The following is a 72,089-nucleotide window of genomic DNA, read 5'->3' as shown; positions in this document are numbered from 1 at the left end:
TTTTTATTGCTTTTTTCGCATTATCTCAGGATTTTAAGAACATTACTGTCATAATGAGTAAAAAACTACTTTTTGTGTTAGCAAGCCTTCAAAAAGCATATGTTTAGAGTAAAACTCACAAGGATGCATTGTTTTAGGCTTAATTGGCCTATTTGCATGTGTTATTATGAAGTTATGTTTAAATAACTGTCAAATTGAATGTAGCAGTTATACTGTCATTATGAGAAAAACCCAATTGTTGTATTTGTAAACCTTACCAAATTACCTGATTATGGTAAAACTCACATACATACAAAATTACAGGCATTTTTAGACTTAATGCATCTTTAGTTTTGGAGTTATGTTTATATAACTGTCATACTTGGTATTACAGTTTTCTGTCATTATGAATTAAAAAAAGGAACTTGCGTCTTTGCAAAACTTACAAAAGATAATTTTTCTAGTGAAACTAACAAAGATACATGGTTCCAGGCATGATTAGACATGTTGCATGTTTTGTGTCGGATTTATGTTGGAAAAACTTTTTTATTGCTTTTTTCGCATTATCTCAGGATTTTAAGAACATTACTGTCATAATGAGTAAAAAACTACTTTTTGTGTTTGCAAGCCTTAAGTTTCGAGTAAAACTCACAAGAATGCATTGTTTTAGGCTTTATTGGCCTATTTGCATGTGTTATTATGAAGTTATGTTTAAATAACTGTCAAATTGATTGTAGCAGTTATCTGTCCTTATGAGAAAAACCCAATTGTTGTATTTGTAAACCTTAACAACTTACCTGATTATGGTAAAACTCACATAGATACAAAATTACAGGCATTTTTAGACTTAATGCATGTTTAGTTTTGGAGTTATGTTTATATAACTTTCATATTTGGTATGACAGTATACTGTCATATTGTATTAAAAAAACTAACTTGCGTCTTTGCAAAACTTACAAAAGATTATTTTTCTAGTAAAACTAACAAAGATATATGTCTCCAGGCATTATTAGACATTTTGCATGTTTGGTGTAGGAATTATGTTGTAAAACATTTTTATTGCTTTTTTCGCATTATCTCAGGATTTTAAAAACATTACTGTCATATTGAGTAAAAAACTACTTTTTGTGTTTGCAAGCCTTAAAGTAGCATATGTTTAGAGTAAAACTCCCAAGAATGCATTGTTTTAGGCTTTATTGGCCTATATGCATGTGTTAATATGAAATTATGTTTAAATACCTGTCAAATTGAATGTAGCAGCTATACTGTCATTAAGAGAAAAACCCATTTTTTGTATTTGTAAAACTTACCAAATTACCTGATTCTGGTTAAACTCATAGAAAATACAATATAACAGGCATTTTTAGACATATTGCATGTTCAATTTTGGAGTTATATTTATATAACTTTTATATTTGGTGTGACAGTTATACTGTCATTATGAATTAAAAAAACTAACTTGCGTCATGGCAAAAATTACAAAAGATCATTTTTCTAGTGAATTTAATAAGGATACATGTCTCCAGGCATTTTAGACATGTTGAGTGTTTGGTGTAGGATTTATGTTGAAAGACTTTTTTATTGCTTTTTTTCGCATTATCTCAGGATTTTAAGAACATTACTGTCATAATGAGTAAAAAAACTACTTTTTGTGTTTGCAAGTCTTATATAGCATATGTTTCGAGTAAAACTCACAAGGATGCATTGTTTTAGGCTTTATTGGCCTATTTGCATGTGTTATTATGAAGTTATGTTTAAATAACTGTGAAATTGAATGTAGCAGTTATACTGTCATTATGAGAAAAACCCAATTGTTGTATTTTCAAACCTTACCAAATTATCTGATTATGGTAAAACTCACATAGATACAAAATTACAGGCATTTTTAGACTTAATGCATATTCAGTTTTGGAGTTATGTTTATATAACTTTCATATTTGGTATGACAGTATACTGTCATATTGTATTAAAAAAACTAACTTGCGTCTTTGCAAAACTTACAAAAGATTATTTTTCTAGTAAAACTAACAAAGATACATGTCTCCAGGCATTATTAGACATTTTGCATGTTTGGTGTAGGAATTATGTTGTAAAACATTTTTATTGCTTTTTTCGCATTATCTCAGGATTTTAAAAACATTACTGTCATATTGAGTAAAAAACTACTTTTTGTGTTTGCAAGCCTTAAAGTAGCATATGTTTAGAGTAAAACTCCCAAGGATGCATTGTTTTAGGCTTAATTGGCCTATTTGCATGTGTTATTATGAAGTTATGTTTAAATAACTGTCAAATTGAATGTAGCAGGTATACTGTCATTATGAGAAAAACCCAATTGTTGTATTTGTAAAACTTACCAAATTACCTGATTCTGGTTAAACTCACATAGATACATAATATTAGGCATTTTTGGACATAATGCATGTTCAGTTTTGGAGTTATGTTTATATAACTTTCATATGTGGTATTACAGTTATACTGTCATTATGAATTAAAAAAAATAACTTGCATCTTTGCAAAACTTACAAAAGATAATTTTTCTAGTGAAACCAACAAAGATACATGTTTCCAGGCATTATTAGACATGTTGCATGTTTTGTGTAGGATTTATGTTGAAAAACTTTTTTATTGCTTTTTTCGCATTATCTCATGATTTTAAGAACATTACCGTCATAATGAGTAAAAAACTACTTTTTGTGTTTGCAAGCCTTAAAATAGCATATGTTTAGAGTAAAACTCACAAGGATGCATTGTTTTAGTATTAATTGGCCTATTTGCATGTGTTATTACGAAGTTATGTTTAAATAACTGTCAAATGAATGTAGCAGATATACTGTCATTATGAGAAAAACCCAATTGTTGTATTTGTAAACCTTACCAAATTACCTGATTATGGTAAAACTCACATAGATACAAAATTATTGGCATTTTTAGACTTAATGTAATTTCAGTTTTGGAGTTTTGTTTATATAACTTTCATATTTGGTATGACAGTTATACTGTCATATTGAATTAAAAAACTAACTTGCGTCTTTGCAAAACTTACAAAAGATTATTTTTCTAGTAAAACTAACAAAGATACATGTCTCCGGGCATTATTAGACATGTTGCATGTTTGGTGTAGGATTTATATTGAAAAACTTTTTTATTGCTTTTTTCGTATTATCTCAGGATTTTAAGAACATTACTGTCATGAGTAAAAAACTACTTTTTGTGTTTGCAAGTCTTATATAGCATATGTTTCGAGTAAAACTCACAAGGATGCATTGTTTTAGGCTTTATTGGCCTATTTGCATGTGTTATTATGAAGTTATGTTTAAATAACTGTGAAATTGAATGTAGCAGTTATACTGTCATTATGAGAAAAACCCAATTGTTGTATTTGTAAACCTTACCAAATTACCTGATTCTGGTTAAACTCAATTGTAGTCATTTTTGGACATAATGCATGTTCAGTTTTGGAGTTTTGTTTATATAACTTTCATATTTGGTATGACAGTTATACTGTCATATTGTATTAAAAAAACTAACTTGCGTCTTTGCAAAACTTACAAAAGATTATTTTTCTAGTAAAACTAACAAAGATACATGTCTCCAGGCATTATTAGACATTTTGCATGTTTGGTGTAGGAATTATGTTGTAAAACATTTTTATTGCTTTTTTCGCATTATCTCAGGATTTTAAAAACATTACTGTCATAATGAGTAAAAAACTACTTTTTGTGTTTGCAAGTCTTATAATAGCATATGTTTAGAGTAAAACTCACAAGGATGCATTGTTTTAGGCTTTATTGGCCTATTTGCATGTGTTATTATGAAGTTATGTTTAAATAACTGTGAAATTGAATGTAGCAGTTATACTGTCATTATGAGAAAAACCCAATTGTTGTATTTTCAAACCTTACCAAAGGGCTCACATTATTAAATTCACTAGAAAAATTATCTTTTGTAAGTTTTGCCATGACGCAAGTTAGTTTTTTTAATTCATAATGACAGCATAACTGTCACACCAAATATGAAAGTTATATAAACATAACTCCAAAACTAAACATGCATTAAGTCTAAAAATGCCTGTAATTTTGTATCTATGTGAGTTTTACCATAATCAGGTAAGTTGGTAAGGTTTACAAATACAACAATTGGGTTTTTCTCATAAGGACAGTATAACTGCTACAATCAATTTGACAGTTATTTAAACATAACTTCATAATAACACATGCAAATAGGCCAATAAAGCCTAAAACAATGCATTCTTGTGAGTTTTATCGAAACTTAAGGCTTGCAAACACAAAAAGTAGTTTTTTACTCATTATGACAGTAATGTTCTTAAAATCCTGAGATAATGCGAAAAAAGCAATAAAAAAGTTTTTCCAACATAAATCCGACACAAAACATGCAACATGTCTAATCATGCCTGGAAACATGTATCTTTGTTAGTTTCACTAGAAAAATTATCTTTTGTAAGTTTTGCAAAGACGCAAGTTCCTTTTTTTAATTCATAATGACAGAAAACTGTAATACCAAGTATGACAGTTATATAAACATAACTCCAAAACTAAAGATGCATTAAGTCTAAAAATGCCTGTAATTTTGTATGTATGTGAGTTTTACCATAATCAGGTAATTTGGTAAGGTTTACAAATACAACAATTGGGTTTTTCTCATAATGACAGTATAACTGCTACATTCAATTTGACAGTTATTTAAACATAACTTCATAATAACACATGCAAATAGGCCAATTAAGCCTAAAACAATGCATCCTTGTGAGTTTTACTCTAAACATATGCTTTTTGAAGGCTTGCTAACACAAAAAGTAGTTTTTTACTCATTATGACAGTAATGTTCTTAAAATCCTGAGATAATGCGAAAAAAGCAATAAAAACGTTTTTCAACATAAATCCTACACCAAACATGCAACATGTCTAATAATGCCTGGAGACATGTATCTTTGTTAGTTTTAATTTAAAAATGATCTTTTGTAAGTTTTGCAAATACGCAAGTTAGTTTTTTTGATTCATAATGACAGTATAACTGTCATACCACATATAACATTTAAATAAACATATCTCCAAAACTGAACATGCATTATCTCTAAAAAAAAGCCTCAAATATTGTATCTATTTGAGTTTTACAAGAATCGGGTAATTTGGTAAGGTTTACAAATACAAAAATTAGGGTTTACTCATAAAGACAGATAAGTGATGCATTCAATTTGACAGATATTTATACATAACTTACTAACCACACATGCAAAAAGGCTAAAAAAAAAAAGAAGCCTAAAACAATGCATCCTTGTGAGTTTTACTCGAAACATATACTATTTTAAGGCTTGCAAACACAAAAAGTATTTTTTTACTCAATATGTTAGTAATATTCTTAAAATCCTGAGATAATGCGAAAAAAGCAATAAAAATGTTTTTCAACATAATTCCTACACCAAACATGAAAAATGTCTAATAATGCCTAAACTTATATCTTTGTTAGTTTTACTAGAAAAATCATATTTTGTAAGGTTTGCAAAGAAGCTGTCATACTAAATTTTAAAGTTATTTACACATAACTCCAAAATAAACATGCAGTACGTCTAAGAATGCCTGTAATGTTTTATATACGTGAGTATTAACAGAATCTGTTATTTTGGTAAGGTTTACAAATACAAAAATTAAGGTTTTACTCATAATGACAATATAGCTGCCACATTCAAAATGTGACTCCTAAATCACATGCAAATTGGTTAATAATGCCTGGTGAAAGGTATATTTGTAAATTTTACTGGGAAAAAAAACATTTTTTAAGGTTTGTAAAGAAACAAGTTAGTGTTTTTTTTAACTCAACAAGAAAGTATAACTGTCCTACTATATATATCAAAGTTATATAAACATAACTCCAAAATTAAACATGCATTATGTCTAAAAATGCCTGTAATATTTTATATACGTGAGTATTATCAGAATCCATTATTTTGGTAAGGTTACAAATACAAAAATTAAGGTTTTACTCATAATGACTGCCACATTCAAAATGACAGTTACTTAAACATGACTCCTAGATCACATGCAAATTGGTTAATAATGCCTGGAGAAATGTATTTTTGTGAGTTTTACTGGAAAAAAATAATTTGTAAGGTTTATAAAGACACAAGTTAGTTTTGGTATTTATTATGATGGTATAACTGTCATACTAAATATGAAAGTTATATAAACATAACTCCAAAACCAAACATGCAATCCAACTAAAAATAACTGTAATATTGAATTTGTGTGAGTTTTACTAGAATCAAGTATTTTGGTAAGGTTTACAAATACAAAAATTAGGTTTTACTCATAATGTCAGTATCACTGCCACACTCAATATGACAATTATTTAAACATAACTCCTAAACCAATTATGCTCAAAGGCTAATGCCTGGACAAATGTATCTTTGTGTGTTTTACTGGGAACAAATAATTTGTAAGGTTTGTAAAGACACAAGTTATTTATTTTTTACTCAATATAATGGTATAACAGTCAGACTTAATATGAAAGTTGTATAAACATAACTTCAAAACCAAACATGCGTTATGTCTAAAAATGCCTGTAATATTGTATTCATGTGAGTTTTACAAAAATCAGTTGTTTTTGTAAGGTTTGCAAATACAAAATATTGTTTTTACTCACGATGACAGTATACTGTCACACTCAATATGACAGTTATTTAAACATGACTCCTAAATCACATGCAAATTGGTTAATAATTCCTGGAGAAATGTATTTTTGTGAGTTTTACTGGAAAAAAATAATTTGTAAGGTTTATAAAGACACAAGTTAGTTTTTTTTATTTAATATGATGGTATAACTGTCATACTAAATATGAAAGTTATACAAACACAACTCCAAAACCAAACATGCAATCCGTCTAAAAATGCCTGTAATATTGAATTTTTGTGAGTTTTACTTGAATCAAGTATTTTGGTAAGGTTTACAAATACAAAAAATTAGGTTTTACTCATAATGACAGTATCACTGCCACACTCAATATGACAGTTATTTAAACATAAATCCTAAACCAAACATGCTAAATGGCTAATAATGCCTGGGGAAATCTATCTTTGTGAGTTTTACTGGAAACAAATATTTTGTAAGGTTTGTAAAGACACAAATTATTTTTTTTACTCAATATGATTGTATAACTGTCATACTAAATATGAAAGTTATATAAACATAACTTCCAAAACCAAAAATGCCTTATGTCTAAAAATGCTTGAATTTTGAATCTATGTGAGTTTTACTAGAAGCACGTATTTTGGTAAGGTTTACAAATACAAAAATTAGGTTTTACTCATAATGACAGTATAACTGCCACATTCCAAATGACAGTTTTTTAAACATAAATCCTAAACCAAACATGCTAAATGGCTAATAATGCCTGGAGAAAGGTATATTTGTAAGTTTTACTGGAGAAAAAAAACATTTTGTAAGGTTTGTGAAGACACAAGTTAGTTTTTTGTAACTCAAAAAGAAAGTAGAACTGTCCTACTAAATGTCAAAGTTATATAAACATAACTCCAAAATTAAACATGCATTATGTCTAAAAATGCCTGTAATATTTTATATACGTGAGTGTTATCAGAATCCGTTATTTTGGTAAGGTTTGCAAATACAAAATATTGTTTTTACTCACGATGACAGTATACTGTCACACTCAATATGACAGTTATTTAAACATGACTCCTAAATCACATGCAAATTGGTTAATAATGCCTGGAGAAATGTATTTTTGTGAGTTTTACTGGAAAAAAATAATTTGTAAGGTTTATAAAAACACAAGTTAGTTTTTTTATTTAATATGATGGTATAACTGTCATACTAAATATGTAAGTTATATAAAAATAACTCCAAAACCAAACATGCAATCCGTCTAAAAATGCCTGTAACATTGAATATTTGTGAGTTTCACTAGAATCAATTATTTTGGTAAGGTTTACAAATACAAAAATTTGGTTTTACTCATAATGACAGTATCACTGCCACACTCAATATGACAGTTATTTAAACATAAATCCTAAACCAAACATGCTAAATGGCTAATAATGCCTGGGGAAATGTATCTTTGTGAGTTTTACTGGAAACAAATATTTTGTAAGGTTTGTAAAGACACAAATTTTTTTTTTTTACTCAATATGATTGTATAACTGTCATACTAAATATGAAAGTTATATAAACATAACTCCAAAACCGAACATGCCTTATGTCTAAAATGCTTGAATTTTGAATCTATGTGAGTTTTACTAGAAACAGGTATTTTGGTAAGGTTTACAAATACAAACATTAGGTTTTACTCATAATGCCAGTATAACTGCCACATTCCAAATGACAGTTTTTTAAACATAACTCTTAAACCAAACATGCTAAATGGCTAATTATGCCTGGAGAAAGGTATCTTTGTGAGTTTTACTGGGAAAAAAATATTTTGTAAGGTTTGTAAAGACACCAGTTAGTTTTGTTTTACTCAAATTGTTTGTACAGATATGGTGTTTTTTCTGCTGGGCAAGTATGCCTGACGCGCCTCCGACAGCGTCTTTGAGTAGCTGCAGGGTCATCAGCCGGGGACCACCGCTCATTGGAGTTTCGCTCTCTTTAACCCCGGAACGCCTCCTGGTGGCGGAGCGGTGGCAGGGACGTCGCCCTGCCACCCCCTGCAGCTGACCCATCTTATTTCCTCGACCCCCAGTACTTATCCCTCCTCCTCAGCCACAACCAGAAGCTTCCCTTTTCTGCTTCCTCAGCAAGGGCCTTAGCTTCCCTTTGGAGCTTAGCCCCAGTCGTTCCCACATCTCGGAGCAGCCTTATGTGCCGACGAAGCCCCGACAGCCTACTTCCACAGGGTAGATGGTAGTGGACCAGCCTGCCTCTCTGCACTCAGCAGCCAGATCTGCATACTTGGCTGCTTTGCGCTCGTAGGCTGCTTGGATTCCCTCCTCCCAGGGGATGGTGAGCTCGATCAGTATGGCAGACTTGGTAACAGCAGACCATAGCACGATGTCTGGGCGGAGTGAAGTGGTGGTGATTTCACGGGGGAACTGGAGCTGTTTGCCGATGTCAGTCCTCATACTCCAGTCCCTTGCCAGAGGGAGGAAACTGCGGGGGCCTCGTCGGCTGGTGTGTCCTTTGCCTTCCCCTGGCCTCAAAAACATGACAATTTGACAGTATAACTGTCATACTAAATGTAAAAAATATATCAACCTAACTACAAAACCAAACATGCATTATGTCTAAAAATGCCTGTTATATTGTATCTATGTGAGTTTAACCAGAATCAGGTATTTTGGTAAGGTTTACATATACAAAAATTTGGTTTTACTCATAATGACAGTATAACTGCCACATTCAATCTGACAGTTATGTAAACATAACTCCTAAACCACACATGCAAAATGGTTAATAACGCCTGAAAAAATAGTTTTTTCTTACTCAATATGACAGTTAAACTGTCATAATAAATGTGAAAGTTATATGAATATTACTCCAAAACCAAACATACATTATGTCTAAAAATGCCTGTAGTATTGTATCCATGTGAGTTTTACTAGAATCAGTTGTTTTTGTAAGTTTTGCAAATACAAAATACTGGTTTTCTCACTATGACAATATACTGTCACATTCAATCTGACAGTTATTTAAACATAACTCCTAAACCACACATGCAAAATGACTAATAATGCCTGGAAAAATGTATCTCTGTGAATTTTACTGGAAAAAAAAGATTTTGTAAGGTTTGTAAAATTACAAGTTTGTTATTTTTTACTCAATTTGACAGTATAACTGTAATACTAAATATGAAAGTTATATAAACATAACTCCAAAACCAAACATGCAATCCGTCTAAAAATGCCTGTAATATTGAAACTATGTGAGTTTTACCAAAATCAGGTATTTTGGTAGGGTTTACAAATACAAAAATTAGGTTTTACTCATAATGACAATATAACTGCCACGTTCAAAATGACAGTTATTTAAACATAACTCCTAAACCAAACATGCTAAATGGCTAATAATGACTGCAGAAATGTATCTTTGTGAGTTCTACTTGAAAAAACTTTTTTTTGTAAGGTTTGTAAAGACACAAGCTAGTTTTTTTACTCAATATGACAGTATAACTGTCATACTAAATAGGAAAGTTATATAAACATAATTTCAAAACCAAACATGCATTATATCTAAAAATGCCTGTAATATTGTATCTATGTGAGTTTTACTACAATCAGGTATTTTGGTAAGGTTTACAAATACAAACATTAAGTTTTACTCATAATGACGGTATAAGTGCCACACGCAATATGACAGTTATTTAAACATAACTCCTAAACCACAAATGCTAAATGGCTATTAATGCCTGGTGAAATGTGCCTTTGTGAGTTTTACTGTAAAAAAAAAATATTTTGTAATGTTTGTAAAGACAGAAGTTAGTTTTTTTTTACTCCATATGACAGTATTTTTGTCATACTAAATGTAAAAGTTATATAAACATAACTCCAAACCAAACATGCATTATGTCTAAAAATGCTTGAATTTTGAATCCATGTGAGTTTTACTAGAAACAGGTATTTTGGTAAGGTTTACAAATACAAAAAACAGGTTTTACTCAAAATGACAGTACAACTGCCACGTTCAAAATGACAGTTATTTAAACAAAACTCCTAAACAAAATATGCTAAATGGCTAATAATGCCTGGAGAAAGGTATCTTTGTGAGTTTTACTGGGAAAAAAAATATTTTGTAAGGTTTGTAAAGACACAAGTTAGTTGTTGTTTTTACTACATTTGACAGTATAACTGTCATACTAAATGTAAAAGTTATATAAACATAACTCCAAAACCAAACATGCATTATGTCTACAAATGCCTGTAATATTGCATTCATGTGAGTTTTACTAAAATCAGTTGTTTTTGTAAGGTTTGCAAATACAAAATATTGTTTTTACTCATAATGACAGTATCGCTGCCACACTCAATATGACAGTTATTTAAACATAACTCCTAAACCAAACATGCTAAATGACTAATACTGCCTGGGGAAATGTATCTTTGTGAGTTTTACTGGAAACACATATTTTGTAAGGTTTGTAAAGACACAAATAATTTTTTTACTCAATATGATTGTATAACTGTCATACTAAATATCCAAGTTATATAAACATAATTCCAAAACCAAACATGCCTTATGTCTAAAAATGCTTGAATTTCTAATCTATGTGAGTTTTACTAGAAGCAGGTATTTTGGTAAGGTTTACAAATACAAAAATTAGGTTTTACTCATAATGACAGTATAACTGCCACATTCCAAATGACAGTTTTTTAAACATAACTCCTAAACCAAACATGCTAAATGGCTAATAATGCCTGGAGAAAGGTATATTTGTAAGTTTTACTGGGAAAAAAACATTTTGTAAGGTTTGTAAAGACACAAGTTAGTTGTTTTTTTTAACTCAAAAAGAAAGTATAACTGTCCTACTATATATATCAAAGTTATATAAACATAACTCCAAAATTAAACATTCATTATGTCTAAAAATGCCTGTAATATTTTATATACGTGAGTATTATCAGAATCCGTTATTTTGGTAAGGTTTACAAATACAAAAATTAAGGTTTTACTCATAATGACTGCCACATTCAAAATGACAGTTACTTAAACATGACTCCTAAATCACATGCAAATTGGTTAATAATGCCTGGAGAAATGTATTTTTGTGAGTTTTACTGGAAAAAAATAATTTTTAGGGTTTATAAAGACACAAGTTAGTTTTTATATTTAATATGATGGTATAACTGTCATACTAAATATGAAAGTTATATAAACATAACTCCAAAACCAAGCATGCAATCCAACTAAAAATAACTGTAATATTGAATTTGTGTGAGTTTTACTAGAATCAAGTATTTTGGTAAGGTTTACAAATACAAAAATTAGGTTTTACTCATAATGTCAGTATCACTGCCACACTCAATATGACAGTTATTTAAACATAACTCCTAAACCAATTATGCTCAAAGGCTAATGCCTGGACAAATGTATCTTTGTGTGTTTTACTGGAAACAAATAATTTGTAAGGTTTGAAAAGACACAAGTTAGGTTTTTTTTACTCAATATGATGGTATAACTGTCAGACTTAATATGAAAGTTGTATAAACATAACTCCAAAACTAAACATGCATTACGTCTAAAAATGCCTGTAATATTGTATTCATGTGAGTTTTACAAAAATCAGTTGTTTTTGTAAGGTTTGCAAATACAAAATATTGTTTTTACTCACGATGACAGTATACTGTCACACTCAATATGACAGTTATTTAAACATGACTCCTAAATCATATGCAAATTGGTTAATAATGCCTGGAGAAATGTATTTTTGTGAGTTTTACTGGAAAAAAATAATTTGTAAGGTTTATAAAGACACAAGTTAGTTTTTTTTTTTAATATGATGGTATAACTGTCATACTAAATATGAAAGTTATATAAACATAACTCCAAAACCAAACATGCAATCCGTCTAAAAATGCCTGTAATATTGAATTTTTGTGAGTTTCACTAGAATCAATTATTTTGGTAAGGTTTACAAATACAAAAATTAAGTTTTACTCATAATGACAGTATCACTGCCACACTCAATATGACAGTTATTTAAACATAAATCCTAAACCAAACATGCTAAATGGCTAATAATGCCTGGAGAAATGTATCTTTGTGAGTTTTACTGGAGAAAAAAAATATTTGTAATGTTTGTAAAGACAAGTTAGTTTTTTTTACTCAATATGATTGTATAACTGTCATACTAAATATGAAAGTTATATAAACATAACTCTAAAACCAAACATGCCTTATGTCTAAAAATGCTTGAATTTTGAATCTATATGAGTTTTACTAGAAACAGGTATTTTGGTAAGGTTTACAAATACAAACATTAGGTTTTACTCATAATGACAGTATAACTGCCACATTCCAAATGACAGTTTTTTAAACATAACTCCTAAACCAAATATGCTAAATGGCTAATTATGCCTGGAGAAAGGTATCTTTGTGAGTTTTACTGGGAAAAAAAATATTTTGTAAGGTTTGTAAAGACACCAGTTAGTTTTGTTTTACTCAATTTGACAGTATAACTGTCATACTAAATGTAAAAAATATATCAACCTAAATCCAAAACCAAACATGCATTATGTCTAAAAATGCCTGTTATATTGTATCTATGTGAGTTTAACCAGAATCAGGTATTTTGGTAAGGTTTACATATACAAAAATGAGGTTTTACTCATAATGACAGTATAACTGCCGTATTCAATATGACAGTTATGTAAACATAACTCCTAAACCACACATGCAAAATGGTTAATAACGCCTGAAAAAATAGTGTTTTTGTTTTTTTACTCAATATGACAGTTAAACTGTCATAATAAATGTGAAAGTTATATAAATATTACTCCAAAACCGAACATGCATTATGTCTAAAAATGCCTGTAATAATGTATCTATGTGAGTTTTACCAGAATCAGGTATTTTGGTAAGGTTTACAATAAAAAAATCTATGTCACATTCAATCTGACAGTTATTTAAACATACTGTAACTCCTAAACCACACATGCAAAATGGCTAATAATGCCTGGATAAATGTATCTTTGTGAGTTTTTTTGGAAAATATTTTGTAAGGTTTGTCAAGACACAAGTTAGTTTGTTTTTTTACTCAATATGATTGTATAACTGTCATACTAAATATGAAAGTTGTATAAACATAATCCTAAAACCAAACATGCATTATGTATTATAATGCCTGTACAATTGTTTAAATGTGAGTTTTACCAGAATCATGTATTTTGGTAAAGTTTACAAATACAAAAATTTGGTTTTACTCATAATGACAATATACTGTCACATTCAATCTGACAGTTATTTAAACATAACTCCTAAACCACACATGCAAAATGACTAATAATGCCTGGAAAAATGTATCTCTGTGAATTTTACTGGAAAAAAAATATTTTGTAAGGTTTGTAAAATTACAAGTTTGTTATTTTTTACTCAATTTGACAGTATAACTGTCAGACTAAATATGAAAGTTTTATAAACATAACTCCAAAACCAAACATGCAATCCGTCTAAAAATGCCTGAAAATTAGGTTTTACTCATAATGACAATATAACTGCCACATTCAAAATGACAGTTATTTAAACATAACTCAAAAACCAAACATGCTAAATGGCTAATAATGACTGGAGAAATGTATCTTTGTGAGTTTTACTTGAACAATTTTTTTTTGTAAGGTTTGTAAAGACACAAGTTAGTTTTTTTACTCAATATGACAGTATAACTGTCATACAAAATATGAAAGTTATATAAACATAATTTCAAAACCAAACATGCATTATATCTAAAATTGCCTGTTATATTGTATTTATGTGTGATTTACTACAATCAGGTATTTTGGTAAGGTTTACAAATACAAAAAATAGGTTTTACTCATAATGACAGTATAACTGCCACACGCAATATGACAGTTATTTAAACATAACTCCTAAACCACAAATGCTAAATGGCTAATAATGCCTGGAGAAAGGTATCTTTGTGAGTTTTACTGGGAAAAAAAATATTTTGTAAGGTTTGTAAAGACACAAGTTAGTTTTTTTTTTTTTTACTACATTTGACAGTATAACTGTCATACTAAATGTAAAAGTTATATAAACATAACTCCAAAACCAAACATGCATTATGTCTAAAAATGCCTGTGATATTGTATCCATGTAAGTTTTACTAGAATCAGTTGTTTTTGTAAGTTTTGCAAATACAAATTAGTGTTTTTAATCACTAGGACAGTTTTAAAAATAACTGTCACATTCAATCTGACAGTTATGTCTCCTAATCCAAACATGCTAAATGGCTAATAATGCCTGGAGAAATTAATCTTTGTGAGTTTTACTGGAAAAAAAATATTTTGTAATGTTTGTAAAGACACAAGTTAGTTTTTTTTTACTTAATATGACAGTATAACTGTCTTACTAAATATGAAAGTTAAATAAACATAACTCCAAAACCAAACTTGCAATCCGTCTAAAAATGCCTGTAGTATTGAATCTATGTGAGTTTTACCAGAATCAGATATTTTGGTAAGGTTTACAAATACAAAACTTGGGTTATACTCATAATGACAGTATACTGCAACATTTGATATGACAGTTATTTTAACATAACTCTTAAACCACACATGCAAAATGGCTAATAATGCCTGGAGAAATGTATCTTTGTAAGTTTTACTAGAAAAACATATTTTGTAAGGTTTGTAAAGACAAGAGTTCGTTTTTTTTACTCAATATGATGGTATAACTGTCATACTAAATATGAAAGTTATATAAACATAATTCCAAAACCAAACTTGCAATATGTCTTAAACTGCCTGTAATATTGAATCTATGTGAGTTTTACCTGAATCAGGTATTTTGGTAAGGTTTACAAATACAAAACCTGGGTTTTACTCATAATGACAGTGTAACTGCAACATTCAATATAACAGTTATATAAACATAACTCCTAAACCACACATGCAAAATGGCTAATAATGCCTGAAGAAATGTATCTTTGTGAGTTTTACTGGGAAAAAAATATTTTGTAAGGTTTGTAATGACCTGCGATGAGGTGGCGACTTGTCCAGGGTGTACACCGCCTTCCGCCCGATTGTAGCTGAGATAGGCTCCAGCGTCCCCCGCGACTCCAAAAGGGAATAAGCGGTAGAAAATGGATGGATGGATGGGTTTGTAATGACACGTTATTTTTTTTTTTTACTCAATAAGACACTATAACTGTCACAATAAATTTGAAAGTTGTTTAAACATAACTCCAAAACCAAACATGCATTATGTCTAAAAATGCAGGTAATAATGTATCCATGTGAGTTTTACTAGAAACAGTTCTTTTTGTAAGGTTTGCAAATACAAAATATTGGCTTTACTCACTATGACAGTATACTGTCACATTCAATCTGACAGTTATTTAAACATAACTCATAAACGACACATGCAAAATGGCTAATAAACCTGGAGAAATGTATCTTTGTTAGTTATCCTAGAATAATGATCTTTTGTAAGGTTTGCAAAGACACAAGTTAGTTTTTTTTACTCAATATGACGGTATAACTGTCATACTAATAATTAAAGTTATGTAAACATAACTCCAAAACCAAACCCGAAACCAAACATGCAATCCGTCTAAAAATGCCTGTAATAATGAATTTATGTGAGTTTTATCGGAATTAGGTATTTTGGTAAGGTTTACAAATACAAAAATTAGGTTTTACTCATAATGACTGCCACACTCAATACGACAGTTATTTAAACATAACTCCTAAAACACAAATGCAAAATGACTGATAATGCCTGGAGAAATGTATCTTTGTGAATTTTACTGGTAACAAATGTTTTGTAAGGTTTGTAATGACATAAATAAGTTTTTTTTTTACTCAATATTATGGTATAACTGTCATACTAAATATGAAAGTTATATAAACATATCTCAAAAACCAAACATGCAATCCGTATAAAAATGGCTGTAAAATTGAATCTATGTGAGTTTTACTAGAATCAGGTATTTTGGTAAGGTTTACAAATACAAAAATTAGGATTTACTTATACATATAACTGCCATATAACTGCCACACTCAATATGACAGTTATTTAAACATAACTCCTATACCACACATGCAAAATGGCTAAAAATGCCTGGAGAAATGTATCTTTGTGAGTTTTACTGGAAAACATTTTTTTTTAGGTTTGTAAAGACACAAGTTAGGTTTTTTTATTCAATATGTTTGTATAACTGTCATAATAAATGTAAAAGTTTTATAAACATAACTCCAATACCAAACATGCAATCTGTCTAAAAATGTCTGTAATATTGAATCTATGTGAGTTTTACTAGAATCAGGTATTTTGTTAAGGTTTACAAATACAAAAATTAGGTTTTACTCACTATGACAGTATACTGTCACATTCAATCTGACAGTTATTTAAACATAACTCCTAAACCACACATGCAAAATGATTAATAATTCCTGGAAAAATGTATCTTCGTAAGTTTTACTAAAAAAAATAGTTTGTAAGATTTGTAAAGACACAAAATAGTTTGTTTTTTTACTCAATATACTAAATATGAAAGTTATATAAACATAACTCCAAAACCGAACTTGCATTATGTCTAAAAATGCCTGTAATATTGTATCGATGTGAGATTTACCAGAATCAAGTATTTTGGTAAGGTTTACATATACAAAAATTAGGTTTTACTCATAATGCCAGTATAACTGCCACATTCAATATGACAGTTTTGTAAACATAACTCCTAAACCACACATGCTAAATGGTTAATAATGCCTGGAGAAATGTATCTTTGTGAGTTTTACTGGAAACAAAAATATTTTGTAAGGTTTGTAAAGACACAAGTTAGTTTTCTTTACTCAATATGACAGTTTAACTGTCATATTAAATATGGAAATTGTATTAACAAAACTCCAAAACCGAACTTGCAACCCGTCTAAAAATGCCTGTAATATTGAATCTATGTGAGTTTTACTAGAATCAGGTATTATGGTAAGGTTTACAAATACAAAAATTAGGTTTTACTAATAATGACAGTATAACTGCCACACTCAATATGACAGTTTTTTAAACGACACATGCGAAATGGTTAATAATGCCTGGAAAAATGTATCTTTGTGAGTTTCACTGGAAAAAAATAAATTGTAAGGTTTGTAAAGACAAGGTTTTTTTTATACTCAATATGATGGTATACTGTCCTACTAAATGTTGCATTTTGTCTAAAAATGCCTATAACATTGTATCTATGTGAGTTTTAGTAGAATCAGTTGTTTTTGTAAGGTTTGCAAACACAAAATTCTGGGTTTACTCACTATGACAGTATACTGTCACATTCAATCTGACTGTTATTTAAACAAAAATTCTAAACCACGGATGCAAAATGGCTAATAACGACTGGAGAAATGTATTTTTGTGAGTTGTACTGGAAACAAATATTTTGTAAGGTTTGTATAAACACAATTTAGTTTTTTTTAACTCAATATGATGGTATAACTGTCTTACTAAATTTGAAAGTTATAAAAACATAACTTCAAAACCAAACTTGCAATCCGTCTAAAAATGCCTGTAATATTGAATCTATGTGAGTTAAACCAGAATCAGGTATTTTGGTAAGGTTTACAAATACAAAAATTAGGTTTTACTCACTATGACAGTATATCTGCCACATTCAAAATGACAGTTATTTAAACATAACTCCTAAACCAAACATTTTAACTGGCTAATAATGACTGGAGAAATGTATATTTGTGAATTTTACTGAAAAACAATATTTTGTAAGGTTTGTAAAGATACAAATTAGTTTTGTTTTACTCAATATGATGGCATAACTGTCATACTAAATATGAACGTTATATAAACATAACTCCAAAACCAAACAAACTTTATGTCTAAAAATTCCTGTAATATTGTGTCTTTGTGGGTTTTACCAGAATCAGGTATTTTGGTAAGGTTTACAAATACAAAAAATAGGTTTTACTCATAATGACAGTATAACTGCCACACTCAATATGACAGTTATTTAAACATAACAATAACTAACTTTACAAACCTTACAAAATATTTTTTTTCCCAGTAAAACTCACAAAAATAAATTTCTCCAGGCATTATTAGCCATTATAAATAAAGTTGATTTGATTTGATTTAGCATGTTTGGTTTCGGAGTTATGTTTATATAACTGTCATTTTGAATGTGGCAGTTATACTGTCATTATGAGTAAAAACAAACAAACTAACTTGTGTCTTTACAAACCTTACAAAATCTTTTTTTTTTCCCAGTTAAACTCACAAAGATACATTTCCCCAGGCATTATTAGCCATTTATCATGTTTGGTTTAGGAGTTATGTTTAAATAACTGTCATATTGGGTGTGGCAGATATACTGTCATTATGAGTAAAACTTAATTTTTGTATTTGTAAACCTTACCAAAATACCTGATTCTGGTAAAAAGCACATAGATGCAATATTACAGGAATTTTTAGACATAAAGTATGTTTGGTTTTGGAGTTATGTTTATATAACTTTCATATTTAGTATGACAGCTATACGTTAAATTGAGTTAAAAAATCTAACTTGTGTCTTTACAAACCTTACAAATATTTTTTTCCAGTAAAATTCACAAAGATACATTCCTTTAGGCATTATTAGCCATTTTGTCGGATTGATTGTGGCAGTATACTGACATTATGAGTAAAACTAATATTTTGATTTGTAAACCTTACAAAAACAACTGATTCTAGTAAAACTCACGTGGATACAAAATTTTAGGCATTTTTAGACATAATGCATGTTTGGTTTTGGAGTTATGTTTAGATAATTGTCATATTGAATGTGGCAGTTATACTGTCATTATGAGTAAAACCTAATTTTTGTATTTTTCAACCTTACCAAAATAACTGATTCTGGTAAATTCCAATGGTTACAATATTACAGGCATTTTTAGACAAAATGCATTTTGGTTTTGGAGTTATGTTTATATAACTTTCATATTTAGTATGACAGTTTTGCCATCATATTAAATAAAAAAACTAACTTGTGTCTTTATAAACCTTACAAATTATTTTTTTCCAGTAAAACTCACAAAGATACATTTTTCCAGGCAGTATTAGCCATGTGTGGTTTAAGAGTTATGTTAAAATAACTGTCATATCAAATGTTGCAGTTATACTGTCATTATGAGTAAAACCCAAGTTTTGTATTTGCAAAACTTATTTAATATGACAGTTATACCGTCATATTGAGTAAAAAAAAAAGATAACTTGTATCTTTACAAACCTTACAAACTATTTTTTTCCAGTAAAACTTACAAAAATAAATTTCTCCAGTCATTATTAGACATTTTGCATGCATGGTTTAGAAGTTGTGTTTAAATAACAGTCAGATTGGATGTGACAGTATACTGTCATATTAGTTTTTTACTCAATATGCCAGTAATGTTCTTAAAATCTTGAGATAATGCGAAAAAAGCAATAACAATGTTTTTCAACATAATTCTTACACCAAACATCCAACTTGTCTAATAATGCCTGGAGACATGTATCCTTGTTATTTTCACCAGAAAAAAATTCTTTTGAGAGTTTTGCCATGACGCAAGTTAGTTTTTTTCATTCACAATGACAGTATAACTGTCATACCAAATATGAAAAGTATATATAAACATAACTCCAAAACTGAACATGCATTATGTATAAAAATGCCTGTAATATTGTATCTATGTGAGTTTTACCAGAATCAGGTAATTTGGTAAGGTTTACAAATACAAAAATTGGGGTTTTCTCATAATGACAGTATAACTGCTACATTAAATTTGACAGTTATTTAAACATAACTTCATAATAACACATGCAAATAGGCCAATAAAGCCTAAAACAATGCATCCTTGTGAGTTTTACTCTAAACATATGCTATTTTAAGGCTTGCTAACACAAAAAGTAGTTTTTTACTCATTATGACAGTAATGTTCTTAAAATCCTGATATAATGCGAAAAAAGCAATAACAATGTTTTACAACATAATTCCTACACCAAACATGCAAAATGTCTAATAATTTCTGGAGACATGTATCTTTGTTAGTTTTACTAGAAAAATGATCTTTTGTAAGTTTTGCAAATACGCAAGTTAGTTTTTTTAATTCATAATGACAGTATAACTGTAATACCAAATATGAAAGTTATTTAAACATAACTCCAAAACTGAACATGCATTATGTCTAAAAATGCCTAAAATAATGTTTTAATGTGACTTTAACCAGAATCAGGTAATTTGGTAAGGTTTAAAAATACAAAATTTAGGGTTTACTCATAATGACAGATAACTGATGCATTCAATTTGACAGTTATTTATACATAACTTCCTAACCACACATGCAAAAAGGCTAATATGAAAGTTATATAAACATAACTCCAAAACTGAACATGCATTATGTCTAACAATGCCTTTTATATTGTATCTATGTGAGTTTGACCAGAATCATGTTAATTTGGTAAGGTTTACAAATACAAAAATTGGGGTTTTCTCATAATGACAGTATAACTGCTACATTCAATTTGACAGTTATTTAAACATAACTTCATAATAACACATGCAAATAGGCCAATAAAGCCTAAAACAATGCATCCTTGTGAGTTTTACTCTAAACATATGCTATTTTAAGGCTTGCTAACACAAAAAGTAGTTTTTTTACTCATTATGACAGTAATGTTCTTAAAATCCTGATATAATGCGAAAAAAGCAATAAAAATGTTTTACAACATAATTCCTACACCAAACATGCAAAATGTCTAATAATTTCTGGAGACATGTATCTTTGTTAGTTTTACTAGAAAAATGATCTTTTGTAAGTTTTGCAAATACGCAAGTTAGTTTTTTTAATTCATAATGACAGTATAACTGTAATACCAAATATGAAAGTTATTTAAACATAACTCCAAAACTGAACATGCATTATGTCTAAAAATGCCTAAAATAATGTTTCAATGTGACTTTAACCAGAATCAGGTAATTTGGTAAGGTTTAAAAATACAAAATTTAGGGTTTACTCATAATGACAGATAACTGATGCATTCAATTTGACAGTTATTTATACATAACTTCCTAACCACACATGCAAAAAGGCTAATATGAAAGTTATATAAACATAACTCCAAAACTGAACATGCATTATGTCTAACAATGCCTTTTATATTGTATCTATGTGAGTTTGACCAGAATCATGTTAATTTGGTAAGGTTTACAAATACAAAAATTGGGGTTTTCTCATAATGACAGTATAACTGCTACATTCAATTTGACAGTTATTTAAACATAACTTCATAATAACACATGCAAATAGGCCAATAAAGCCTAAAACAATGCATCCTTGTGAGTTTTACTCTAAACATATGCTATTTTAAGGCTTGCTAACACAAAAAGTAGTTTTTTTACTCATTATGACAGTAATGTTCTTAAAATCCTGATATAATGCGAAAAAAGCAATAAAAATGTTTTACAACATAATTCCTACACCAAACATGCAAAATGTCTAATAATTTCTGGAGACATGTATCTTTGTTAGTTTTACTAGAAAAATGATCTTTTGTAAGTTTTGCAAATACGCAAGTTAGTTTTTTTAATTCATAATGACAGTATAACTGTAATACCAAATATGAAAGTTATTTAAACATAACTCCAAAACTGAACATGCATTATGTCTAAAAATGCCTAAAATAATGTTTCAATGTGACTTTTACCAGAATCAGGTAATTTGGTAAGGTTTAAAAATACAAAAATTAGGGTTTACTCATAATGACAGATAACTGATGCATTCAATTTGACAGCTATTTATACATAACTTCCTAACCACACATGCAAAAAGGCTAATATGAAAGTTATATAAACATAACTCCAAAACTGAACATGCATTATGTCTAACAATGCCTTTTATATTGTATCTATGTGAGTTTGACCAGAATCATGTTAATTTGGTAAGGTTTACAAATACACAAATTGGGGTTTTCTCATAATGACAGTATAACTGCTACATTCAATTTGACAGTTATTTAAACATAACTTCATACTAACACATGCAAATAAGCCAATAAAGCCTAAAACAATACATCTTTGTGAGTTTTACTCGAAACATATGCTATTTTAAAGCTTGCAAACACAAAAAGTAGTTTTTTACTCAATATGACAGTAATATTCTTAAAGTCCTGAGATAATGCGAAAAAAGCAATAAAAATGTTTTTCAACATAATTCCTACACCAAAAATGCAAAATGTCTAATAATGCCTGGAGACATGTATCTTTGTTAGTTTTACTAGAAAAATAATCTTTTGTAAGTTTTGCAAATACGCAAGTTAGTTTTTTTAATTCAATATGACAGTATAACTGTCATACCAAATATAAAAGTTTGGTATGACTTAGGGGCGGCATGGCGTAGTTGGTAGAGCAACCGTGCCAGAAACCTGAGGGTTGCAGGTTCGCTCCCCGCCTCTTACCATCCAAAAATCGCTGCCGTTGTGTCCTTGGGCGGGACACTTCACCCTTTGCACCCGGTGCCACTCACACCGGTGAATTGTATGATGAATGATAGGTGGTGGTCGGAGGGGCCGTTGGCGAAAATTGCAGCCACGCTTCCGTCAGTCTACCCCAGGGCAGCTGTGGCTATGAAAGTAGCTTGCCACCACCAGGTGTGAATGATTGATGGGTTCTACATGTAAAGCGACTTTGGGTACTTAGAAAAGCGCTATATAAATCCCAGTTATTATTATTATTATTATTATATAAACATAACTCCAAAACTGAACATGCATTATGTCTAAAAATGCCTAAATTATAATAACACATGCAAATAGGCCAATAAAGCCTAAAACAATGCATCTTTGTGAGTTTTACTCGAAACATATGCTATTTTAAAGCTTGCAAACACAAAAAGTAGTTTTTTACTCATTATGACGGTAATGTTCTTAAAATCCTGTGATAATGCGAAAAAAGCAATAAAAAAGTTTTTCAACATAAATCCTACACCAAACATGCAACATGTCTAATAATGCCTGGAAACATGTACCCTTGTTAGTTTCACTAGAAAAATTATCTTTTGTAAGTTTTGCAAAGACGCAAGTTACTTTTTTTAATTCATAATGACTGTATAACTGTAATACCAAATATGAAAGTTATATAAACATAACTCCAAAACTGAACATGCATTATGTCTAAAAATGCCTAAAATAATGTATCAATGTGAGTTTTACCATAATTAAGTAATTTGGTAAGGTTTACAAATACAAAAATTGGGTTTTTCTCATAATGACAGTATAACTGCTACAATCAATTTGACAGTAATTTAAACAAAACTTCATAATAACACATGCACATAGGCCAATAAAGCCTAAAACAATGCATCCTTGTGAGTTTTACTCTAAACATATGCTATTTTAAGGCTTGCAAACACAAAAAGTAGTTTTTTACTCATTATGACAGTAATGTTCTTAAAATCTTGAGCTAATGCGAAAAAAGCAAAAAAATGTTTTTCAACTTAATTCCTACACCAAACATGCAACATGTCTAATAATGCCTGGAGACGTGTATCTTTATTAGTGTTACTATAAAAATGATCTTTTGTAAGTTTTGCAAATATGCAAGTTAGTTTTTTTAATTCAATATGACAGTATAACTGTCATACCAAATATAAAAGTTATATAAACATAACTCCAAAACTGAACATGCATTAGGTCTAAAAATGCCTGTTATATTGTATCTATCTGAGTTTAACCAGAATCAGGTTAATTTGTTTAGGTTTACAAATACAAAAATTGGGTTTTTCTCATAATGACAGTATAACTGCCACATACCAAATGACAGTTTTTTAAACATAAATCCTAAACCAAACATGCTAAATGGCTAATAATGCCTGGAGAAAGGTATATTTGTAAGTTTTACTGGAGAAAAAAAAACATTTTTTAAGGTTTGTGAAGACACAAGTTATTTTTTTTTACTCAATATGATTGTATAACTGTCATACTTAATATGAAAGTTATATAAACATAACTCCAAAACCAAACATGCCTTATGTCTAAAAATGCTTGAATTTGGAATCTATATGAGTTTTACTAGAAACAGGTATTTTGGTAAGGTTTACAAATACAAACATTAGGTTTTACTCATAATGACAGTATACTGCCACATACCAAATGACAGTTTTTTAAACATAACTCCTAAACCAAACATGCTAAATGGCTAATTATGCCTGGAGAAAGGTATTTTTGTGAGTTTTACTGTGAAAAAAATATTTTGTAAGGTTTGTAAAGACACCAGTTAGTTTTGTTTTACTCAAATTGATTGTACAGATACGGTGTTGTTTCTGCTGGGCAAGTATGCCTGACGCGCCTCCTACAGCGCCTTTGAGTCACCTGCAGGGTCATCAGCCGGGGACCACCGCTCATTGGAGTTTCGCTTTCTTTAACCCCGGAACGCCTCCTGGTGGACGTCTCCCTGCCACCCCCTGCAGCTGACCCATCTTATTGCCTCGACCCCCAGTACTCATCCCTCCTCCTCAACCACAACCAGAAGCTTCCCTTTTCTGCTTCCTCAGCAAGGGCCTTAGCTTCCCTTTGGAGCTTAGCCCCAGTCGTTCCCACATCTCGGAGCAGCCTTATAGTTGATATGCCGACGAAGCCCCGACAGCCTACTTCCACAGGGTAGATGGTAGTGGACCAGCCTGCCTCTCTGCACTCAGCAGCCAGATCTGCATACTCATAATGACAGTATAACTGCTACATTCAATTTGACAGTTATTTAAACATAACTTCATAATAGCACATGCAAATAGGCCAATAAAGCCTAAAACAATGCATCCTTGTGAGTTTTACTCTAAACATATGCTATTTTAAGGCTTGCTAACACAAAAAGTAGTTTTTTACTCATTATGACAGTAATGTTCTTAAAATCCTGATATAAAGCGAAAAAAGCAATAAAAATGTTTTACAACATAATTCCTACACCAAACATGCAAAATGTCTAATAATTTCTGGAGACATGTATCTTTGTTAGTTTTACTAGAAAAATTATCTTTTGTAAGTTTTGCAAATACGCAAGTTAGTTTTTTTTTATTCATAATGACAGTATAACTTGTCGGTTGTGTCGGGACACCTGATGACGTTTTGAGACATTTTATACAACTACAGCAGCAGAAATATACTGCTGAAGCAAGTCCGTTTTTTTGAATTTTTTGTAAGGGTCTCCCACCTTACGAAATTTTGGCAAATTTTTTTTTTCGTAAACGATGCATTTTCTTCTATTTTTAGATTGTGTCGGGACTCCTGATGACGTTTTGAGACATTTTATACAACTACAGCAGCAGAAATGTGCTGCTGAAGCAAGTCCGTTTTTTTGAATTTTTTGTAAGGGTCCCGCCTTACGAAATTTTAGCAAAACATTATTTCCGTAAACTATGCATTTTCTTCTACTTTTAGGTTGTGTCGGGACACCTGATGACGTTTTGAGACATTTTATACAACTACAGCAGCAGAAATGTGCTGCTGAAGCAAGTCCGTTTTTTAAAATTTTTTGTAAGGGTCCCGCCTTACAAAATTTTAGTAAAATTTTTTTTTCGTAAACGATGCATTTTCTTCTATTTTTAGGTTGTGTCGGGACACAACTAATGACGTTTTGAGACATTTTATACAACTACAGCAGCAGAAATGTGCTGCTGAAGCAAGTCCGTTTTTTTGAATTTTTTGTAAGGGTCCCGCCTTACGAAATTTTAGCAAAATTTTTTTTCCGTAAACTATGCATTTTCTTCTATTTTTAGGTTGTGTCGGGACACCTGATGACGTTTTGAGACATTTTTTACAACTACAGCAGCAGAAATGTGCTGCTGAAGCAAGTCTGTTTTTTTGAATTTTTTGTAAGGGTCCCGCCTTACGAAATTTTAGCAAACATTTTTTTCCGTAACCTATGCATTTTCTTCTATTTTTAGGTTGTGTCGGGACTCCTGATGACATTTTGAGACATTTTATACAACTAAAGCACCAGAAATGTGCTGCTGAAGCAAGTCCGTTTTTTTGAACTTTTTGTAAGGGTCCCGCCTTACGAAATTTTAGCAACATTTTTTTTTCGTAAACGATGCATTTTCTTCTATTTTTAGGTTGTGTCGGGACTCCTGATGACATTTTGAGACATTTTATACGACAGCACCAGAAATATGCTGCTGAAGCAAGTCCGTTTTTTTGAATTTTTTGTAAGGGTCCCGCCTTACGAAATTTTAGCAAAACATTTTTTCCGTAAACTATGCATTTACTTCTATTTTTAGGTTGTGTCGGGACACCTGATGACGTTTTGAGACAATTTATACAACTACAGCAGCAGAAATGTGCTGCTGAAGCAAGTCCGTTTTTTTGAATTTTTTGTAAGGGTCCCGCCTTATGAAATTTTAGCAAAAAATTTTTTACGTAAACTAAGCATTTTTTTCTATTTTTAGGTTGTGTCGGGACACCTGATGACGTTTTGAGACATTTTATACAACTACAGCAGCAGAAATGTGCTGCTGAAGCAAGTCCGTTTTTTTGAATTTTTTGTAAGGGTCCCGCCTTACGAAATTTTAGCAACATTTCTTTTCCGTAAACTATACATTTTCTTCTATTTTTAGGTTGTGTCGGGACTCCTGATGACATTTTGAGACATTTTATACAACTACAGCAGCAGAAATGTGCTGCTGAAGCAAGTCCGTTTTTTTGAATTTTTTGTAAGGGTCCCGCCTTACGAAATTTTAGCAACATTTTTTTTCCGTAAACTATGCATTTTCTTCTATTTTTAGGTTGTGTCGGGACACCTGATGACGTTTTGAGACATTTTATACAACTACAGCACAGAAATGTGCTGCTGAAGCAAGTCCGTTTTTTTGAATTTTTTGTAAGGGTCCCGCCTTACGAAATTTTAGCAAACATTTTTTTCCGTAAACTATGCATTTTCTTCTATTTTTAGGTTGTGTCGGGACACCTGATGACGTTTTGAGACATTTCATACAACTACAGCAGCAGAAATGTGCTGCCCGTAAACTATGCATTTTCTTCTATTTTTAGGTTGTGTCGGGACACCTGATGACGTTTTGAGACATTTTATACAACTACAGCAGCAGAAATGTGCTGCTGAAGCAAGTCCGTTTTTTTGAATTTTTTGTAAGGGTCCCGCATTACGAAATTTTAGCAAACATTTTTTTCCGTAAACTATGCATTTTCTTCTATTTTTAGGTTGTGTCGGGACACCTGATGACGTTTTGAAACATTTTATTCAACTACAGCAGCAGAAATGTGCTGCTGAAGCAAGTTCGTTTTTTTGAATTTTTTGTAAGGGTCCCGCCTTACGAAATTTTAGCAAAATTTTTTTTCCGTAAACTATACATTTTCTTCTATTTTTAGGTTGTGTCGGGACACCTGATGACGTTTTGAGACATTTTATACAACTACAGCACCAGAAATGTGCTGCTGAAGCAAGTCCGTTTTTTTGAATTTTTTGTAAGGGTCCCGCCTTACGAAATTTTAGCAAAAATTTTTTTCCGTAAACTATGCATTTTCTTCTATTTTTAGGTTGTGTCGGGACACCTGATGACGTTTTGAGACATTTTATACAACTACAGCAGCAGAAATGTGCTGCTGAAGCAAGTCCGTTTTTTTGAATTTTTTGTAAGGGTCTCCCGCCTTACGAAATTTTGGCAACATTTTTTTTTTGTAAACGATGCATTTTCTTCTATTTTTAGGTTGTGTCGGGACTCCTGATGACATTTTGAGACATTTTATACAACTACAGCAGCAGAAATGTGCTGCTGAAGCAAGTCCGTTTTTTTGAATTTTTTGTAAGGGTCCCGCCTTACGAAATTTTAGCAACATTTTTTTTCCGTAAACTATGCATTTTCTTCTATTTTTAGGTTGTGTCGGGACACCTGATGACGTTTTGAGACATTTTATACAACTACAGCAGCAGAAATGTGCTGCTGAAGCAAGTCCGTTTTTTTGAATTTTTTGTAAGGGTCCCGCCTTACGAAATTTTAGCAAACATTTTTTTCCGTAAACTATGCATTTTCTTCTATTTTTAGGTTGTGTCGGGACACCTGATGACGTTTTGAGACATTTTATACAACTACAGCAGCAGAAATGTGCTGCCCGTAAACTATGCATTTTCTTCTATTTTTAGGTTGTGTCGGGACACCTGATGACGTTTTGAGACATTTTATACAACTACAGCAGCAGAAATGTGCTGCTGAAGCAAGTCCGTTTTTTTGAATTTTTTGTAAGGGTCCCGCATTACGAAATTTTAGCAAAATTTTTTTTCCGTAAACTATGCATTTTCTTCTATTTTTAGGTTGTGTCGGGACACCTGATGACGTTTTGAGACATTTTATACAACTACAGCAGCAGAAATGTGCTGCTGAAGCAAGTCCGTTTTTTTGAATTTTTTGTAAGGGTCCCGCATTACGAAATTTTAGCAAACATTTTTTCCCGTAAACTATGCATTTTCTTCTATTTTTAGGTTGTGTCGGGACACCTGATGACGTTTTGAAACATTTTATTCAACTACAGCAGCAGAAATGTGCTGCTGAAGCAAGTCCGTTTTTTTGAATTTTTTGTAAGGGTCCCGCCTTACGAAATTTTAGCAACATTTTTTTTCCGTAAACTATGCATTTTCTTCTATTTTTAGGTTGTGTCGGGACACCTGATGACGTTTTGAGACATTTTATACAACTACAGCAGCAGAAATGTGCTGCTGAAGCAAGTCCGTTTTTTTGAATTTTTTGTAAGGGTCCCGCCTTACGAAATTTTGGCAACATTTTTTTTTCGTAAACGATGCATTTTCTTCTATTTTTAGGTTGTGTCGGGACTCCTGATGACATTTTGAGACATTTTATACAACCACAGCACCAGAAATGTGCTGCTGAAGCAAGTCCGTTTTTTTGTTTTTTTGTAAGGGTCCTGCCTTACGAAATATTAGCAAACATTTTTTCCCGTAAATTATGCATTTTTTTCTATTTTTAGGTTGTGTCGGGACACCTGATGACGTTTTGAGACATTTTATACAACTACAGCAGCAGAAATGTGCTGCTGAAGCAAGTCCGTTTTTTTGAATGTTTTGTAAGGGTCCCGCCTTATGAAATTTTAGCAAACATTTTTTTACGTAAACTAAGCATTTTTTTCTATTTTTAGGTTGTGTCGGGACACCTGATGACGTTTTGAGACATTTTATACAACTACAGCAGCAGAAATGTGCTGCTGAAGCAAGTCCGTTTTTTTGAATTTTTTGTAAGGGTCCCGCCTTACGAAATTTTAGCAACATTTTTTTTCCGTAAACTATACATTTTCTTCTATTTTTAGTTTGTGTCGGGACACCTGATGACGTTTTGAGACATTTTATACAACTATAGCACCAGAAATGTGCTGCTGAAGCAAGTCCGTTTTTTTGAAGTTTTTGTAAGGGTCCCGCCTTACGAAATTTTAGCAACATTTTTTTTCCGTAAACTATGCATTTTCTTCTATTTTTAGGTTGTGTCGGGACACCTGATGACGTTTTGAGACATTTTATACAACTACAGCAGCAGAAATGTGCTGCTGAATCAAGTCCGTTTTTTTGAATTTTTTGTAAGGGTCCCGCCTTACGAAATTTTAGCAAAAATTTTTTTCCGTAAACTATGCATTTTCTTCTATTTTTAGGTTGTGTCGGGACACCTGATGACGTTTTGAGACATTTTATACAACTACAGCAGCAGAAATGTGCTGCTGAAGCAAGTCCGTTTTTTTGAATTTTTTGTAAGGGTCTCCCGCCTTACGAAATTTTGGCAACATTTTTTTTTTGTAAACGATGCATTTTCTTCTATTTTTAGGTTGTGTCGGCACTCCTGATGACATTTTGAGACATTTTATACAACTACAGCAGCAGAAATGTCCTGCTGAAGCAAGTCCGTTTTTTTGAATTTTTTATAAGGGTCCCGCCTTACGAAATTTTAGCAACATTTTTTTTCCGTAAACTATGCATTTTCTTCTATTTTTAGGTTGTGTCGGGACACCTGATGACGTTTTGAGACATTTTATACAACTACAGCAGCAGAAATGTGCTGCTGAAGCAAGTCCGTTTTTTTGAATTTTTTGTAAGGGTCCCGCCTTACGAAATTTTAGCAAACATTTTTTTCCGTAAACTATGCATTTTCTTCTATTTTTAGGTTGTGTCGGGACACCTGATGACGTTTTGAGACATTTTATACAACTACAGCAGCAGAAATGTGCTGCCCGTAAACTATGCATTTTCAACTATTTTTAGGTTGTGTCGGGACACCTGATGACGTTTTGAGACATTTTATACAACTACAGCAGCAGAAATGTGCTGCTGAAGCAAGTCCGTTTTTTTGAATTTTTTGTAAGGGTCCCGCATTACGAAATTTTAGCAAACATTTTTTTCCGTAAACTATGCATTTTCTTCTATTTTTAGGTTGTGTCGGGACACCTGATGACGTTTTGAAACATTTTATTCAACTACAGCAGCAGAAATGTGCTGCTGAAGCAAGTTCGTTTTTTTGAATTTTTTGTAAGGGTCCCGCCTTACGAAATTTTAGCAAAATTTTTTTTCCGTAAAGTATGCATTGTCTTCTATTTTTAGGTTGTGTCGGGACACCTGATGACGTTTTGAGACAATTTATACAACTACAGCAGCAGAAATGTGCTGCTGAAGCAAATCCGTTTTTTTGAATTTTTTGTAAGGGTCCCGCCTTACGAAATTTTGGCAACATTTTTTTTTCCTAAACGATGCATTTTCTTCTATTTTTAGGTTGTGTCGGGACTCCTGATGACATTTTGAGACATTTTATACAACCACAGCACCAGAAATGTGCTGCTGAAGCAAGTCCGTTTTTTTAAATTTTTTGTAAGGTTCCCGCCTTACGAAATGTTAGCAAAAATGTTTTTCCGTAAACTATGCATTTTCTTCTATTTTTAAGTTGTGTCGGGACTCCTGATGACATTTTATACAACTACAGCACCAGAAATGTGCTGCTGAAGCAAGTCCGTTTTTTTGTTTTTTTGTAAGGGTCCTGCCTTACGAAATATTAGCAAAAAATTTTTCCCGTAAATTATGCATTTTCTTCTATTTTTAGGTTGTGTCGGGACACCTGATGACGTTTTGAGACATTTTATACAACTACAGCAGCAGAAATGTGCTGCTGAAGCAAGTCCGTTTTTTTAAATGTTTTGTAAGGTCCCGACTTACGAAATTTTAGCAAACATTTTTTTCCGTAAACTATGCATTTTCTTCTATTTTTAGGTTGTGTCGGGACACCTGATGACGTTTTGAGACATTTTATACAACTACAGCACCAGAAATGTGCTGCTGAAGCAAGTCCGTTTTTTTTTATTTTTTGCAAGGGTCCTGTCTTACGAAATTTTAGCAAACATTTTTTTTCGTAAACGATGCATTTTCTTCTATTTTTAGGTTGTGTCGGGACTCTTGATGACATTTTGAGACATTTTATACAACTACAGCAGCAGAAATGTGCTGCTGAAGCAAGTCTGTTTTTTTGAATTTTTTGAAAGGGTCCCGCCTTACGAAATTTTAGTAAAATTTTTTTTTCGTAAACGATGCATTTTCTTATATTTTTAGGTTGTGTCGGGACTCCTGATGACATATTGAGACATTTTATACAACTAAAGCACCAGAAATATGCTGCTGAAGCAAGTCCGTTTTTTTAAATTTTTTGCAAGGGTCCCGCCTTACGAAATTTTAGCAAAACTTTTTTTTCGTAAATGATGCCTTTTCTTCTATTTTTAGGTTGTGTCGGGACTCCTGATGACATTTTGAGACATTTTATACAACTACAGCACCAGAAATGTGCTGCTGAAGCAAGTCCGTTTTTTTGAATTTTTTGTAAGGGTCCCGTCTTACGAAATTTTAGCAAACATTTTTTTTCGTAAACGATGCATTTTCTTCTATTTTTAGGTTGTGTCGGGACTCTTGATGACATTTTGAGACATTTTATACAACTACAGCAGCAGAAATGTGCTGCTGAAGCAAGTCTGTTTTTTTGAATTTTTTGAGACATTTAAACGACTGCCTTACGAAATTTTAGTAAAATTTTTTTTTCGTAAACGATGCATTTTCTTCTATTTTTAGGTTGTGTCGGGACTCCTGATGACATTTTGAGACATTTTATACAACTAAAGCACCAGAAATGTGCTGCTGAAGCAAGACCGTTTTTTTGAATTTTTTGTAAGGGTCCCGCCTTACGAAATTTTGGCAACATTTTTTTTTCGTAAACGATGCATTTTCTTCTATTTTTAGGTTGTGTCGGGACTCCTGATGACATTTTGAGACATTTTATACAACCACAGCACCAGAAATGTGCTGCTGAAGCAAGTCCGTTTTTTTTAATTTTTTGTAAGGTTCCCGCCTTACGAAATGTTAGCAAAAATGTTTTTCCGTAAACTATGCATTTTCTTCTATTTTTAAGTTGTGTCGGGACTCCTGATGACATTTTATACAACTACAGCACCAGAAATGTGCTGCTGAAGCAAGTCCGTTTTTTTGTTTTTTTGTAAGGGTCCTGCCTTACGAAATATTAGCAAAAATTTTTTCCCGTAAATTATGCATTTTCTTCTATTTTTAGGTTGTGTCGGGACACCTGATGACGTTTTGAGACATTTTATACAACTACAGCAGCAGAAATGTGCTGCTGAAGCAAGTCCGTTTTTTTGAATGTTTTGTAAGGTCCCGCCTTACGAAATTTTAGCAAACATTTTTTTCCGTAAACTATGCATTTTCTTCTATTTTTAGGTTGTGTCGGGACACCTGATGACGTTTTGAGACATTTTATACAACTACAGCAGCAGAAATGTGCTGCTGAAGCAAGTCAGTTTTTTTGAATTTTTTGTAAGGGTCCCGCCTTACGAAATTTTAGCAAAACATTTTTTCCGTAAACTAAGCATTTTCTTCTATTTTTAGGTTGTGTCGGGACACCTGATGACGTTTTGAGACATTTTATACAACTACAGCACCAGAAATGTGCTGCTGAATCAAGTCCGTTTTTTTTAATTTTTTGCAACATTTTTTTTCCGTAAACGATGCCTTTTCTTCTATTTTTAGGTTGTGTCGGGACTCCTGATGACATTTTGAGACATTTTATACAACGACAGCACCAGAAATATGCTGCTGAAGCAAGTCCGTTTTTTTGAATTTGTTTGTAAGGGTCCCGCCTTACGAAATTTTAGCAAACATTTTTTTCCGTAAACTATGCATTTTCTTCTATTTTTAGGTTGTCGGGACACCTGATGACGTTTTGAGACATTTTATACAACTACAGCACCAGAAATGTGCTGCTGAAGCAAGTCCGTTTTTTAAAATTTTTTGTAAGGGTCCCGCCTTACGAAATTTTAGCAAATTTTTTTTTTCGTAAACGATGCATTTTCTTCTATTTTTAGGTTGTGTCGGGACTCCTGATGACATTTTGAGACATTTTATACAACTACAGCACCAGAAATGTGCTGCTAAAGCAAGTCCGTTTTTTTGAATTTTTTGTAAGGCCTTACGAAATTTTAGCAAACATTTTTTTCCGTAAATTATGCATTTTCTTCTATTTTTAAGTTGTGTCGGGAATCCTGATGACATTTTATACAACTACAGCAGCAGAAATGTGCTGCTGAAGCAAGTCCGTTTTTTGTTTTTTTGTTTTTTTGTAAGGGTCCTGCCTTATGAAATATTAGCAAAAAACTGTTTCCCGTAAACTATGCATTTTCTTCTATTTTTAGGTTGTGTCGGGACACCTGATGACGTTTTGAGACATTTTATACAACTACAGCAGCAGAAATGTGCTGCTGAAGCAAGTCCGTTTTTTTGAATATTTTGTAAAGGTCCCGCCTTACGAAATTTTTGCAAAATTTTTTTTCCGTAAACTATACATTTTCTTCTATTTTTAGGTTGTGTCGGGACACCTGATGACGTTTTTGAGACATCCCTCACCGCCGGTGTCCACTAACGGGTTCTAGGATTACCGCCACGACAGGCACCAACTACCTTGCGGCCACAGCTCCAATCAGCCGCCTCGACAATAGAGGTGCGGAACATGGTCCACTCGGACTCAATGTCCAGCACCTCCCTCGTGACATGTTCAAAGTTCTTCCGGAGGTGGGAATTGAAACTCTCTCTGACAGGAGACTCTGCCAGACGTTCCCAGCAAACCCTCACAATGCGTTTGGGCCTGCCAGGTCTGTCCGGCATCCTCCCCCACCATCGCAGCCAACTCACCACCAGGTGGTGATCGGTAGAAAGCTCCGCCCCTCTCTTCACCCGAGTGTCCAAAACATGTGGCCGCAAATCCGATGACACAACTACAAAGTCGATCATAGAACTGCGGCCTAGGGTGTCCTGGTGCCAAGTGCACATATGGACACCCTTATGCTTGAACATGGTGTTCGTTATGGACAATCCGTGACGGGCACAAAAGTCCAATAACAAAACACCACTTGGGTTCAGATCCGGGCGGCCATTCTTCCCAATCACGCCTCTCCAGGTTTCACTGTCGTTGCCAATATGAGCGTTGAAGTCCCCCAGTAGAACGAGGGAATCACCCGGGGGGCACTCTCAAGTACTCCCTCGAGTGAATCCAAAAAGGGTGGGTACTCTGAGCTGCCGCTTGGCGCGTAAACGCAAACAACAGTCAGGACCCGTCCCCCCACCCGAAGGCGGAGGGAAGCTACCCTCTCGTCCACCGGGTTGAACTCCAACGTGCAGGCTTTGAGCCGAGGGGCAACAAGAATTGCCACCCCAGCCCGTCGCCTCTCACTGCCGGCAACGCCAGAGTGGAAGAGAGTCCAGCCCCTCTCAAGAGAAGTGGTTCCAGAGCCCTTGCTGTGCGTCGAAGTGAGTCCGACTATATCTAGCCGGAACTTCTCCACCTCACGCACTAGCTCAGGCTCCTTCCCCCCCAGCGAGGTGACGTTCCACGTCCCAAGAGCTAGCTTCTGTAGCCGAGGATCGGACCGCCAAGTGCCCTGCCTTCGGCTACCGCCCAGCTCACATTGCACCCGACCTCTATGGCCCCTGCTATGGGTGGTGAGCCCATTGGAGGGGGGACCCACCTTGCCTCTTCGGGCTGTGCCCGGCCGGGCCCCATGGGGACAGGCCCGGCCACCAGGCGCTCACCATCGTGCCCCAACTCCGGGCCTGGCTCCGGAGGGGGGCCCCGGTGACCCGCGTCCGGGCGAGGGAAATCTGAGTCTCGGTTCTTGCATTTCCATAGAAGTCTTCGAGCTGCTCTTTGTCTGATCCCTCACCTAGGACCTGTTTGTCTTGGGAGACCCTACCAGGGGGCATGGAAGCCCCCGGACAACATAGCTCCTAGGATCATTGGGACACGCAAACTCCTCTACCACGTTAAGGTGGCAGCTCAGAGATAGTAATGATAGTAATGTTCTTAAAATCCTGAGCTAATGCGAAAAAAGCAATACAAATGTTTTTCAACATAATTCCTACACCAAACATGCAAAATGTCTAATAATGCCTAGAAACATGCATCTTTGTTAGTTTTACTAGAAAATGTATCTTTTAAAAGTTTTGCAAAGACGCAAGTTAGTTTTTTAATTCAATATGACAGTATAACTGTCATACCAAATATGAAAGTTATATAAACATAACTCCAAAACTAATTATGCATTAAGTCTAAAAATGCCTGTAATTTTGTATCTATGTGAGTTTTACCATAAACAGGTAATTTGGTAAGGTTTACAAATACAAAAATTGGGTTTTTCTTATAATGACAGTATATCTGCTACAATCAATTTGACAGTTATTTAAACATAACTTCATAATAACACATGCAAATAGGCCAATAAAGCCTAAAACAATGCATCCTTGTGAGTTTTACTCTAAACATATGCTATTTTAAGGCTTGCAAACACAAAAAGTAGTTTTTTACTCATTATGACAGTAATGTTTTTAAAATCCTGAGATAATGCAAAAAAAGCAATAAAAATGTTTTACAACATAATTCCTACACCAAACATGCAAAATGTCTAATAATGCCTAGGGACATGTATCTTTGTTAGTTTTACTAGAAAAATAATCTTTTGTAAGTTTTGCAAAGACGCAAGTTAGTTTTTTTAATACAATATGACAGTATACTGTCATAGCAAATATGAAAGTTATATAAACATAACTCCAAAACTGAACATGCATTAAGTCTAAAAATGCCTGTAATTTTGTATCTATGTGAGTTTTACCATAATCAGGTAATTTGGTAAGGTTTACAACTACAACAATTGGGTTTTTCTCATAATGACAGTATACCTGCTACATTCAATTTGACAGTTATTTAAACATAACTTCATAATAACACATGCAAATAGGCCAATAAAGCCTAAAACAATGCATCCTTGTGAATTTTACTCTAAACATATGCTATTTTAAGGCTTGCAAACAAAAATTAGTTTTTTACTCATTATGACCGTAATGTTCTTAAAATCCTGAGATAATGCGAAAAAAGCAATAAAAAAGTTTTTCAATATAAATCCTACACCAAACATGCAACATGTCTAATAATGCCCGGAGACATGTATCTTTGTTAGTTTTACTAGAAAAATAATCTTTTGTAAGTTTTGCAAAGACGCAAGTTAGTTTTTTTAATTCAATATGACAGTATAACTGTCATACCAAATATGAAAGTTATATAAACATAACTCCAAAACTGAACATGCATTAAGTCTAAAAATGCCTGTAATTTTGTATCTATGTGAGTTTTACCATAATCAGGTAATTTGGGAAGGTTTACAAATACAACAATTGGGTTTTTCTCATAATGACAGTATAACTGCTACATTCTATTTGACAGTTATTTAAACATAACTTCATAATAACACATGCAAATAGGCCAATAAAGCCTAAAACAATGCATCCTTGTGAATTTTACTCTAAACATATGCTATTTTAAGGCTTGCAAACAAAAAAGTAGTTTTTTACTCATTATGACCGTAATGTTCTTAAAATCCTGAGATAATGCGAAAAAAGCAATAAAAAAGTTTTTCAATATAAATCCTACACCAAACATGCAACATGTCTAATAATGCCCGGAGACATGTATCTTTGTTAGTTTTACTAGAAAAATAATCTTTTGTAAGTTTTGCAAAGACGCAAGTTAGTTTTTTTAATTCAATATGACAGTATAACTGTCATACCAAATATGAAAGTTATATAAACATAACTCCAAAACTGAACATGCATTAAGTCTAAAAATGCCTGTAATTTTGTATCTATGTGAGTTTTACGCAAACTCCTCTACCACGTTAAGGTGGCAGCTCAGAGATAGTAATGATAGTAATGTTCTTAAAATCCTGAGATAATGCGAAAAAAGCAATAAAAAAGTTTTTCAACATAATTCCTACACCAAACATGCAAAATGTCTAATAATGCCTAGAGACATGCATCTTTGTTAGTTTTACTAGAAAATGTATCTTTTAAAAGTTTTGCAAAGACGCAAGTTAGTTTTTTAATTCAATATGACAGTATAACTGTAATACCAAATATGAAAGTTATATAAACATAACTCCAAAACTGAACATGCATTATGTCTAAAACTGCCTAAAATAATGTATTTATGTGAGTTTAACCAGAATCAGGTAATTTGGTAAGTTTTACCAATACAAAAATTGGGTTTTTCTCATAATGACAGTATAACTGCTACATTCAATTTGACAGTTATTTAAACATAACTTTGTAATAACATGCAAATAGGCCAACTAAGCCTAAAACAATGCATCCTTGTGAGTTTTACCTTAAACATATGCTATTTTAAGGCTTGCAAACACAAAAAGTAATTTTTTACTCATTATGACCGTAATGTTCTTAAAATCCTGAGATAATGCGAAAAAAGCAATAAAAAAGTTTTTCAATATAAATCCTACACCAAACATGCAACATGTCTAATAATGCCCGGAGACATGTATCTTTGTTAGTTTTACTAGAAAAATAATCTTTTGTAAGTTTTGCAAAGACGCAAGTTAGTTTTTTTAATTCAGTATGACAGTATAACTGTCATACCAAATATGAAAGTTATATAAACATAACTCCAAAACTGAACATGCATTAAGTCTAAAAATGCCTGTAATTTTGTATCTATGTGAGTTTTACCATAATCAGGTAATTTGGGAAGGTTTACAAATACAACAATTGGGTTTTTCTCATAATAACAGTATACCTGCTACATTCTATTTGACAGTTATTTAAACATAACTTCATAATAACACATGCAAATAGGCCAATAAAGCCTAAAACAATGCATCCTTGTGAATTTTACTCTAAACATATGCTATTTTAAGGCTTGCAAACAAAAAAAGTAGTTTTTTACTCATTATGACCGTAATGTTCTTAAAATCCTGAGATAATGCGAAAAAAGCAATAAAAAAGTTTTTCAATATAAATCCTACACCAAACATGCAACATGTCTAATAATGCCCGGAGACATGTATCTTTGTTAGTTTTACTAGAAAAATAATCTTTTGTAAGTTTTACAAAGACGCAAGTTAGTTTTTTTTAATTCAATATGACAGTATAACTGTCATACCAAATATGAAAGTTATATAAACATAACTCCAAAACTGAACATGCATTAAGTCTAAAAATGCCTGTAATTTTGTATCTATGTGAGTTTTACGCAAACTCCTCTACCACGTTAAGGTGGCAGCTCAGAGATAGTAATGATAGTAATGTTCTTAAAATCCTGAGATAATGCGAAAAAAGCAATAAAAAAGTTTTTCAACATAATTCCTACACCAAACATGCAAAATGTCTAATAATGCCTAGAGACATGCATCTTTGTTAGTTTTACTAGAAAATGTATCTTTTAAAAGTTTTGCAAAGACGCAAGTTAGTTTTTTAATTCAATATGACAGTATAACTGTAATACCAAATATGAAAGTTATATAAACATAACTCCAAAACTGAACATGCATTATGTCTAAAAATGCCTAAAATAATGTATTTATGTGAGTTTAACCAGAATCAGGTAATTTGGTAAGTTTTACCAATACAAAAATTGGGTTTTTCTCATAATGACAGTATAACTGCTACATTCAATTTGACAGTTATTTAAACATAACTTTGTAATAACATGCAAATAGGCCAACTAAGCCTAAAACAATGCATCCTTGTGAGTTTTACCTTAAACATATGCTATTTTAAGGCTTGCAAACACAAAAAGTAGTTTTTTACTCATTATGACCGTAATGTTCTTAAAATCCTGAGATAATGCGAAAAAAGCAATAAAAAAGTTTTTCAATATAAATCCTACACCAAAGATGCAACATGTCTAATAATGCCCGGAGACATGTATCTTTGTTAGTTTTACTAGAAAAATAATCTTTTGTAAGTTTTGCAAAGACGCAAGTTAGTTTTTTTAATTCAATATGACAGTATAACTGTCATAACAAATATGAAAGTTATATAAACATAACTCCAAAACTAAAGATGCATTAAGTCTAAAAATGCCTGTAATTTTGTATTTATGTCAGTTTTACCATAAACAGGTAATTTGGTAAGGTTTACAAATACAACAATTGGGTTTTTCTCATAATGACAGTATATCTGCTACATTCAATTTGACAGTTATTTAAACATAACTTCGTAATAACACATGCAAATAGGCCAACTAAGCCTTAAACAATGCATCCTTGTGAGTTTTACTCTAAACATATGCTATTTTAAGGCTTGCAAACACAAAAAGTAGTTTTTTACTCATTATGACAGTAATGTTCTTAAAATCCTGAGATAATGCGAAAAAAGCAATAAAAAAGTTTTTCAACATAAATCCTACACAAAACATGCAACATGTCTAATAATGCCTGGAAACATGTATCTTTGTTAGTTTCACTAGAAAAATTATCTTTTGTAGGTTTTGCAAAGACGCAAGTTATTTTTTTAATTCATAATGACAGTATAACTGTAATACCAAATATGAAAGTTATATAAACATAACTCCAAAACTGAACATGCATTATGTCTAAAAATGCCTAAAATAATGTATCTATGTGAGTTTAACCAGAATCAGGTAATTTGGTAAGTTTTACCAATACAAAAATTGGGTTTTTCTCATAATGACAGTATATCTGCTACATTCAATTTGACAGTTATTTAAACATAACTTTGTAATAACATGCAAATAGGCCAACTAAGCCTAAAACATTGCATCCTTGTGAGTTTTACCTTAAACATATGCTATTTTAAGGCTTGCAAACACAAAAAGTAGTTTTTTACTCATTATGACAGTAATGTTCTTAAAATCCTGAGATAATGCAAAAAAAGCAATAAAAAAGTTTTTCTACATAAATCCTACACAAAACATGCAACATGTCTAATAATGCCTGGAAACATGTATCTTTGTTAGTTTCACCAGAAAAATTATCTTTTGTAGGTTTTGCAAAGACGCAATATACTTTTTTTTTAATTCATAATGACAGTATAACTGTAATACCACATATGAAAGTTATATAAACATAACTCCAAAACTGAACATGCATTAAGTCTAAAAATGCCTGTAATTTTGTATCAATGTGAGTTTTACCATAATCAGGTAATTTGGTAAGGTTTACAAATACAACAATTGGGTTTTTCTCATAATGACAGTATAACTGCTACAATCAATTTGACAGTTATTTAAACATAACTTCATAATAACACATGCAAATAGGCCAATAAAGCCTAAAACAATGCATTCTTGTGAGTTTTACTCGAAACTTAAGGCTGGCAAACACAAAAAGTAGTTTTTTACTCATTATGACAGTAATGTTCTTAAAATCCTGAGATAATGCGAAAAAAGCAATAAAAAAGTTTTTCCAACATAAATCCGACACAAAACATGCAACATGTCTAATCATGCCTGGAAACATGTATCTTTGTTAGTTTCACTAGAAAAATTATCTTTTGTAAGTTTTGCAAAGACGCAAGTTCCTTTTTTTAATTCATAATGACAGAAAACTGTAATACCAAGTATGACAGTTATATAAACATAACTCCAAAACTAAAGATGCATTAAGTCTAAAAATGCCTGTAATTTTGTATGTATGTGAGTTTTACCATAATCAGGTAATTTGGTAAGGTTTACAAATACAACAATTGGGTTTTTCTCATAATGACAGTATAACTGCTACATTCAATTTGACAGTTATTTAAACATAACTTCATAATAACACATGCAAATAGGCCAATTAAGCCTAAAACAATGCATCCTTGTGAGTTTTACTCTAAACATATGCTTTTTGAAGGCTTGCTAACACAAAAAAAAGTTTTTTACTCATTATGACAGTAATGTTCTTAAAATCCTGAGATAATGCGAAAAAAGCAATAAAAACGTTTTTCAACATAAATCCTACACCAAACATGCAACATGTCTAATAATGCCTGGAGACATGTATCTTTGTTAGTTTTAATTTAAAAATGATATTTTGTAAGTTTTGCAAATACGCAAGTTAGTTTTTTTGATTCATAATGACAGTATAACTGTCATACCACATATAACATTTAAATAAACATATCTCCAAAACTGAACATGCAATATGTATTATCTCTAAAAAAGCCTCAAATATTGTATCTATTTGAGTTTTACAAGAATCAGGTAATTTGGTAAGGTTTACAAATACAAAAATTAGGGTTTACTCATAATGACAGATAAGTGATGCATTCAATTTGACAGTTATTTATACATAACTTACTAACCACACATGCAAAAAGGCTAAAAAAAAAAAGCCTAAAACAATGTATCCTTGTGAGTTTTACTCGAAACATATACTATTTTAAGGCTTGCAAACACAAAAAGTATTTTTTTACTCAATATGTTAGTAATATTCTTAAAATCCTGAGATAATGCGAAAAAAGCAATACAAATGTTTTTCAACATAATTCCTACACCAAACATGAAAAATGTCTAATAATGCCTAAACTTATATCTTTGTTAGTTTTACTAGAAAAATCATATTTTGCAAGGTTTGCAAAGAAGCTGTCATACTAAATTTTAAAGTTATTTACACATAACTCCAAAATAAACATGCATTACGTCTAAGAATGCCTGTAATGTTTTATATACGTGAGTATTAACAGAATCTGTTATTTTGGTAAGGTTTACAAATACAAAAATTAAGGTTTTACTCATAATGACAATATAGCTGCCACATTCAAAATGTGACTCCTAAATCACATGCAAATTGGTTAATAATGCCTGGTGAGAGGTATATTTGTAAATTTTACTGGGAAAAAAAACATTTTTTAAGGTTTGTAAAGAAACAAGTTAGTGTTTTTTTTAACTCAACAAGAAAGTATAACTGTCCTACTATATATATCAAAGTTATATAAACATAACTCCAAAATTAAACATGCATTATGTCTAAAAATGCCTGTAATATTTTATATACGTGAGTATTATCAGAATCCATTATTTTGGTAAGGTTACAAATACAAAAATTAAGGTTTTACTCATAATGACTGCCACATTCAAAATGACAGTTACTTAAACATGACTCCTAAATCACATGCAAATTGGTTAATAATGCCTGGAGAAATGTATTTTTGTGAGTTTTACTGGAAAAAAATAATTTGTAAGGTTTATAAAGACACAAGTTAGTTTTGGTATTTATTATGATGGTATAACTGTCATACTAAATATGAAAGTTATATAAACATAACTCCAAAACCAAACATGCAATCCAACTAAAAATAACTGTAATATTGAATTTGTGTGAGTTTTACTAGAATCAAGTATTTTGGTAAGGTTTACAAATACAAAAATTAAGTTTTACTCATAATGTCAGTATCACTGCCACACTCAATATGACAATTATTTAAACATAACTCCTAAACCAATTATGCTCAAAGGCTAATGCCTGGACAAATGTATCTTTGTGTGTTTTACTGGGAACAAATAATTTGTAAGGTTTGTAAAGACACAAGTTATTTATTTTTTACTCAATATAATGGTATAACAGTCAGACTTAATATGAAAGTTGTATAAACATAACTTCAAAACCAAACATGCGTTATGTCTAAAAATGCCTGTAATATTGTATTCATGTGAGTTTTACTAAAAAATCAGTTGTTTTTGTAAGGTTTGCAAATACAAAATATTGTTTTTACTCACGATGACAGTATACTGTCACACTCAATATGACAGTTATTTAAACATGACTCCTAAATCACATGCAAATTGGTTAATAATTCCTGGAGAAATGTATTTTTGTGAGTTTTACTGGAAAAAAATAATTTGTAAGGTTTATAAAGACACAAGTTAGTTTTTTTTATTTAATATGATGGTATAACTGTCATACTAAATATGAAAGTTATACAAACACAACTCCAAAACCAAACATGCAATCCGTCTAAAAATGCCTGTAATATTGAATTTTTGTGAGTTTTACTAGAATCAAGTATTTTGGTAAGGTTTACAAATACAAAAAATTAGGTTTTACTCATAATGACAGTATCACTGCCACACTCAATATGACAGTTATTTAAACATAAATCCTAAACCAACCATGCTAAATGGCTAATAATGCCTGGGGAAATCTATCTTTGTGAGTTTTACTGGAAACAAATATTTTGTAAGGTTTGTAAAGACACAAATTATTTTTTTTACTCAATATGATTGTATAACTGTCATACTAAATATGAAAGTTATATAAACATAACTTCCAAAACCAAAAATGCCTTATGTCTAAAAATGCTTGAATTTTGAATCTATGTGAGTTTTACTAAGAAGCATGTATTTTGGTAAGGTTTACAAATACAAAAATTAGGTTTTACTCATAATGACAGTATAACTGCCACATTCCAAATTAGAGTTTTTTAAACATAAATCCTAAACCAAACATGCTAAATGGCTAATAATGCCTGGAGAAAGGTATAGTTGTAAGTTCTACTGGAGAAAAAAAACATTTTGTAAGGTTTGTGAAGACACAAGTTAGTTTTTTGTAACTCAAAAAGAAAGTAGAACTGTCCTACTAAATGTCAAAGTTATATAAACATAACTCCAAAATTAAACATGCATTATGTCTAAAAATGCCTGTAATATTTTATATACGTGAGTGTTATCAGAATCCGTTATTTTGGTAAGGTTTGCAAATACAAAATATTGTTTTTACTCACGATGACAGTATACTGTCACACTCAATATGACAGTTATTTAAACATGACTCCTAAATCACATATAATAATGCCTGGAGAAATGTATTTTTGTGAGTTTTACTGGAAAAAAATAATTTGTAAGGTTTATAAAAACACAAGTTAGTTTTTTTTATTTAATATGATGGTATAACTGTCATACTAAATATGTAAGTTATATAAACATAACTCCAAAACCAAACATGCAATCCGTTTAAAAATGCCTGTAACATTGAATATTTGTGAGTTTCACTAGAATCAATTATTTTGGTAAGGTTTACAAATACAAAAATTAGGTTTTACTCATAATGACAGTATCACTGCCACACTCAATATGACAGTTATTTAAACATAAATCCTAAACCAAACTTGCTAAATGGCTAATAATGCCTGGGGAAATGTATCTTTGTGAGTTTTACTGGAAACAAATATTTTGTAAGGTTTGTAAAGACACAAATTATTTTTTTTACTCAATATGATTGTATAACTGTCATACTAAATATGAAAGTTATATAAACATAACTCCAAAACCGAACATGCCTTATGTCTAAAATGCTTGAATTTTGAATCTATGTGAGTTTTACTAGAAACAGGTATTTTGGTAAGGTTTACAAATACAAACATTAGGTTTTACTCATAATGACAGTATAACTGCCACATTCCAAATGACAGTTTTTTAAACATAACTCTTAAACCAAACATGCTAAATGGCTAATTATGCCTGGAGAAAGGTATCTTTGTGAGTTTTACTGGGAAAAAAATATTTTGTAAGGTTTGTAAAGACACCAGTTAGTTTTGTTTTACTCAAATTGATTGTACAGATATGGTGTTTTTTCTGCTGGGCATGTATGCCTGACGCGCCTCCGACAGCGTCTTTGAGTAGCTGCAGGGTCATCAGCCGGGGACCACCGCTCATTGGAGTTTCGCTCTCTTTAACCCCGGAACGCCTCCTGGTGGCGGAGCGGTGGCAGGGACGTCGCCCTGCCACCACCTGCAGCTGACCCATCTTATTTCCTCGACCCCCAGTACTTATCCCTCCTCCTCAGCCACAACCAGAAGCTTCCCTTTTCTGCTTCCTCAGCAAGGGCCTTAGCTTCCCTTTGGAGCTTAGCCCCAGTCGTTCCCACATCTCGGAGCAGCCTTATAGTTGATGTGCCGACGAAGCCCCGACAGCCTACTTCCACAGGGTAGATGGTAGTGGACCAGCCTGCCTCTCTGCACTCAGCAGCCAGATCTGCATACTTGGCTGCTTTGCGCTCGTAGGCTGCTTGGATTCCCTCCTCCCAGGGGATGGTGAGCTCGATCAGTATGGCAGACTTGGTAACAGCAGACCATAGCACGATGTCTGGGCGGAGTGAAGTGGTGGTGATTTCACGGGGGAACTGGAGCTGTTTGCCGATGTCAGTCCTCAAACTCCAGTACCTTGCCAGAGGGAGGAAACTGCGGGGGCCTCGTCGGCTGGTGTGTCCTTTGCCTTCCCCTGGCCTCAAAAATATGACAATTTGACAGTATAACTGTCATACTAAATGTAAAAAATATATCAACCTAACTACAAAACCAAACATGCATTATGTCTAAAAATGCCTGTTATATTGTATCTATGTGAGTTTAACCAGAATCAGGTATTTTGGTAAGGTTTACATATACAAAAATTAGGTTTTACTCATAATGACAGTATAACTGCCACATTCAATCTGACAGTTATGTAAACATAACTCCTAAACCACACATGCAAAATGGTTAATAACGCCTGAAAAAATAGTTTTTTCTTACTCAATATGACAGTTAAACTGTCATAATAAATGTGAAAGTTATATGAATATTACTCCAAAACCAAACATACATTATGTCTAAAAATGCCTGTAGTATTGTATCCATGTGAGTTTTACTAGAATCAGTTGTTTTTGTAAGTTTTGCAAATACAAAATACTGGTTTTCTCACTATGACAATATACTGTCACATTCAATCTGACAGTTATTTAAACATAACTCCTAAACCACACATGCAAAATGACTAATAATGCCTGGAAAAATGTATCTCTGTGAATTTTACTGGAAAAAAAATATTTTGTAGGGTTTGTAAAATTACAAGTTTGTTATTTTTTACTCAATTTGACAGTATAACTGTCATACTAAATATGAAAGTTATATAAACATAACTCCAAAACCAAACATGCAATCCGTCTAAAAATGCCTGTAATATTGAAACTATGTGAGTTTTACCAAAATCAGGTATTTTGGTAGGGTTTACAAATACAAAAATTAGGTTTTACTCATAATGACAATATAACTGCCACGTTCAAAATGACAGTTATTTAAACATAACTCCTAAATCAAACATGCTAAATGGCTAATAATGACTGCAGAAATGTATCTTTGTGAGTTCTACTTGAAAAAACTTTTTTTTGTAAGGTTTGTAAAGACACAAGCTAGTTTTTTTACTCAATATGACAGTATAACTGTCATACTAAATAGGAAAGTTATATAAACATAATTTCAAAACCAAACATGCATTATATCTAAAAATGCCTGTAATATTGTATCTATGTGAGTTTTACTACAATCAGGTATTTTGGTAAGGTTTACAAATACAAACATTAAGTTTTACTCATAATGACGGTATAAGTGCCACACGCAATATGACAGTTATTTAAACATAACTCCTAAACCACAAATGCTAAATGGCTATTAATGCCTGGGGAAATGTGCCTTTGTGAGTTTTACTGTAAAAAAAAAAATATTTTGTAATGTTTGTAAAGACAGAAGTTAGTTTTTTTTTTACTCCATATGACAGTATTTTTGTCATACTAAATGTAAAAGTTATATAAACATAACTCCAAACCAAACATGTATTATGTCTAAAAATGCTTGAATTTTGAATCCATGTGAGTTTTACTAGAAACAGGTATTTTGGTAAGGTTTACAAATACAAAAAACAGGTTTTACTCAAAATGACAGTATAACTGCCACGTTCAAAATGACAGTTATTTAAACAAAACTCCTAAACAAAATATGCTAAATGGCTAATAATGCCTGGAGAAAGGTATCTTTGTGAGTTTTACTGGGAAAAAAAATATTATGTAAGGTTTGTAAAGACACAAGTTAGTTGTTGTTTTTACTACATTTGACAGTATAACTGTCATACTAAATGTAAAAGTTATATAAACATAACTCCAAAACCAAACATGCATTATGTCTACAAATGCCTGTAATATTGCATTCATGTGAGTTTTACTAAAATCAGTTGTTTTTGTAAGGTTTGCAAACACAAAATATTGTTTTTACTCATAATGACAGTATCGCTGCCACACTCAATATGACAGTTATTTAAACATAACTCCTAAACCAAACATGCTAAATGACTAATACTGCCTGGGGAAATGTATCTTTGTGAGTTTTACTGGAAACACATATTTTGTAAGGTTTGTAAAGACACAAATAATTTTTTTACTCAATATGATTGTATAACTGTCATACTAAATATCCAAGTTATATAAACATAATTCCAAAACCAAACATGCCTTATGTCTAAAAATGCTTGAATTTCTAATCTATGTGAGTTTTACTAGAAGCAGGTATTTTGGTAAGGTTTACAAATACAAAAATTAGGTTTTACTCATAATGACAGTATAACTGCCACATTCCAAATGACAGTTTTTTTAAACATAACTCCTAAACCAAACATGCTAAATGGCTAATAATGCCTGGAGAAAGGTATATTTGTAAGTTTTACTGGGAAAAAAAAACATTTTGTAAGGTTTGTAAAGACACAAGTTAGTTGTTTTTTTTTAACTCAAAAAGAAAGTATAACTGTCCTACTATATATATCAAAGTTATATAAACATAACTCCAAAATTAAACATTCATTATGTCTAAAAATGCCTGTAATATTTTATATACGTGAGTATTATCAGAATCCGTTATTTTGGTAAGGTTTACAAATACAAAAATTAAGGTTTTACTCATAATGACTGCCACATTCAAAATGACAGTTACTTAAACATGACTCCTAAATCACATGCAAATTGGTTAATAATGCCTGGAGAAATGTATTTTTGTGAGTTTTACTGGAAAAAAATAATTTTTAAGGTTTATAAAGACACAAGTTAGTTTTTGTATTTAATATGATGGTATAACTGTCATACTAAATATGAAAGTTATATAAACATAACTCCAAAACCAAGCATGCAATCCAACTAAAAATAACTGTAATATTGAATTTGTGTGAGTTTTACTAGAATCAAGTATTTTGGTAAGGTTTACAAATACAAAAATTAGGTTTTACTCATAATGTCAGTATCACTGCCACACTCAATATGACAGTTATTTAAACATAACTCCTAAACCAATTATGCTCAAAGGCTAATGCCTGGACAAATGTATCTTTGTGTGTTTTACTGGAAACAAATAATTTGTAAGGTTTGAAAAGACACAAGTTAGGTTTTTTTTACTCAATATGATGGTATAACTGTCAGACTTAATATGAAAGTTGTATAAACATAACTCCAAAACTAAACATGCATTACGTCTAAAAATGCCTGTAATATTGTATTCATGTGAGTTTTACAAAAATCAGTTGTTTTTGTAAGGTTTGCAAATACAAAATATTGTTTTTACTCACGATGACAGTATACTGTCACACTCAATATGACAGTTATTTAAACATGACTCCTAAATCATATGCAAATTGGTTGATAATGCCTGGAGAAATGTATTTTTGTGAGTTTTACTGGAAAAAAATAATTTGTAAGGTTTATAAAGACACAAGTTAGTTTTTTTTTTTAATATGATGGTATAACTGTCATACTAAATATGAAAGTTATATAAACATAACTCCAAAACCAAACATGCAATCCTTCTAAAAATGCCTGTAATATTGAATTTTTGTGAGTTTCACTAGAATCAATTATTTTGGTAAGGTTTACAAATACAAAAATTAAGTTTTACTCATAATGACAGTATCACTGCCACACTCAATATGACAGTTATTTAAACATAAATCCTAAACCAAACATGCTAAATGGCTAATAATGCCTGGAGAAATGTATCTTTGTGAGTTTTACTGGAGAAAAAAAATATTTGTAATGTTTGTAAAGACAAGTTAGTTTTTTTTACTCAATATGATTGTATAACTGTCATACTAAATATGAAAGTTATATAAACATAACTCTAAAACCAAACATGCCTTATGTCTAAAAATGCTTGAATTTTGAATCTATATGAGTTTTACTAGAAACAGGTATTTTGGTAAGGTTTACAAATACAAACATTAGGTTTTACTCATAATGACAGTATAACTGCCACATTCCAAATGACAGTTTTTTAAACATAACTCCTAAACCAAATAGGCTAAATGGCTAATTATGCCTGGAGAAAGGTATCTTTGTGAGTTTTACTGGGAAAAAAAATATTTTGTAAGGTTTGTAAAGACACCAGTTAGTTTTGTTTTACTCAATTTGACAGTATAACTGTCATACTAAATGTAAAAAATATATCAACCTAAATCCAAAACCAAACATGCATTATGTCTAAAAATGCCTGTTATATTGTATCTATGTGAGTTTAACCAGAATCAGGTATTTTGGTAAGGTTTACATATACAAAAATGAGGTTTTACTCATAATGACAGTATAACTGCCGTATTCAATATGACAGTTATGTAAACATAACTCCTAAACCACACATGCAAAATGGTTAATAACGCCTGAAAAAATAGTGTTTTTGTTTTTTTACTCAATATGACAGTTAAACTGTCATAATAAATGTGAAAGTTATATAAATATTACTCCAAAACCGAACATGCATTATGTCTAAAAATGCCTGTAATAATGTATCTATGTGAGTTTTACCAGAATCAGGTATTTTGGTAAGGTTTACAATAAAAAAATCTATGTCACATTCAATCTGACAGTTATTTAAACATACTGTAACTCCTAAACCACACATGCAAAATGGCTAATAATGCCTGGATAAATGTATCTTTCTGAGTTTTCCTGGAAAATATTTTGTAAGGTTTGTCAAGACACAAGTTAGTTTGTTTTTTTACTCAATATGATTGTATAACTGTCATACTAAATATGAAAGTTGTATAAACATAACCCTAAAACCAAACATGCATTATGTATTATAATGCCTGTACAATTGTTTAAATGTGAGTTTTACCAGAATCATGTATTTTGGTAAGGTTTACAAATACAAAAATTTGGTTTTACTCATAATGACAATATACTGTCACATTCAATCTGACAGTTATTTAAACATAACTCCTAAACCACACATGCAAAATGACTAATAATGCCTGGAAAAATGTATCTCTGTGAATTTTACTGGAAAAAAAATATTTTGTAAGGTTTGTAAAATTACAAGTTTGTTATTTTTTACTCAATTTGACAGTATAACTGTCAGACTAAATATGAAAGTTTTATAAACATAACTCCAAAACCAAACATGCAATCCGTCTAAAAATGCCTGAAAATTAGGTTTTACTCATAATGACAATATAACTGCCACATTCAAAATGACAGTTATTTAAACATAACTCAAAAACCAAACATGCTAAATGGCTAATAATGACTGGAGAAATGTATCTTTGTGAGTTTTACTTGAACAATTTTTTTTTGTAAGGTTTGTAAAGACACAAGTTAGTTTTTTTACTCAATATGACAGTATAACTGTCATACAAAATATGAAAGTTATATAAACATAATTTCAAAACCAAACATGCATTATATCTAAAAATGCCTGTTATATTGTATTTATGTGTGATTTACTACAATCAGGTATTTTGGTAAGGTTTACAAATACAAAAAATAGGTTTTACTCATAATGACAGTATAACTGCCACACGCAATATGACAGTTATTTAAACATAACTCCTAAACCACAAATGCTAAATGGCTAATAATGCCTGGAGAAAGGTATCTTTGTGAGTTTTACTGGGAAAAAAAATATTTTGTAAGGTTTGTAAAGACACAAGTTAGTTGTTTTTTTTACTACATTTGACAGTATAACTGTCATACTAAATGTAAAGGTTATATAAACATAACTCCAAAACCAAACATGCATTATGTCTAAAAATGCCTGTAATATTGTATCCATGTAAGTTTTACTAGAATCAGTTGTTTTTGTAAGTTTTGCAAATACAAATTAGTGTTTTTAATCACTAGGACAGTTTTAAAAATAACTGTGACATTCAATCTGACAGTTATCTCTCCTAATCCAAACATGCTAAATGGCTAATAATGCCTGGAGAAATGAATCTTTGTGAGTTTTACTGGAAAAAAAATATTTTGTAATGTTTGTAAAGACACAAGTTAGTTTTTTTTACTTAATATGACAGTATAACTGTCTTACTAAATATGAAAGTTAAATAAACATAACTCCAAAACCAAACTTGCAATCCGTCTAAAAATGCCTGTAGTATTGAATCTATGTGAGTTTTACCAGAATCAGATATTTTGGTAAGGTTTACAAATACAAAACTTGGGTTATACTCATAATGACAGTATACTGCAACATTTGATATGACAGTTATTTTAACATAACTCTTAAACCACACATGCAAAATGGCTAATAATGCCTGGAGAAATGTATCTTTGTAAGTTTTACTAGAAAAACATATTTTGTAAGGTTTGTAAAGACAAGAGTTCGTTTTTTTTACTCAATATGATGGTATAGCTGTCATACTAAATATGAAAGTTATATAAACATAATTCCAAAACCAAACTTGCAATATGTCTTAAACTGCCTGTAATATTGAATCTATGTGAGTTTTACCTGAATCAGGTATTTTGGTAAGGTTTACAAATACAAAACCTGGGTTTTACTCATAATGACAGTGTAACTGCAACATTCAATATAACAGTTATATAAACATAACTCCTAAACCACACATGCAAAATGGCTAATAATGCCTGAAGAAATGTATCTTTGTGAGTTTTACTGGGAAAAAAATATTTTGTAAGGTTTGTAATGACCTGCGATGAGGTGGCGACTTGTCCAGGGTGTACACCGCCTTCCGCCCGATTGTAGCTGAGATAGGCTCCAGCGCCCCCCGCGACCCCAAAAGGGAATAAGCGGTAGAAAATGGATGGATGGATGGGTTTGTAATGACACGTTATTTTTTTTTTTACTCAATAAGACACTATAACTGTCACACTAAATTTGAAAGTTGTTTAAACATAACTCCAAAACCAAACATGCATTATGTCTAAAAATGCAGGTAATATTGTATCCATGTGAGTTTTACTAGAAACAGTTCTTTTTGAAAGGTTTGCAAATACAAAATATTGGCTTTACTCACTATGACAGTATACTGTCACATTCAATCTGACAGTTATTTAAACATAACTCATAAACGACACATGCAAAATGGCTAATAAACCTGGAGAAATGTATCTTTGTTAGTTATCCTAGAATAATGATCTTTTGTAAGGTTTGCAAAGACACAAGTTAGTTTTTTTTACTCAATATGACGGTATAACTGTCATACTAATAATTAAAGTTATGTAAACATAACTCCAAAACCAAACCCGAAACCAAACATGCAATCCGTCTAAAAATGCCTGTAATAATGAATTTATGTGAGTTTTATCGGAATTAGGTATTTTGGTAAGGTTTACAAATACAAAAATTAGGTTTTACTCATAATGACTGCCACACTCAATACGACAGTTATTTAAACATAACTCCTAAAACACAAATGCAAAATGACTGATAATGCCTGGAGAATGTATCTTTGTGAATTTTACTGGTAACAAATGTTTTGTAAGGTTTGTAATGACATAAATAAGTTTTTTTTTACTCAATATTATGGTATAACTGTCATACTAAATATGAAAGTTATATAAACATAACTCAAAAACCAAACATGCAATCCGTATAAAAATGGCTGTAAAATTGAAACTATGTGAGTTTTACTAGAATCAGGTATTTTGGTAAGGTTTACAAATACAAAAATTAGGATTTACTTATACATATAACTGCCATATAACTGCCACACTCAATATGACAGTTATTTAAACATAACTCCTATACCACACATGCAAAATGGCTAAAAATGCCTGGAGAAATGTATCTTTGTGAGTTTTACTGGAAAACATTTTTTTTTAGGTTTGTAAAGACACAAGTTAGGTTTTTTTATTCAATATGTTTGTATAACTGTCATAATAAATGTAAAAGTTATATAAACATAACTCCAATACCAAACATGCAATCTGTCTAAAAATGTCTGTAATATTGAATCTATGTGAGTTTTACTAGAATCAGGTATTTTGTTAAGGTTTACAAATACAAAAATTTGGTTTTACTCACTATGACAGTATACTGTCACATTCAATCTGACAGTTATTTAAACATAACTCCTAAACCACACATGCAAAATGATTAATAATTCCTGGAAAAATGTATCTTCGTAAGTTTTACTAAAAAAAATAGTTTGTAAGATTTGTAAAGACACAAAATAGTTGTTTTTTTTACTCAATATACTAAATATGAAAGTTATATAAACATAACTCCAAAACCAAACTTGCATTATGTCTAAAAATGCCTGTAATATTGTATCTATGTGAGATTTACCAGAATCAAGTATTTTGGTAAGGTTTACATATACAAAAATTAGGTTTTACTCATAATGCCAGTATAACTGCCACATTCAATATGACAGTTTTGTAAACATAACTCCTAAACCACACATGCTAAATGGTTAATAATGCCTGGAGAAATGTATCTTTGTGAGTTTTACTGGAAACAAAAATATTTTGTAAGGTTTGTAAAGACACAAGTTAGTTTTCTTTACTCAATATGACAGTTTAACTGTCATATTAAATATGGAAATTGTATTAACAAAACTCCAAAACCAAACTTGCAATCCGTCTAAAAATGCCTGTAATATTGAATCTATGTGAGTTTTACTAGAATCAGGTATTATGGTAAGGTTTACAAATACAAAAATGAGGTTTTACTAATAATGACAGTATAACTGCCACACTCAATATGACAGTTTTTTAAACGACACATGCGAAATGGTTAATAATGCCTGGAAAAATGTATCTTTGTGAGTTTCACTGGAAAAAAATAAATTGTAAGGTTTGTAAAGACAAGGTTTTTTTTATACTCAATATGATGGTATACTGTCCTACTAAATGTTGCATTTTGTCTAAAAATGCCTATAACATTGTATCTATGTGAGTTTTAGTAGAATCAGTTGTTTTTGTAAGGTTTGCAAACACAAAATTCTGGGTTTACTCACTATGACAGTATACTGTCACATTCAATCTGACTGTTATTTAAACAAAAATTCTAAACCACGGATGCAAAATGGCTAATAATGACTGGAGAAATGTATTTTTGTGAGTTGTACTGGAAACAAATATTTTGTAAGGTTTGTATAAACACAATTTAGTTTTTTTTAACTCAATATGATGGTATAACTGTCTTACTAAATTTGAAAGTTATAAAAACATAACTTCAAAACCAAACTTGCAATCCGTCTAAAAATGCCTGTAATATTGAATCTATGTGAGTTAAACCAGAATCAGGTATTTTGGTAAGGTTTACAAATACAAAAATTAGGTTTTACTCACTATGACAGTATATCTGCCACATTCAAAATGACAGTTATTTAAACATAACTCCTAAACCAAACATTTTAACTGGCTAATAATGACTGGAGAAATGTATATTTGTGAATTTTACTGAAAAACAATATTTTGTAAGGTTTGTAAAGATACAAATTAGTTTTGTTTTACTCAATATGATGGCATAACTGTCATACTAAATATGAACGTTATATAAACATAACTCCAAAACCAAACAAACTTTATGTCTAAAAATTCCTGTAATATTGTGTCTTTGTGGGTTTTACCAGAATCAGGTATTTTGGTAAGGTTTACAAATACAAAAAATAGGTTTTACTCATAATGACAGTATAACTGCCACACTCAATATGACAGTTATTTAAACATAACTCCTAAACAAAACATGATAGATGGCTAATAATGCCTGGGGAAATGTATCTTTGTGAGTTTTACTAGAAAAAAAAATATTTTGTAAGGTTTGTAAAGACAAAAGTTAGTTTTTTTTTACTCTTAATGACAGTATAACTGCCACATTCAAAATAACAGTTATATAAGCATAACTCCAAAAATCAAATAGATTCAATATTACACACATTTTTAGACGGATTGCAAGTTTGGTTTTGGAGTTATGTTTATATAACTTTTTATATTTAGTATGACAGTTATACTGTCATATTAAGTAAAAAAAGACAAATTTGTGTCTTTACAAACCTTACAAAATATTTTTTCCAGTAAAACTCACAAAGATACATTTCTCCAGGCATTATAAGCCTTTTTGCATATTTGGTTTAGGTTTTATGTTTACATAACCGTCATATTGAGTTTGGCAGTTATACTGTCATTATGAGTAAAACCTAATTTTTGTATTTGTAAACCTTACCAAAATACCTGATTCTAGTAAAACTCACATAGATTCAATATAACAGGCATTTTAGACGGATTGCATGTTTGGTTTTGGAGTTATGTTTATATAACTTTCATATTTAGTATGACAGTTATAATGTCATATTAAGTAAAAAAAAATTACTTGTGTCTTTAAAAACCTTACAAAATATTATTTTCCAGTAAAACTCACAAAGATACATTTCTCCAGGCAATATTAACCAATTTGCATGTGATTTAGGAGTTATGTTTAAATAACTGTCATATTGTGTGTGACAGTATACTGTCAGCGTGAGTAAAAACAATATTTTGTATTTGCAAACCTTACAAAAACAATTGATTCTAGTAAAACTCAAATGGATACAATATTACAGGCATTTTTAGACATAATGCATGTTTGGTTTTGGAGTTATAATTATGTAACTTTTACATTTAGTATGACAGTTATACTGTCATATTGAAAAAATATTTATTTTTTTTCCAGTAAAACTCACAAAGATACATTTTTACAGGCATTATTAGCAATTGTGCATGTGTGGTTTTACATCGAGAAGAGCCAGATGAGGTGGTTCGGGCATCTGGTCAGGATGCCACCCTAGGGAGGTGTTTAGGGCACGTCCGACCGGTAGGAGGCCGCGGGGAAGACCCAGAACACGTTGGGAAGACTATATCTCCCGGCTGGCCTGGGAACGCCTCGGGGTCCCACAGGAAGAGCTGGACGAAGTGGCTGGGGAGAGGGAAGTTTAGGCTGCTGCCCCCGCGACCCAACCTCGGATAAGCGGAAGAAGATGGATGGATGGATGGTTTAGGAGTTATATTTAAATAACTGTCATATTGAGTGTGGCAGTCATACTGTCATTATGAGTAAAACCTATTTTTTTGTATTTGTAAACCTTACCAAAATAACTGATTCTGATAAAATTCACATAGTTTGGTTTAGGAGTTTGGTTTTGGAATTATGTTTATATAACTTTCATATTTAGTATGACAGTTATATCATCATATTGAGTAAAAAAAAAAAAAAAAGTTGTCTTTACAAACCTTACAAAATATTTTTTTCTAGTAAAATTTACAAAGATACATTTTTCCAGGCAGTATTAGCCATTTTGCATGTGTGGTTTAAGAGTTATGTTAAAATAACTGTCATATCAAATGTTGCAGTTATACTGTCATTATGAGTATAACCCAAGTTTTGTATTTGTAAACATTACCAAAATATCTCATTCTGGTAAAACTAACATAGATTCAAAATTACAGGCATTTTTAGACGGATTGCAAGTTTGATTTTGGAGTTATGTTTATTTAACTTTCGTTTAGTATGACAGTTATGCTGTCATATTGAGTAAAAAATAACTAACTTTACAAACCTTACAAAATATTTTTTTTCCCAGTAAAACTCACAAAAATAAATTTCTCCAGGCATTATTAGCCATTATAAATAAAGTTGATTTGATTTGATTTAGCATGTTTGGTTTCGGAGGTATGTTTATATAACTGTCATTTTGAATGTGGCAGTTATACTGTCATTATGAGTAAAAACAAACAAACTAACTTGTGTCTTTACAAACCTTACAAAACCTTTTTTTTTTCCCAGTTAAACTCACAAAGATACATTTCCCCAGGCATTATTAGCCATTTATCATGTTTGGTTTAGGAGTTATGTTTAAATAACTGTCATATTGGGTGTGGCAGATATACTGTCATTATGAGTAAAACTTAATTTTTGTATTTGTAAACCTTACCAAAATACCTGATTCTGGTAAAAAGCACATAGATGCAATATTACAGGAATTTTTAGACATAAAGTATGTTTGGTTTTGGAGTTATGTTTATATAACTTTCATATTTAGTATGACAGCTATACGTTAAATTGAGTAAAAAAATCTAACTTGTGTCTTTACAAACCTTACAAATATTTTTTTCCAGTAAAATTCACAAAGATACATTCCTCTAGGCATTATTAGCCATTTTGTCGGATTGATTGTGGCAGTATACTGACATTATGAGTAAAACTAATATTTTGATTTGTAAACCTTACAAAAACAACTGATTCTAGTAAAACTCACGTGGATACAAAATTTTAGGCATTTTTAGACATAATGCATGTTTGGTTTTGGAGTTATGTTTAGATAATTGTCATATTGAATGTGGCAGTTATACTGTCATTATGAGTAAAACCTAATTTTTGTATTTTTCAACCTTACCAAAATAACTGATTCTGGTAAATTCCAATGGTTACAATATTACAGGCATTTTTAGACAAAATGCATTTTGGTTTTGGAGTTATGTTTATATAACTTTCATATTTAGTATGACAGTTTCTCCATCATATTAAATAAAAAAACTAACTTGTGTCTTTATAAACCTTACAAATTATTTTTTTCCAGTAAAACTCACAAAGATACATTTTTCCAGGCAGTATTAGCCATGTGTGGTTTAAGAGTTATGTTAAAATAACTGTCATATCAAATGTTGCAGTTATACTGTCATTATGAGTAAAACCCAAGTTTTGTATTTGTAAAACTTACTTAATATGACAGTTATACCGTCATATTGAGTAAAAAAAAAAGATAACTTGTATCTTTACAAACCTTACAAACTATTTTTTTCCAGTAAAACTTACAAAAATAAATTTCTCCAGTCATTATTAGACATTTTGCATGCATGGTTCAGATTGGATGTGACAGTATACTGTCATATTAGTTTTTTACTCAATATGCCAGTAATGTTCTTAAAATCTTGAGATAATGCGAAAAAAGCAATAACAATGTTTTTCAACATAATTCTTACACCAAAGATCCAACTTGTCTAATAATGCCTGGAGACATGTATCCTTGTTATTTTCACCAGAAAAAAATTCTTTTGAGAGTTTTGCCATGACGCAAGTTAGTTTTTTTCATTCACAATGACAGTATAACTGTCATACCAAATATGAAAAGTATATATAAACATAACTCCAAAACTGAACATGCATTATGTATAAAAATGCCTGTAATATTGTATCTATGTGAGTTTTACCAGAATCAGGTAATTTGGTAAGGTTTACAAATACAAAAATTGGGGTTTTCTCATAATGACAGTATAACTGCTACATTAAATTTGACAGTTATTTAAACATAACTTCATAATAACACATGCAAATAGGCCAATAAAGCCTAAAACAATGCATCCTTGTGAGTTTTACTCTAAACATATGCTATTTTAAGGCTTGCTAACACAAAAAGTAGTTTTTTACTCATTATGACAGTAATGTTCTTAAAATCTTGATATAATGCGAAAAAAGCAATAAAAATGTTTTACAACATAATTCCTACACCAAACATACAAAATGTCTAATAATTTCTGGAGACATGTATCTTTGTTAGTTTTACTAGAAAAATGATCTTTTGTAAGTTTTGCAAATACGCAAGTTAGTTTTTTTAATTCATAATGACAGTATAACTTGTCGGTTGTGTCGGGACACCTGATGACGTTTTGAGATATTTTATACAACTACAGCAGCAGAAATATACTGCTGAAGCAAGTCCGTTTTTTTGAATTTTTTGTAAGGGTCTCCCACCTTACGAAATTTTGGCAAATTTTTTTTTTCGTAAACGATGCATTTTCTTCTATTTTTAGATTGTGTCGGGACTCCTGATGACGTTTTGAGACATTTTATACAACTACAGCAGCAGAAATGTGCTGCTGAAGCAAGTCCGTTTTTTAAAATTTTTTGTAAGGGTCCCGCCTAACAAAATTTTAGTAAAAATTTTTTTTCGTAAACGATGCATTTTCTTCTATTTTTAGGTTGTGTCGGGACACAACTAATGACGTTTTGAGACATTTTATACAACTACAGCAGCAGAAATGTGCTGCTGAAGCAAGTCCGTTTTTTTGAATTTTTTGTAAGGGTCCCGCCTTACGAAATTTTAGCAAAACTTTTTTTCCGTAAACTAAGCATTTTCTTCTATTTTTAGGTTGTGTCGGGACACCTGATGACGTTTTGAGACATTTTATACAACTACAGCACCAGAAATGTGCTGCTGAAGCAAGTCCGTTTTTTTGAATTTTTTGTAAGGGTCCCGTCTTACGAAATTTTAGCAAAATTTTTTTTACGTAAACTATGCATTTTCTTCTATTTTTAGGTTGGGACACCTGATGACGTTTTGAGACATTTTATACAACTACAGCAGCAGAAATGTGCTGCTGAAGCAAGTCCGTTTTTTTTTAATTTTTTGTAAGGGTCCCGCCTTACGAAATTTTAGCAAACATTTTTTTTCGTAAACGATGCATTTTCTTCTATTTTTAGGTTGTGTCGGGACTCTTGATGACATTTTGAGACATTTTATACAACTACAGCAGCAGAAATGTGCTGCTGAAGCAAGTCTGTTTTTTTGAATTTTTTGTAAGGGTCCCGCCTTACAAAATTTTAGTAAAAATTTTCTTTCGTAAACGATGCATTTTCTTCTATTTTTAGGTTGTGTCGGGACTCCTGATGACATTTTGAGACATTTTATACAACTAAAGCACCAGAAATGTGCTGCTGAAGCAAGTCCGTTTTTTTGAACTTTTTGTAAGGGTCCCGCCTTACGAAATTTTAGCAACATTTTTTTTTCGTAAACGATGCATTTTCTTCTATTTTTAGGTTGTGTCGGGACTCCTGATGACATTTTGAGACATTTTATACGACAGCACCAGAAATATGCTGCTGAAGCAAGTCCGTTTTTTTGAATTTTTTGTAAGGGTCCCGCCTTACGAAATTTTAGCAAAACATTTTTTCCGTAAACTATGCATTTACTTCTATTTTTAGGTTGTGTCGGGACACCTGATGACGTTTTGAGACATTTTATACAACTACAGCAGCAGAAATGTGCTGCTGAAGCAAGTCCGTTTTTTTGAATTTTTTGTAAGGGTCCCGCCTTATGAAATTTTAGCAAAAATTTTTTTAACGTAAACTAAGCATTTTTTTCTATTTTTAGGTTGTGTCGGGACACCTGATGACGTTTTGAGACATTTTATACAACTACAGCAGCAGAAATGTGCTGCTGAAGCAAGTCCGTTTTTTTGAATTTTTTGTAAGGGTCCCGCCTTACGAAATTTTAGCAAAATTTTTTTTCCGTAAACTATACATTTTCTTCTATTTTTAGGTTGTGTCGGGACACCTGATGACGTTTTGAGACATTTTATACAACTACAGCACCAGAAATGTGCTGCTGAAGCAAGTCCGTTTTTTTGAATTTTTTGTAAGGGTCCCGCCTTACGAAATTTTAGCAACATTTTTTTTCCGTAAACTATGCATTTTCTTCTATTTTTAGGTTGTGTCGGGACACCTGATGACGTTTTGAGACATTTTATACAACTACAGCAGCAGAAATGTGCTGCTGAAGCAAGTCCGTTTTTTTGAATTTTTTGTAAGGGTCCCGCCTTACGAAATTTTAGCAACATTTTTTTTCCGTAAACTATGCATTTTCTTCTATTTTTAGGTTGTGTCGGGACACCTGATGACGTTTTGAGACATTTTATACAACTACAGCAGCAGAAATGTGCTGCTGAAGCAAGTCCGTTTTTTTGAATTTTTTGTAAGGGTCCCGCCTTACGAAATTTTAGCAAACATTTTTTTCCGTAAACTATGCATTTTCTTCTATTTTTAGGTTGTGTCGGGACACCTGATGACGTTTTGAGACATTTTATACAACTACAGCAGCAGAAATGTGCTGCCCGTAAACTATGCATTTTCTTCTATTTTTAGGTTGTGTCGGGACACCTGATGACGTTTTGAGACATTTTATACAACTACAGCAGCAGAAATGTGCTGCTGAAGCAAGTCCTTTTTTTTGAATTTTTTGTAAGGGTCCCGCATTACGAAATTTTAGCAAACATTTTTTTCCGTAAACTATGCATTTTCTTCTATTTTTAGGTTGTGTCGGGACACCTGATGACGTTTTGAAACATTTTATTCAACTACAGCAGCAGAAATGTGCTGCTGAAGCAAGTTCGTTTTTTTAATTTTTTTGTAAGGGTCCCGCCTTACGAAATTTTAGCAACATTTTTTTTCCGTAAACTATGCATTTTCTTCTATTTTTAGGTTGTGTCGGGACACCTGATGACGTTTTGAGACATTTTATACAACTACAGCAGCAGAAATGTGCTGCTGAAGCAAGTCCGTTTTTTTGAATTTTTTGTAAGGGTCCCGCCTAACGAAATTTTAGCAAAACATTTTTTCCGTAAACTATGCATTTTCTTCTATTTTTAGGTTGTGTCGGGACACCTGATGACGTTTTGAGACATTTTATACAACTACAGCAGCAGAAATGTGCTGCTGAAGCAAGTCCGTTTTTTTGAATTTTTTGTAAGGGTCCCGCCTTACGAAATTTTGGCAACATTTTTTTTTCGTAAACGATGCATTTTCTTCTATTTTTAGGTTGTGTCGGGACTCCTGATGACATTTTGAGACATTTTATACAACCACAGCACCAGAAATGTGCTGCTGAAGCAAGTCCGTTTTTTTTAATTTTTTGTAAGGTTCCCGCCTTACGAAATGTTAGCAAAAATGTTTTTCCATAAACTATGCATTTTCTTCTATTTTTAAGTTGTGTCGGGACTCCTGATGACATTTTATACAACTACAGCACCATAAATGTGCTGCTGAAGCAAGTCCGTTTTTTTGTTTTTTTGTAAGGGTCCTGCCTTACGAAATATTAGCAAAAAAAATTTCCCGTAAATTATGCATTTTCTTCTATTTTTAGGTTGTGTCGGGACACCTGATGACGTTTTGAGACATTTTATACAACTACAGCACCAGAAATGTGCTGCTGAAGCAAGTCCGTTTTTTTGAATTTTTTGTAAAGGTCCCGCCCAACGAAATTTTAGCAAAAATTTTTTTCCGTAAACTATGCATTTTCTTCTATTTTTAGGTTGTGTCGGGACACCTGATGACGTTTTGAGACATTTTATACAACTACAGCAGCAGAAATGTGCTGCTGAAGCAAGTCCGTTTTTTTGAATATTTTGTAAAGGTCCCGCCCAACGAAATTTTAGCAAAAATTTTTTACCGTAAACTATGCATTTTCTTCTATTTTTAGGTTGTGTCGGGACACCTGATGACGTTTTGAGACATTTTATACAACTACAGCACCAGAAATGTGCTGCTGAATCAAGTCCGTTTTTTTAAATTTTTTGCAAGGGTCCCGCCTAAAGAAATTTTAGCAAAACTTTTTTTTCGTAAACGATGCATTTTCTTCTATTTTTAGGTTGTGTCGGGACTCCTGATGACATTTTGAGACATTTTATACAACTACAGCACCAGAAATGTGCTGCTGAAGCAAGTCCGTTTTTTTGAATTTTTTGTAAGGGTCCCGTCTTACGAAATTTTAGCAAACATTTTTTTTCGTAAACGATGCATTTTCTTCTATTTTTAGGTTGTGTCGGGACTCTTGATGACATTTTGAGACATTTTATACAACTAAAGCACCAGAAATATGCTGCTGAAGGAAGTCCGTTTTTTTGAATTTTTTGCAAGGGTCCCGCCTTACGAAATTTTAGCAAAACTTTTTTTTCGTAAACGATGCCTTTTCTTCTATTTTTAGGTTGTGTCGGGACTCCTGATGACATTTTGAGACATTTTATACAACTACCGCAGCAGAAATGTGCTGCTGAAGCAAGTCTGTTTTTTTGAATTTTTTGAGACATTTAAACGACTGCCTTACGAAATTTTAGTAAAATTTTTTTTTCGTAAACGATGCATTTTCTTCTATTTTTAGGTTGTGTCGGGACTCCTGATGACATTTTGAGACATTTTATACAACGACAGCACCAGAAATATGCTGCTGAAGCAAGTCCGTTTTTTTGAATTTTTTGTAAGGGTCCCGCCTTACGAAATTTTAGCAAACATTTTTTTCCGTAAACTATGCATTTTCTTCTATTTTTAGGTTGTCGGGACACCTGATGACGTTTTGAGACATTTTATACAACTACAGCAGCAGAAATGTGCTGCTGAAGCAAGTCCGTTTTTTTGAATTTTTTGTAAGGGTCCCGCCTTACGAAATTTTAGCAAACATTTTTTTACGTAAACTAAGCATTTTCTTCTATTTTTAGGTTGTGTCGGGACACCTGATGACGTTTTGAGACATTTTATACAACTACAGCAGCAGAAATGTGCTGCTGAAGCAAGTCCGTTTTTTTGAATTTTTTGTAAGGGTCCCGCCTTACAAAATTTTAGCAAAATTTTTTTTCCGTAAACTATGCATTTTCTTCTATTTTTAGGTTGTGTCGGGACACCTGATGACGTTTTGAGACATTTTATACAAAAACAGCACCAGAAATGTGCTGCTGAAGCAAGTCCGTTTTTTTGAATTTTTTGTAAGGGTCCCGCCTTACGAAATTTTAGCAAAATTTTTTTTCCGTAAACTATGCATTTTCTTCTATTTTTAGGTTGTGTCGGGACACCTGATGACGTTTTGAGACATTTTATACAACTACAGCACCAGAAATGTGCTGCTGAAGCAAGTCCGTTTTTTTGAATTTTTTGTAAGGGTCTCCCGCCTTACGAAATTTTGGCAAAATTTTTTTTTCATAAACGATGCATTTTCTTCTATTTTTAGGTTGTGTCGGGACTCCTGATGACATTTTGAGACATTTTATACAACTACAGCACCAGAAATGTGCTGCTGAAGCAAGTCCGATTTTTTGAATTTTTTTGTAAGGGTCCCGCCTTACGAAATTTTAGCAACATTTTTTTTCCGTAAACTATGCATTTTCTTCTATTTTTAGGTTGTGTCGAGACTCCTGATGACGTTTTGAGACATTTTATACAACTACAGCAGCAGAAATGTGCTGCTGAAGCAAGTCCGTTTTTTTGAATTTTTTGTAAGGGTCTCCCGCCTTACGAAATTTTGGCAACATTTTTTTTTCATAAACGATGCATTTTCTTCTATTTTTAGGTTGTGTCGGGACTCCTGATGACATTTTGAGACATTTTATACAACTACAGCACCAGAAATGTGCTGCTGAAGCAAGTCCGATTTTTTGAATTTTTTTGTAAGGGTCCCGCCTTACGAAATTTTAGCAACATTTTTTTTCCGTAAACTATGCATTTTCTTCTATTTTTAGGTTGTGTCGGGACACCTGATGACGTTTTGAGACATTTTATACAACTACAGCAGCAGAAATGTGCTGCTGAAGCAAGTCCGTTTTTTTGAATTTTTTGTAAGGATCTCCCGCCTTACGAAATTTTGGCAAAATTTTTTTTTCGTAAACGATGCATTTTCTTCTATTTTTAGGTTGTGTCGGGACTCCTGATGACATTTTGAGACATTTTATACAACTACAGCACCAGAAATGTGCTGCTGAAGCAAGTCCGATTTTTTGAATTTTTTTGTAAGGGTCCCGCCTTACGAAATTTTAGCAACATTTTTTTTCCGTAAACTATGCATTTTCTTCTATTTTTAGGTTGTGTCGGGACTCCTGATGACGTTTTGAGACATTGTATACAACTACAGCAGCAGAAATGTGCTGCTGAAGCAAGTCCGTTTTTTTGAATTTTTTGTAAGGGTCCCGCCTTACGAAATTTTAGCAAACATTTTTTTCCGTAAACTATGCATTTTCTTCTATTTTTAGGTTGTGTCGGGACACCTGATGACGTTTTGAGACATTTTATACAACTACAGCAGCAGAAATGTGCTGCTGAAGCAAGTCCGTTTTTTTGAATTTTTTGTAAGGGTCCCGCCTTACGAAATTTTAGCAAAAATGTTATATTGAATCAATATAAATCCTACACCAAACATGCAACATGTCTAATAATGCCCGGAGACATGTATCTTTGTTAGTTTAACTAAAAAAATCATATTTTGAAAGGTTTGCAACGATGCAAGTTAGTATTTTTATTTAAATATGACAGTATAACTGTCATACCAAATATGAATGTTATATAAACTTAACTCCAAAACTGAACATGCATTATGCCAAAAAATGCCTGTAATATTGTATCTATGCTAGTTTTACCAGAATTAGGTAATTTGGTAAGGTTTATGAATACAAAAAATTGTTTTTTCTCATAAAGACAGTATAACTGCTACATTCAAATTGACAATTATTTAAACATAACTTCCTAACCACACATGCAAATAGGCTAATAAAGGCTAAAACAATACATCCTTGTGAGTTTTACTCTAAACATATGCTATTTTAAGGCTTGCAAACACAAAAAGTAGTTTTTTTTACTCATTATGATAGTCCATCCATCCATCCATCATCTTCCGCTTATCCAAGGTCGGGTCGCGGGGGCAGCAGCCTAAGCAGGGAAGCCCAGACTTCCCTCTCCTCAGCCACTTCGTCCAGCTCCTCCCGGGGGATCCCGAGGTGTTCCCAGGCCAGCCGGGAGACATAGTCTTCCCAACGTGTCCTGGGTCTTTCTCGTGGCCTCCTACCGGTCGGACATGCCCTAAACACCTCCTTAGGGAGGCGCTCGGGTGGCATCCTGACCAGATGCCCGAACCACCTCATCTGGCTCCTCTCGATGTGGAGGAGCAGCGGCTTTACTTTGAGCTTCTCACCCTATCTCTAAGGGAGAGCCCCGCCACCCGGCGGAGGAAACTCATTTCAGCCGCTTGTACCCGTGATCTTGTCATTTCCGTCATAACCCAAAGCTCATGACCATAGGTGAGGATGGGAACGTAGATCGACCGGTAAATTGAGAGCTTTGCCTTCCGGCTCAGCTCCTTCTTCACCACAACGGATCGATACAGCGTCCGCATTACTGAAGACGCCGCACCGATCCGCCTGTCGATCTCACGATCCACTCTTCCCTCACTCGTGAACAAGACTCCGAGGTACTTGAACTCCTCCACTTGGGGCAAGATCTCCTCCCCAACCCGGAGATGGCACTCCACCCTTTTCCGGGCGAGAACCATGGACTCGGACTTGGAGGTGCTGATTCTCATCCCAGTCGCTTCACACTCAGCTGCGAACCGATCCAGTGAGAGCTGAAGATCCTGGCCAGATGAAGCTATCAGGACCAAAGCATCTGCAAAAAGCAGAGACCTAATCCTGCAGCCACCAAACCGGATCCCCTCAACGCCTTGACTGCGCCTAGAAATTCTGTCCATAAAAGTTATGAACAGAATCGGTGACAAAGGGCAGCCTTGGCGGAGTCCAACCCTCACCGGAAACGTGTCCGACTTACTGCCGGCAATGCGAACAAAGCTCTGACACTGATCATACAGGGAGCGGACCGCCACAATCAGACAGTCCGAAACCCCATACTCTCTGAGCACTCCCCACAGGACTTCCCGAGGGACACGGTCGAATGCCTTCTCCAAGTCCACAAAGCACATGTAGACTGGTTGGGCAAACTCCCATGCACCCTCAAGGACCCTGCCGAGAGTATAGAGCTGGTCCACAGTTCCACGACCAGGACGAAAACCACACTGTTCCTCCTGAATCCGAGGTTCGACTATCCGGCGTAGCCTCCTCTCCAGTACACCTGAATAGACCTTACCGGGAAGGCTGAGGAGTGTGATCCCACGATAGTTAGAACACACCCTCCGGTTCCCCTTTTTAAAGAGAGGAACCACCACCCCGGTCTGCCAATCCAGAGGTACTGCCCCCGATGTCCACGCGATGCTGCAGAGTCTTGTCAACCAAGACAGCCCTACAGCATCCAGAGCCTTAAGGAACTCCGGGCGGATCTAATCCACCCCCGGGGCCTTGCCACCGAGGAGCTTTTTAACTACCTCAGCAACCTCAGCCCCAGAAATAGGAGAGCCCACCACAGACTCCCCAGGCACTGCTTCCTCATAGGAAGACGTGTTGGTGGGATTGAGGAGGTCTTCGAAGTATTCCCTCCACCGATTCACAACTTCCGCAGTCGAGGTCAGCAGAACACCATCCGCACCATACACGATGTTGGTAGTGCACTGCTTCCCCTTCCTGAGGCGGCGGATGGTGGTCCAGAATCGCTTCGAAGCCGTCCGGAAGTCGTTTTCCATGGCTTCCCCGAACTCCTCCCATGTCCGAGTTTTTGCCTCCGCGACCGCTGAAGCCGCACACCGCTTGGCCTGTCGGTACCTGTCCGCTGCCTCAGGAGTCCCATGAGCCAAAAGAACCCGATAGGACTCCTTCTTCAGCTTGACGGCATCCCTCACCGCCGGTGTCCACCAACGGGTTCTAGGATTACCGCCACGACAGGCACCAACTACCTTGCGGCCACAGCTCCAATCAGCCGCCTCGACAATAGAGGTGCGGAACATGGTCCACTCGGACTCAATGTCCAGCACCTCCCTCGTGACATGTTCAAAGTTCTTCCGGAGGTGGGAATTGAAACTCTCTCTGACAGGAGACTCTGCCAGACGTTCCCAGCAAACCCTCACAATGCGTTTGGGCCTGCCAGGTCTGTCCGGCATCCTCCCCCACCATCGCAGCCAACTCACCACCAGGTGGTGATCGGTAGAAAGCTCCGCCCCTCTCTTCACCCGAGTGTCCAAAACATGAGGCCGCAAATCCGATGACACAACTACAAAGTCGATCATAGAACTGCGGCCTAGGGTGTCCTGGTGCCAAGTGCACATATGGACACCCTTATGCTTGAACATGGTGTTCGTTATGGACAATCCGTGACGGGCACAAAAGTCCAATAACAAAACACCACTTGGGTTCAGATCCGGGCGGCCATTCTTCCCAATCACGCCTCTCCAGGTTTCACTGTCGTTGCCAATATGAGCGTTGAAGTCCCCCAGTAGAACGAGGGAATCACCCGGGGGAGCACTCTCAAGTACTCCCTCGAGTGAATCCAAAAAGGGTGGGTACTCTGAGATGCTGTTTGGCGCGTAAGCGCAAACAACAGTCAGGACCCGTCCCCCCACCCGAAGGCGGAGGGAAGCTACCCTCTCGTCCACCGGGTTGAACTCCAACATGCAGGCTCTGAGCCGGGGGGCAACAAGAATTGCCACCCCAGCCCGTCGCCTCTCACTGCTGGCAACGCCAGAGTGGAAGAGAGTCCAGCCCCTCTCGAGAGAACTGGTTCCAGAGCCCTTGCTGTGCGTCGAGGTGAGTCCGACTATATCCAACCGGAACTTCTCTACCTCGCGCACTAGCTCAGGCTCCTTCCCCCCCAGCGAGGTGACGTTCCACGTCCCAAGAGCTAGCTTCTGTAGCCGAGGATCGGACCGCCAAGTGCCCTGCCTTCGGCTACCGCCCAGCTCACATTGCACCCGCCCTCTATGGCCCCTGCTATGGGTGGTGAGCCCATTGGAGGGGGGGACCCACCTTGCCTCTTCGGGCTGTGCCCGGCCGGGCCCCATGGGGACAGGCCCGGCCACCAGGCGCTCACCATCGTGCCCCAACTCCGGGCCTGGCTCCGGAGGGGGGCCCCGGTGACCCGCGTCCGGGCGAGGGAAATCTGAGTCTCGGTTCTTGCATTTCCATAGAAGTCTTCGAGCTGCTCTTTGTCTGATCCCTCACCTAGGACCTGTTTGTCTTGGGAGACCCTACCAGGGGGCATGGAAGCCCCCGGACAACATAGCTCCTAGGATCATTGGGACACGCAAACTCCTCTACCACGTTAAGGTGGCAGCTCAGAGATAGTAATGATAGTAATGTTCTTAAAATCCTGAGATAATGCGAAAAAAGCAATAAAAATGTTTTTCAACATAATTCCTACACCAAACATGCAAAATGTCTAATAATGCCTAGAGACATGCATCTTTGTTAGTTTTACTAGAAAATATATCTTTTAAAAGTTTTGCAAAGACGCAAGTTAGTTTTTTAATTCAACAGTATAACTGTCATACCAAATATGAAAGTTATATAAACATAACTCCAAAACTAATTATGCATTAAGTCTAAAAATGCCTGTAATTTTGTATCTATGTGAGTTTTACCATAAACAGGTAATTTGGTAAGGTTTACAAATACAAAAATTGGGTTTTTCTTATAATGACAGTATATCTGCTACAATCAATTTGACAGTTATTTAAACATAACTTCATAATAACACATGCAAATAGGCCAATAAAGCCTAAAACAATGCATCCTTGTGAGTTTTACTCTAAACATATGCTATTTTAAGGCTTGCAAACGCAAAAAGTAGTTTTTTACTCATTATGACAGTAATGTTTTTAAAATCCTGAGATAATGCGAAAAAAGCAATAAAAATGTTTTACAACATAATTCCTACACCAAACATGCAAAATGTCTAATAATGCCTGGGGACATGTATCTTTGTTAGTTTTACTAGAAAAATAATCTTTTGTAAGTTTTGCAAAGACGCAAGTTAGTTTTTTTAATACAATATGACAGTATACTGTCATAGCAAATATGAAAGTTATATTAACATAACTCCAACACTGAACATGCATTAAGTCTAAAAATGCCTGTAATTTTGTATCTATGTGAGTTTTACCATAATCAGGTAATTTGGTAAGGTTTACAACTACAACAATTGGGTTTTTCTCATAATGACAGTATACCTGCTACATTCAATTTGACAGTTATTTAAACATAACTTCATAATAACACATGCAAATAGGCCAATAAAGCCTAAAACAATGCATCCTTGTGAATTTTACTCTAAACATATGCTATTTTAAGGCTTGCAAACAAAAAAGTAGTTTTTTACTCATTATGACCTTAATGTTCTTAAAATCCTGAGATAATGCGAAAAAAGCAATAAAAAAGTTTTTCAATATAAATCCTACACCAAACATGCAACATGTCTAATAAAGCCCGGAGACATGTATCTTTGTTAGTTTTACTAGAAAAATAATCTTTTGTAAGTTTTGCAAAGACGCAAGTTAGTTTTTTTAATTCAATATGACAGTATAACTGTCATACCAAATATGAAAGTTATATAAACATAACTCCAAAACTGAACATGCATTATGTCTAAAAATGCCTAAAATAATGTATCTATGTGAGTTTAACCAGAATCAGGTAATTTGGTAAGTTTTACCAATACAAAAATTGGGTTTTTCTCATAATGACAGTATAACTGCTACATTCAATTTGACAGTTATTTAAACATAACTTTGTAATAACATGCAAATAGGCCAACTAAGCCTAAAACAATGCATCCTTGTGAGTTTTACCTTAAACATATGCTATTTTAAGGCTTGCAAACACAAAAAGTAGTTTTTTTACTCATTATGACAGTAATGTTCTTAAAATCCTGAGATAATGCAAAAAAAGCAATAAAAAAGTTTTCCTACATAATCCTACACAAAACATGCAACATGTCTAATAATGCCTGAAAACATGTATCTTTGTTAGTTTCACTAGAAAAATTATCTTTTGTAAGTTTTGCAAAGACGCAATATACTTTGTTTTAATTCATAATGACAGTATAACTGTAATACCAAATATGAAAGTTATATAAACATAACTCCAAAACTGAACATGCATTAAGTCTAAAAATGCCTGTAATTTTGTATCTATGTGAGTTTTACGGAAACTCCTCTACCACATTAAGGTGGCAGCTCAGAGATAGTAATGATAGTAATGTTCTTAAAATCCTGAGATAATGCGAAAAAAGCAATAAAAATGTTTTTCAACATAATTCCTACACCAAACATGCAAAATGTCTAATAATGCCTAGAGACATGCATCTTTGTTAGTTTTACTAGAAAATGTATCTTTTAAAAGTTTTGCAAAGACGCAAGTTAGTTTTTTAATTCAATATGACAGTATAACTGTAATACCAAATATGAAAGTTATATAAACATAACTCCAAAACTGAACATGCATTATGTCTAAAAATGCCTAAAATAATGTATCTATGTGAGTTTAACCAGATTTAGGTAATTTGGTAAGTTTTACCAATACAAAAATTGGGTTTTTCTCATAATGACAGTATAACTGCTACATTCAATTTGACAGTTATTTAAACATAAATTTGTAATAACATGCAAATAGGCCAACTAAGCCTAAAA

This window comes from Nerophis lumbriciformis, linkage group LG13 (assembly GCF_033978685.3).
Source record: "Nerophis lumbriciformis linkage group LG13, RoL_Nlum_v2.1, whole genome shotgun sequence".
Taxonomy (NCBI): domain Eukaryota; kingdom Metazoa; phylum Chordata; class Actinopteri; order Syngnathiformes; family Syngnathidae; genus Nerophis; species Nerophis lumbriciformis.
The sequence above is the reverse complement of the archived record's forward strand: the minus strand, read 5'-3'. Positions refer to the sequence as shown.